The sequence below is a fragment of the Pinus tabuliformis genome, chromosome 5_1 (assembly GCF_031772625.1).
Source record: "Pinus tabuliformis cultivar Carrire ecotype Pingquan chromosome 5_1, CPIR1, whole genome shotgun sequence".
Lineage (NCBI taxonomy): Eukaryota > Viridiplantae > Streptophyta > Pinopsida > Pinales > Pinaceae > Pinus > Pinus tabuliformis.
The window spans coordinates 727571580-727643668 of NC_142305.1; positions in this window are offsets into that span (position 1 = coordinate 727571580).

Sequence of the window (72089 nt, forward strand, 5' to 3'; positions counted from 1 at the left end):
TTTAAACTTTTGAATGTGCATATGAAATTTTAATAAATGTAAAGCAACATCATCTCCTATTTCATCTTTAAACAATGGAAGATTTTTTGACCAATCAAATTTGGGCAAAGGGTTTGGAAAACCTGGAATCTTTGACCTGTCCAAAGGAGCATACCTGCGTTGATTTGTTAAATTCATCTTGAAGACACTTAATGCTAAAATGGGGTCACCATAGGTTCTCAACAACTCTGGATTCTTTTAATAGTGGAGTCTTGAGTATTTGAGGCTTCTTGATTGGAAAATGATCATCACAAGATTCAAAAGGATGATATATATTTGCAATTTTCAAAATAAAATACTTGAGAATTAATCTAATTTTTTTTTCTAAAATACAATATTCATTGGAAAACTCTATCAATTTAGAAACAACATAAGGTCTTGGATAACATTCCAAGTTAAAAGCCTGATCTTTTTGTATTGTTCTTTCAGGTTCGTCCCTCCATTGGAGTCTTAGTTGTGAAATTGATGTGGAGTTGCCAGGTGGATGATTTTAACCTTTGTGTGTCTGATCCCTTTCCACCGTCATAGATCAGATCTAAACCTGTAAAACATTTCTGACGAAAAAGTTAGCTTCTCCAGGAAACCAAATTTTTGAGTATTTTATGATTATTTTGTTTTTTATCAATTTTCAAAACAACTTCTATGATTTCTTTAAGAGGCTTTAGGTATGGGATTTGAAATTTCTTAAATATTTATTTGACAAGAGGAACTGATCAAGTATTTGGAACCAACTGTCCAATCTATAAGCTAGACCGGAGATAGACTAAAGTAGCATTCATTTACTTCTGCAATTGCAAAGCAAAAGCATTTCAAAGGCTACCTGGCTAGCTTTAGGCTCCTTCTGTAGCTTATATAGAAAACAGTAGTAAGAAACAAATTATTCAGGTCCCCAGTGGAGTTGCCATTGATGTTATCACTTAGGTTTTCCCAAAAGTTGTAAGAAAGGGAAATGAGGCCAAGGTAACCACAGACCAATCTTTTAGATACATAATCTAGCCGATCTGTATCCAGAGAGGGCTCTCTCTTTATGATTTAGCTTTGTTTTTAAAGGTATTAGGCTAGTTATGAGGTTCAAGGGTTTTGTTTGAGTTTGGGTGGTGAGATTAAATAGAACAAAGAGGTAAGACATAGTAGTTCAGTCCATTGGGCTAATGGATTCAAAGAAGATGGCTTTCTAGATTTGGTTTCTTAACAGAGCAAGGTAGTCAAACAGGGAGCAAATAAAGACTTGAAATAGATGGAATGGGCTCAAATGGGGAGAAGGGCAGTTAAGGATCCTTCAACCTATTTAAAGAGGGAAATTGGATGATTACTGATAAGGAGTAGTGAAGTATTCTTTAACAAATAATCAACATGAAAGAATTAGGAAATAGGAGCATTTAAGATTTCACTACTTATCCTAATTCTGAAGAAAACATAGAGAACAATAATGACTAAAAAATAGAGTGCAATCAAGCATATTCTGAAATTAAATCTTTTCTTTATCATTCAGATTGTGAAACACAGATGATATAATAAACTAGAAAACTTTAAGACACAAGATATAGAGGACTTATTGATTCGGTGGTTGATTCAAGAAATCTATGACAAATCCTTTGCTTCAATTATTCATCTAGTAAGCCATACAACAGTTGATTCCAATAGCTCTTTGTTCCAAAAAATTCAATATTACAGCAAAGTCTAGGAATCCACCCCCAATACTCCCTTTGAGGGGGTTTTTATGCAGAAAATTATACAACAAATATCTCAGTGAGATAATATCTAGGATGAATAAAAATAGTTTACAAAAAATAGAAATAGCTAGCCTTGAAACTAGGAAAAAGATAAACTGATGTTGTGCTGGTCCTATTTTTGTTGAATGCGCTGGAGGCAAGCCCGGTGATTTGACTTGCCGCTGTCTTCTTTAGGAACTCTGCATTGCTGCCATGTTTTCACTGATACTATTTAACTGCTCGGATCTGATACACCTTGACCATATTTACCCTGTTCATCTCTGTCAATTTGTGCTTTCTGCGTTGAAGAGGAAAATAATACAAATGCAGGTTGACCGACAAGTTGCGGGCTTGGTGCTGGTGTCTTTGTGGTCGGGTGCCTGTTTGTAACTAAACTGTCGGCTCGAAAGTTTGTTTTGCAGGAAGCATCGTTTGTAGCAAACTATAGCAAAAATGGCGTTTTATCCTTTTATTTGACAAAACTGAGGTTTGGCGGGAGTTTTTGTATTCAACCGGGCAGATGACGGTACTGGAGTGACGTCAGTGGAATCAGGAGGACACGATGGAGGGTTGGATGACGTTGGCAGTTGAAATCGGTGGATGACATCAGCGGAGGGTGGTAAGCTGTTTACCTTTCACCACTTTTGGGGCTGAGCGGTTTTGGGCCGAGAGGGGGCGAGCACCTCAGATGGGCGACACATGGCTTTGGTGCGGGTGTAAAACCACAGGCCCCCACAAGTTAATGCTCGATGGTGAAGGGGGTCACGATATTGATGTAGGCCGTTGGATGATCGGGGGACGATCGGATGGCGGATGGGCGTCAGAGATGACAGGGAGTTAAGCAGCGGGCCTGGTCATAATAAACTGTGTTTTAAATGTATCGGGCACTATTTTGATTGGTCAGGGTTGGTTGTTAATTAACCCAAATGGTTAATTAATTCCATTATCACGCAGCGGCGATGGTTTTTTAATAGACTGCAGATCAACTTATTAATCCTTGTTTAGACTTTGTTTATGGTCGTAATCGAGCGGGGGCAAGAATACATAATATTTGGGGTTTTCTAATATAATAGTATAATATGGGGAGGGTAATAAGGCGCAGGGTTTATATAATAATAAAAGTTAAAAATTAATATGAATTTATGAAATGAAATGAAAAGCGCCAAGTTTAAATGTTAAAAATTTTTACATTCAAACTTAGGCTAAAGTGGGAAAAGGGGTTTATGGGTGAGATTTGTAAATTTTCCTAAGTAAAATAGGATTTTACTTAGGCAAACTTTATGAAATGAAATGAATGATTTATGAATGATATTAAGAATGGATCTTAATATTTTAGGGGGAATTAGTGAATGATTAGGGAAAAATATTAAGGGGAGTTAGTTATTCAACCTTGCCTCACTTGAGCTACATCAATTATAATGTCTGCCTGGCACTTGTGACAGAGATAAATATTAACACATCTAGAGACATAATCTATCACAAGTATCATTCTACAACACCAATCTATCTAGCCTGCCTACTTTAGTCCTAGCATTTTTTCCTTCTTTATTTGGGTGCACTTGGATTGGCAAACCCTCATCAACTTTTCTTTTCTTTGCATGGAAAGCCTACCTAAGTCTACACTTATTACATCCAAGGGCTCATATTTAACTGTTGAGCTCCTTTTTATTTACTCTACCTATCTACTTATCTGCCAAGATTAAACAGTTAGGTCAGATTTTATTCTCTATTTCTAAAACAGGAAATTCAAATATGAACTAGCCAAGATTAAGCTGTTTGGTCATTCATCAATTGTGGCATAAATTAACAAGCTGCACACAATGCTTATTACAGAAAATAAAAAGTAGTGGTGTTTTGGACTTGCACACTTTCTTGGTCTATTTTTCTTTGGGGTTCATTTCTTTCACTTTTTTTACCATTTTATTCTTTTTACCCTATGATTTTTCTTTTAGGGTATACCCTCTTTACGTTTTTTACATTTTTTGAAATTTTTGATAATATGGAAACCTTTGCAACAAGGAAAGTAATGAACATATTACAGAGCTCAAAAAGTCAATCATGAAATATGACACCTATTGGTATAAGAGTATAACATTATGGCCACATTGGAGACTCGAAGAGTGGGACTGATTTATCTCACTGACAAATTCCACCATAAAATAGCAGCCACCTCTGTCCACATATTCTCCCATTCCCACCGCCAAAGATATGTGCAAGTAACCTTATTCAACCAATCCAATAAGGGAGTGTCAAATTGAAAAATCCTGAGTGGGGATGAAGAGCACTTGCAACGGAGTAGAACCACATTTGTAGCCTTGTGTGTGTGAATCTCTGCTCGACCATGATTTCCTTCTTCTAAAAATTCCGGGTCCCCTGCATACCCACATCCAGGTTGACCTCACCTCTTTGGAGATATTGCAAGTTTCCACCCAAATTTATGTTCCCACCAGAGGCTTGTTGCCTCAGACCCATGATTTCCATTCATGTCCTCCAAGGGGCTAATCTTGGTTTCCAATCCCCTTCCTGCATATCCGCATAGCGAAACCCTAGTGCAAACAAGCGCCATTTTCCTCTAAATCAAATGCTAGCTCGTATATCTATATTCCTATTTATATATGTATTTCACTTCATTCCTTCATAAAATATGGATAAACCAACCTAGAAATAAGAATAATATGAAGAATAATTTCTTCTCCTTCATCAATATCGGGATGGTAAACACCTTGTAACTCAAAATTTAAAAGAAATTAACAGAGACTAGATGAAATATTAGGAAGTATAATAAAATATTCAATAATTGGTTAAGTCAAATGCCTTATCCTATTGATGAATCCCTACTTGTTTATTTTGTTGTGGTTGTTCCATTACAAAATATTTTAGGGCCATTACAAATGCATGAGGTTTCATCATGTGAAAAAGCCTTGAAAATGGCCCAACGAATTAAAATAAACGACAATTAGTAGTAATATTACTCCTTGTATGATAAAATTAGAGGAAAAGATTGAACAACTACCATATCCATTCTTAAGCTCATCTTTGAAAAAAAACAACTGATGGTGAAAACCCTGTAGGAATGAGGGGAACCCCAAAGATGACTACAAATTCACAGACTATTTGATAAGGATGTTCAACGCATCTAGTCAGATGCATATTGTGACATACATTAGGTCATGTTGAGCCATAATATTAGATAGTGCCAATATAATTCAAGGAATGTAAAACATAATGTTGTGCCATATGAAAATTAATACTCATTCTACATAAGAATGCTGGAAATAATATCACTACTGGGGGGTTGAATCGGTAGTAATAATGCATACAATTTTTAACTTCCTTTTGCCCATTTTCTAAATAACCATCCACATAAATTCATTAGTAGATATGAGCATATAGTAACATCAAAGATTCAACATATAAAATCCATAACATAACACGATAATCATGCACGAGAGACACAATTATTTTTGTTGGAAAGCCTAAAGAGACAAAATCCACCCTACTACTACTATGTTTCTCTGGATATTTTATTATTCAAATCTCGGTTACATGTTTTAGCTAGACACGACCCCATCGAAAATTTAGCTGGCCACCACCAATAATGATTCACCGCCCATATAACAATTTTGTTATCCACCACCAACAAGGAGCCACTACCCTTGTATTCACAAGCCACCACTTGGGGAGGCCCAACCTCCTTAAACTCTCTAGGGCCACTTTTAGAAATATTTCAGACTAGACCCCAATCATTAAAGAAACTTTCTCTATAACACAATCTCAATCAATCAACAACAACATATCTCCATAACAAGTCTTCTCTCAAACACACAATCCTCTACAACCTCACCTCTTCTTTGAACACTATTACCTATATACAACATTGCGATCCATGTTCTTCATTTCCTACACAACAGTCTTTGGTTTACTTCTAATATTCAGTAAGCACCTACAACCACATTACTTGTCTCTCAATTCCCTCTCAATGGCTCACTCTCACAATACATCCAACCAACCTCTCTTAAAGAGAATTTACTCACATAAATAATTTTCCAAAGTGATTAAACTTATAATTACAAAATGGTATAGAGCTCAACATTTCTGTTCATACACTCTTGAACTGGTCTGGTATTTTAAACATTTCTCCTCCATGACAATTTTCTCCTTGATCTTCATTGGATATTTTAAACTTTAAACACTTTCTAGATGAAGATAATGTTCCTTGAGATTTTTGACAATTTACCATGAGAAAAAATTATAGTATATCCCCTTGGAATTGACTTGAGTGTGTGCATAATAGTATATTACCTATTATGCACCCTCGATGCACAAAAAGTGTGTTATAACGCACTTTATAGTATATTAGTTGCGTTTTGACTATAACACACCCATGATACACAAAATTTGTTTTACAACACACTTTATCCCTCAAAATATATGTTACCATACACCTTTGAGGCTCATAATTGTGTTGTGTTGATTTTACTTGATGTTTGTAGCATTCTTCCAGTTGATCTATAGCTCAGCTTTAAGACATGAACATACAACTTTGAGACTATAAAAGTCATGTAGATCCATACATTTGACCACTACAAAACATATAATTCATGATTACAAGGGTGAGCACCGGTTCACATTAATGGATACATTATAATGCCAACAAGCTCCCCCTTTGACATTGATGTCAACCTGAACCTGATCTTCCTTCTTGAAATTGAATTCTAAAGTTGAGTTGAATACTCTCTCCACCTTTGGCATCAATTGCAATGGGTGATAAATAATAAGGCCAACACCATGCCTTCTCCAAGCTAAACAAACTCCCCCTAAACTCGTAATGGCTTGCAACCATATTCTCCATGTTGTTGTACATGATATCTACTCTATGAATTCCTCCTTGTCACATACAAGATACTAAGCACATACACATCCAAATTATTTAACAATATTTACAAGGCTTAATAAATAAGATACATTTTTTCTATCATAACTCCATAAGCCCACAACGTACACTTCCAATTATAACAAACTCCCCCTAAGGGGTTGAACATTATGCTTCTACAAAAAATGACACTAATTGATATCCTGATGAAATCAATCTCTTCGCCATGATAAGCATGTTAAATAAGGATCTCAGATACCAAACTTGTTACTGACCAATAATACACATCCTCCCATGTTGGCTTTTCTTCTCCTAACCATGATAGGATATTTACGAATGACTCCTCAAACTATTTCCCATCAATAATCATCACTTCCTGTAACTCCTTGAATCATGCAAGAGGCTACATGAACTGAATCAATAACTCCACCAAACATCATGAAAATATGATATGAAATATGGTGCATGGATTCATGAGAATACATGGCTATAAAAATGATGCCCAATAGCCCATAGATGGCTGAAACAACTCTCATATCTCTCTCTCAAGGTATTCTTGATTCATGACCACACAACCAACATAACCCAATGATCAAAATAAGAAATTTATAGGACTTTATCTCACACTCTATGGTGCATAGATGGCTGAAACAAAATGATCCACTACAATTCATGCCAAACACCATGCCTCACCTCTATGCATCACCGATAGAAGACTAAGATAGTCTCATCCCCAAGCCCATGGCATGGTTGTCATAAGTGCTACTCAAATGCATAAAAGAGTTCTCTATTCAATGCATGCCTAATCTAGTAATATAATGCAGGTACATGGCATATAATAGCAACAATATGTACTCTAAATAGTAGTCTTATAATCACAACACATATCACATGATAACATATGTCAAACCCTCAAAGGGTCAACCATAGTCTAAGATCTCAGCAGTAGCAATTTCCAAAATTTCCTTAAAAAATACATGGGAATGTTCAGTGGCCTAACAACATATAACAAAATAGAAAATTCTCTTTGAAATATGAAAGCCATCATATCAACAACAATAACACATAAAAAAGCACTAGATATCAACCCTCTGTAGAAAAGACATGGTAATAGAAGAACAATCATATAGAGCATAAACCTCTGCAAGATAATATGAACTAGTAGCAAACACATAAATACCATGTTGCAATGGTAGTAGCATCATATATCACTTAAGTAAAATTCCTCATCAATATAGGCATTGTAAACCAATTGAGCTCAATGACATGGAACCATACTCCTATAGCACAAGCTCTAGCTCTGGAGAAACAAATCAGGAAGTAGAAAGAACATCTCTAATAGAAAATGTGTATATACATCAACATACTCTCAAAGAAAAATATCCAACAACAACATCATGAGAGAAAACCTAAGAAGAGCTTAATCAGAAATAACATTGGTGAGTGGTCAAGAAAATAATGTATCAAATGAGCAGCAATAAACCATCTTGATCTATACAATAGTAGAAACAACATATCATAGGTCCATCATGATCAGCTCCTAATTTCTCTGCGTACTAGTCACAAATCTCTATCACTGGAACAATACAAGTAGTTGCACCCATACATTGTAAGTTCAATGCACCACCATCGTTCTTTTGTCCAAGTCAACAACACAAGCATGACAATCTCACTCTCATTAGAATCACATGCCATTTTCTCATATAATAATGAAAATTATACATGGAATATTATGAGCTATTATACTCAGCCAAATAATCACTAGTTTGTAAAAAGAAATCCTTCCTCAAGCTAATAACAGACAACTACATATTAACTCACATAAAACTATGAGGCAACACATGATCCATGCAAAACCAAGGGACATACTCATCAAACTCTAATAATTCATGCAATAAACAAATCTTAGGTAAATGCATAGCATGTGGAACATAGAAAGCTCCTCCAAGAAATGTCTTTTTACTTTTATGCTAGCAAGGGACCATAATGCCATAAAAAACCATTGAAATACTAGAAGCATATGAGATGCTCCCCCTGGACATGTTTCATCTTCATATAATCTCCATACGTTGGAAAACTCTCTATAGAAGATATTTTTGTTCACGATCGCCTCACAAAACCTCTATCACAACCTTGATCAAAATACTCTCAACACATGCAACATTAGTAGCATAAATCTTGTAGCATATAATAAACATAAAAAATGATAGGCATCAACAAACCCTAGTTGCATACATAAAAAAAATCATCATGACCAAACCAATAAATTTTAATGCTAAAGACAAAGATAAACCAATAGCATAAAGGAAACCTTGCACAACTCCCCTTGAGCTCATGCACCTCCTCAATAAGAAAATATGTTCACACACACTATTTCTATTATGGGTGCACCTTCAATGGCCCTTCATGCAATATCATGATGTTCCATATGCTCCCCTTGAGGCCATGTGAGCCTAATTTTCCCTTTGAATTCTCTTGATACTCCTTATTCCTCCAAAATTTCAGGGGTTGATCTCTCACTTATGGATATATTTCTATCTTCTTTTCTGGTTTTCTTTGCATGGTCTTTTCTTTTTCAATGGATGGCCTTAAAAACCTAGGTATCATGCAATCATTTCCCATATGGCCAATATTGTCACACACATAGCATATGATGTGACCAAAGAACTCGGTAAAGGACTTGTATCTCCTAATATTCATTTTGTTCCTCTTTTCATAAGACCTGCATTCAACAACCATATGGCCAAAATCATTGCTTGAGTAGAGGTAACCATAAAAAGGACTATTTTACCTGACTATTTCTAAACTTTGTGAAGAGATAAGTCCTTCTTGGTTGTTTTCTTGATAAGGATTTCTATCCAACTACTCATTTTGTTGCATGCTTTTGCAATTTACTGCAATACATCCAAGTTTCTGACAACTAAAGCATCTCACATCTCCCAAGCATGTGAATTATCTTCTAGGTAAAAATACTTGTCTTGGCATGACCTTTGGTTTTTTGTTTTGTTGATGGATTTCTTTCTTACTTCTCTTGCTATGTTGATTATCTTCTTTGCTTGTAGTTGCTACTAAGCTATTTTCTCCTCTATGTAAATTGAGATACGATTTGTCAAAGGTATACTTTTGGTTGTTATTTAGCTAAGTGGTTTTCTTCACTAGAACTCTCCTCAATGAAACCACTTCAACTTCTAGTTTTTCACACTAACCTTCCTTTTATTTGTACTACTTCCTCTTTCCCTCTTCAACTCGCCTTCCTTCTTAAAGCTGATTTTTTAGTCTAACGATTTATTCCTTGAAGACACGTTCATTCTCATTAAGGAAGAAATATTTTTCTTCAAACTTCATTCAAACATCTTGACCACCGACGAGAAAAAACCATAGTAGATGCCGCTAGAAATGACCTGAGTGCATGCATAATATGGGAAATTCACTTAACTGATTGTAATGCATCCCTGAGACACAAAAGCTACATTATATGCACTTTATAGCTTGTTACCTATGTTATGACTGTAACACATCCTTGATACATATAAGTTGTATTATAACACACTTTATCCCTCAAAACCTGTGTTATAACACACCTTTGAGGTCCATAATTACATTACCTTGATTTCACTTGATGTTTGTAGCCTTCTTCCACCTGATCGACAGCTCAACTTTAGGACATGAACATATAACCTTGAGCTATGATAAAAACATGGAAATCCATCCATTGGACCACTACAAAGTATATCAATCATGATTACAAGACTAAGCATTGGTTGACATCAATGGAAACACTATAATGCCAATGCACTCCCCATTTGACATTGATGTCAACTTAAAATGGATCTTCCTTCCTAAACCTGAATTCTAAATCTCAGTTGAATACCCTTTCCCCCTTTGACATAAATGGCAAGGGGAAATACATAAAAATACCAACACCATTCCTTCTCCAAGTTGAAGATACTCACCCTAAACGTGTAATGGTATACAACCATATTCTCCATGCTACTATACATGATATCTATTCTACCAATTCCTCCTTATCACATACAAGAGGCTTAACACATACATATCCAAATGATTTGACAATAATTACAATGCTAATACATGACATACATTGCTTAAAAAATAAGATACATGGTTGTACCACAACTCCATAAGACCACAAGGTACAATGCCAATTATAGCATACTTTCCATAAGGGGTTGAACACTATGTTTCCACAAAAACTGATACTAATATATATTATGATGAAATATAATCTCTATTGGGAAGCTAAGCATGTTAAATAAGAATATTAGCTAGCGAACATGTTCTTCGCCAATGCTACACATCCTCTCATGTTGACCATGCTCCTCCTAACCATGTGAGGAGATATGGAAATAACTCCCTAAAATATTTTTCATCAATAATCATCATTTCCTATGCCTCCTTGACTCCTGCCATAGGCTAAATCAATTAAGTCTAGAACTCCAGCAAACAACATGACAAAATGATATGCAATAAGATATATGGCTTCATGAGAATACATGGCGGTCACGATGATGTGCAACATCCCATACATGGCTGCAACAAATCTCATATATCTCTCTCAAGGTAGTTTGACTCATGAACACATAACTAACATGATTGAATGATGAAATAAAAAAGGTTACTAATCCATAAATTGTGGTGGATATTCAACTAGATAGTTCTACACAATATATAAGATAAGGTTATATTCAAAATATGAAATTCTACACTAATATAGTTTTATTAGATTCTTGGGTAATTATAGATTTACTTTTAATGGTGCATGCATGAAAATTTAAAATTATGTAGAAAATAGAGAACAAAGAAATAAAATCTCATAGAGACATTTGAAACACAATATGACCTCGGAAACCCTTTAAAGGGAGAATTCCAGCTAGAAGATGAGGCCACTCTCCTCTCTTTTCTGAATGGAAATATGGTTACGAGTACAAATAAGTATGGTATGTGGTCCATGGGTTGCTACAATGCATTAATCCTCTATTTTTTCTTTACCTCCTATCCCTCTTGGCTATTTTTATTCAACTATGGAACAAATTCACTAGAAATAATGGAACCCCTTTTCCTCCTAGTGGCCTGGTTATAATACATCCCAATAGCCTACTAGTGGTTAGGTTTGACTACCTAAAATCTTAACCAAAGTTACAATATATACTCTTCTAGAGTATTATACATCATAATAATGTGGATATGCCATTTTTCATGAATAATGGGGACTAATGTGGCTTCCTCTAGAATTATGGTGGTGAAAACAGGAAGGTCAACTTATGAGTGGCACAACTTTCACATACAAACTTTAGTTGATGTCATTCTTATGTTGTTAGAAAGGTATATATGTGTATAATATGAAAAAAGGGTGTAAAGCTAAATCAAAAAAATTTTACCCCGAAAACACATCATTTTATGCCTCTACATGCTCCTTGAATGTTTCATATCCATATTTTCTAAACTATGTCCTACTGGTAAAATTAATCTTGAGAGTTTATTCGTCCAGTTTTTCCACTATGAAAGCATTGAGATGGATGAAAAACAATACAATGATGCAATATAGATCACACCTCCCCATTTTGGGAAGCTTGTCTTTCCCAAAATTTTCTATTGAATGAGGTGAGTAAAACCTTCTTGCACTATCTCTCTAGTGTACTATTCATATTTTCCTGGAATTTGCCCTTTCAACCGAGTATGCCAAGTGTCATGTTGCCCCTGTATTGTAGTCCTCAACCTTTTTTGCAGAAATGTTTCTTCTATTAACTCCTCTTGAGAATATGGTTAGAAATCCTCCTTGGAAGGTAAAATCTGTTCCTCTTATTGATGAAGCATGGAAGGCTCATAAAGTTTCAAATTCTCTACATTCACAACTAATTAAATGTGCACATATGGTGGTAAAATGAATTGATGGGTATTATCACTCACTTTTTATATTATGTCAAAGGTATCATACGTGAGAGGTTTTATTTTCTTACTAGGCCCTTGTAACATCTCCCTATTCAAATATATCCATACTTTGTCTACCACCTTGAAGGATTTGTTTGATCAATGTTGATCACACCCGGCCTTATCTTTCTCATGTGACTTCTGAAATGTCTCTTGTAAAGGATGATATAAACTTTATTTCTTGTTTCTAGGCTTACTGATACAAAAAAGCATGCATCATCTTCTGAACCTAGCTACCCACTCTTGCATCTTGGGCAAATAAACATACCTCTGCAAGTTGGCCATGGTATTCCATACACAAAAGTTCCTTTTGACCATGGAGCTATGAGCCCCTCTAATCATTTGCAATCACTCACCTTTAGTAACACATAACTTATCTACCCTATATAGTAACCCATCCTAGATATGGTAGAAAAAGGTGTTGTTTCCATCATGCACACGACTTTGAATACAACTATTGAAACACCTACTTGAATTCCCAATCCTCTAAATATACCTCTTTATATGCATCATGGGTGAATGGATGCATGTGCATAAGAGTCTCCAAATCTCTGATCCTTGATGTGGGTGGCCTTGAGATCATGTCAACCAACTTGTTTATGCTTCAATTCTTGTACTTGATCACCAAATGATATTTTTGTAGAAACCCCATACAGTCATATTTTCTAGTCTATTGTAGCTTACTCTAGTCTCATAGGTACTATAGTTTCTGGTGATATGTGTGGTTTAGTGTATCCTTTCCCATCTGATAGTGATTTCACTTTTTCATAGCTTGCATCATGGCATATATTTCCTTCTTGTAAAAAGGGTAGTTAAGAACTTCCCCATGAAATATTTCAGAATGGTAGCATACAGGCCTTCCTCCTAGCATTACGATGCTCCCATAGCATAGCCACTTGCCTCTGTCTCCACTTCAAAGGGTTGTTGCAAGCTAGGTAATTATAGAACTAGTGCTTGATTGATATTCTTCTTTAGCTCCTCAAAATACCTCTTTTGACCCTTTCTCCACTAGAAACTCTTTCCACTTTCTATTATGCCATGGAGCAATGTTGTTACCACTAAAATGAGGCTATGAATTTCCTCAACAACTATATTTCCCCATTGACACTATTGACCTCAGAAACATTAGTAGGCACCAAAAATTTCATGATGGCCTACATCTTTGCAAGATCTATCTTCAACTCCCCTATGTTGCACGAATAAATTCATTACTCCCCATATGTGTTGTGATGTGGCTTATCCAGTTCCTAGAGATCCTGAAATCTAGCGATGTGTCTCTTCACCATTACCTATGGGTTTTGCTGTAATGGAAATCACTTTCCATTAAACGTGATCTCAAATCTAATTTTGAGGGTTCAATACACACTCGGGTAACACTTAAGGGGAGACTTTTGCATGAATAAAGTCATTTCTACTGATGTGTATTGTTATGTGGCTTAATCACCTCTGAAAGATCTTGAAATCTGGTGATGTGTCTATTCACCATTACCTCTAGGTTTTAGCGTAATGGAAATTTATTTCCAATAACCATTTTTGGTTATATTTCATTATCGATATGGCTATTGGAAACAAGTGTGTTGGCACTGATTTCACCAGTCATGCTAGGATATTTTTTGGGTAGTTGGCAAGAGTGTTGGCATTGATGTCAATGAGACTAGCATGTGTGTTTGTGGCAGTAGATGTTTCCTTTGATGTCCACTAGCCTATATTTGATGGTGATTGGACTAGCATTAATGTGATTGATCTGTGAAGCTTAGGGGGGGTCTCATCATTGTTGTAGTCACTTGTAGAGAATCATCATAGTAGCAAGCTTGTTGGAGAAGCCATAAAATGATGACTATGATGGTTGGGAGTCCAAGGATTTCAAGGAATTTATCTTAGATGCTCCTGGAAGTGGAATTATTTGATAGTGTTATGAAAGAGCTTCCCAACGGTATGTGGAAGGCTAAAAATGACCTCCTGCATTAGGAATTATTTGCAGTCAAAGATGAGGTGCCCAAAGTGTAAGTAGCAGAGCTAAAAGTGGTTGCAGGACCCCTTGGAGCGTGTTAGTTTGGTGTTTTTCCAAAATAAATAGCAAAAAAGGTTAGTGAAGCTGCTAAAGGAAGTGTTGAGCGAACATGGGAAGAAAAAAATGTAGTGGGAAGCACTTTGTTGCATTAGGTGAAGCCCACTGAGTAGAGTTACCATGAGGGATGTACCACACTAGTTTTTAAAAGGAGCACAAGGTAAAGTGCCAAGATGCAATTGAGTGGGCTGACGGGGAGTACTAGAAGAGCAGTGGAAGAATTTATTCATTTGTTGCAGGTGGATCCCACTTGAAAGCCTAGCAGGGCAGAGTTATCTTGATGTTATAGTTATGGTGAACAAAGTGAACATACTAGGAGGTGGACGACATGACACGAAGGAAGAGCATAGATGAATGATGGTTAAGTAGGATAACGATGTTGGTAAGGTTGACAATGATAGCCAATGATAAAAGCATCAGGAGGTCTCCACATGGCAACTCATCTAGTCGATTTACCCCAGTAGATGCATCCCGGAGGATTGCAAATGACAACATAATATAAGCGCTAGGAGATAGGCACTGGACCATGCAATGGCACTCTTACAACACTATCAATGGGAATCTGGGCAAACATTGAGGTGTCTGAAGGTATTTTCTCATACTGTCATTCACGTAGATCAACGACATAGAACCACTCCATGACCACTCTTCCTAATAACACAAACCATAATGGAGTGGTGTCGAGCTTGGTTTCTTGAGCCTAGTAGTTTTTCATTAACAAAGGAAATTTCTCACAAAACCAAGGTCTCAGGGACATCTTCTCTCTCCTCTAGAAGGACAAGTGGAAACATTTGATTGTCTCTTAGGATACGATGGTGGTAGATGACATCACCCCAACGTAGATTCACAAAGGATAACGTAGGAATATTCACCGTTTTTGGGTGGCCTAATGGGCCAATTCATGGTGACACATGTCACCACTCAGGACATGCCACATGGGGTTGATGACATTGGCATGACGTCATGATGATGGTTGTAGCCTGATGATGTTTTTATGTGCAGAAAGCAGAAGCGTCAGGCATTAAGAGTCGAGACATGTCGATCATACATTTCATCCTAGTGGGGCATTTTATTGGCCAGTGATTGCCTTAGGCAGACCCCATGGGACAAATAAGCCCACTAAGAGGAACTCAAAAGAATTTTTCTATGACATTTATAAAAGCAATGACCATGGGAGCTCCAGCCTTAGTGCTAAGCCCTGTTCATTTCGTGTATAAATGAGACCAATGGCACGAAGTCATTAATAAAGGGAATTTGGCTTGTGAAAGGCATAGAGTAGCTTAGTGCCTATAAGATTAGCTAATGGTCACAAGTAGTGGTCCTATTGCAAAAATGAGACCAAGGGTATGAATTGATAATGAATAAAATATGACCTCGAGACTGTAGCTTAAAAAGCACCCAGGACTCTATCCTATGATGGTTTTCTGTGTTATTATGATTGTTGGCCTTCTCACTAAATACAAAAGAAAAAAGGGGCGCTCAGAGGAATAAAAGGGCTAAATGCCAACATGAGAGGGGCTCTATGCCATGCATGGAAGACATGCATGGAGTACACACTTGGGAAAAATGGAGGACAATAGAGACAGCATCGACTACAGTGTAGTAGAGGAACAAAACTAAGGATTGTAATTGAGCAACTAGGTTAGATAGAAATGTTACTAAGTGAGCTATGTGGAGAGCTTTGTGGGTGTGCACTGCTGAGTAGAGGCCAAGTGTTGCTAGGATACAGAGAGAGGTGGAGATTGCTTATGCAAAGGAGAAGGGACAAGAGTGTTTGTACTAAATAAGAGGGCCGAGAGCTGAGGGTCTGTTGTTGAGTGCAGAGGGTCAAGAGATGACTATTTCTTGTTATAGAATGAGCACAATGAACATAGGGAAAAGTTCTGCAAGGGCTTGGTATGAAAGTATGTTTCTGACTAAAAGTGAAGGTTGTTGGTATGACAAAAAATGTTGCGTAGGAAAGAGGAAGAGGTGAACATAGATGATATCAAGTAGATTAGTTGCCATCTACAAAGAACATTGTTTCCTTATTGAGTGTGGGTTGGAGACTACATACATGAAGTTGGTGCTTCCATCTCCAGTGGATGTCTGAGGAAAGCTTGGAGGTTGGTGCCTCCTCTAAGTGGATGCTTGCATAAATCCACGGATTTTCAAATTGGTTGTTGCAACAAATCCGTGAAGTTGGTGCTTCACATGGTGCTTTTGGTAAGTTGATTAGGTGTCTACAAAATAAGGGAGTTGGTGCTTCCTACTAATGGGTGCTAGCAAAAAGTCAAATGGAGTTGGTGTTTCTTGTGAGTGGTGGCTCGCTAATAGATTGATGTAATAAGGTAGGTGCAATTATTTTCACATCAATAACAAAATATGAATTGGTGGTTTTTCTCCCATAAGGTTTTCCATGTTAAAAATTTGTGCCTCATGTGTTTGTTGCTCATGATGTGTATGATTGTATTGGTTGATATTATTGCCGTTATGGTTTGTTAATGGATTCCAAGTTTAAATGTTAAATATAAATTGGCTGAAAAGTTTGAATTAGCCCTAATATTGATTCAACCCCCCTCTCAATATTAACATTGTTTCCAACAATTCATATCAGAGCTAGATTCCTTTAGGAATAACTTCATCGCTAGAAGGTATATCAAAGGGAAACAATGACTAATATATTTATCTAATAGCACAAGGAGTTCCATTTTTAAATGGATTAGACTATGAGCTCTACAAGATTAGAATGGAACCTTATTTAATGGTAATCAATGAGGACATTTGGCTATCTATGATATTTGGAGGGAGGAATGAGCTTAATACATAAGCCAAGGAAATCATCATGAAAGGGTTGTCTAAGCCAAATGCTAAAAAAGTGAGTCAGTATGAGTCAACAAAGGAAATGATGGACATATTACAATGTCTATATGGAGGAGAAATCTATGCAGTAACAAGGGAGGTCAATGAACCTTGTTGCTCAAGAAGTGAACTTGAATATGTGAAGTTTGTTGATAATGAGAAAAGGAGAAGAAAGAGAAATTCAAAGGAATATTAAAGGAAAGATTCTCAAAATATTGAAGATCCTTATTCCACTAAGGATTTTTTCTTCCCATCACTCTCGAGGTGATGATGATGAATAATAAGATGTAATGCCATGTTTCTCAGGAGGTAAGCTATTTCTTTGTGTTAAATGTAAAGAAATAGGTCATTCATTATCGAGATGTTCATGTGAATCACTTGATGATAGATATAGTCATGCATATAGAAGTAGTAATGAAGATAAACCCACTTTAGTAGCAATAGAAAATTAGGGATCCTCTGAAGAAGAAGAGAGTATATCCCATGAAGAGAATATGGGATCATGGGAAGTGATGCATACGGAATACTCCTCAGAGCTGTGGAAGATTCCATGGACATAAAGATGGGTTTACATATCTGTGGTGGATTAGTAAGCACTTTTGATAGTGAAGAAAATGGTATAGATGAAAGGATTTATTTTAGGGAGGATTTTATCTCTGCTCTAAAAGAGATCAAGGGGATATCATAAGAAAATTTCAAGAAAAAGGAGCAGTTCCATGAGTATGAGCTTTAGAATGGGAAGTTGAGAAATACAATAGTTGAACTAGATTCTGAATAAGAAGAGGATAGGATATTGAATGGAGGCTAACCATTCAGTTAGATGAAAGAGAAGGTCATTGTTAGAGACTACAATTTGAACTAGTCTCATTGAGACATGACTTAGAAAATTTAAGTAAAGATTTGTATCAATACTAAAAGCTTGAGGAGAGCACAAAGGATTTGAATGAGATGCTTGTTAATTAGAGGTCCCTGCTCATCAAGATTGGTTTGTGTTTCAAAGAAGAATCAATTTCTGAGAAGGAAAAGACTGAAGGTTCAACTATCCAAGTAAGGGTAGTTGGAGGTTCGAACAACAACAAGGGAAATGAGGTTGTTGGAAAATAGTAGAAGAAAGTAAAGAATAACAATAGGAGAAGAAAAGGAAGTAGATGAGTGGTAAGAAGCAACATCATGTAGAGAAACAAAAGAGAACCAAGTAGTAGCAAGGAAGAATGCAAGGTAGTAATGCAAACTGCCATGGAAGGCACATGAAAAACGAGTAAAGTTCATTTTACACTCAAGCATAAAGATCTCAAAGAAAAGGTATCTTCTGTGATCAAAAGCCTTTTCATGGTTATTGTTATTCTTGCAATCATTTTGGTCATAAATCCATAGACTATAGATGGCATGTAAGAAAACAAGATGTTTAGGATAGTAGCAACCCAAGAATGTGCAAAGTAATTAGGATAAGGCATGATTGTAGCAATAGAGGCTGTGATAAGAATTCTATAAGATATGGAAGGTATTTTTCTCCATTCTTAAGCCATATTGAATGAAATAACTATGAAAACTATGGGCAGAAGGTTGCGAACTACATATATAATAGGACAAGGAATTTCCCTAAAATCTGTAACGAAACCATGCAAGTGAGCTAATGAGGTTGATAAGAGATGTAAGAGTAAAGGAATCCAAGTGTTTCTTCAATGTTCTGTATCAAAAGGGCTTGCTGAATAAATGAGGTAGAAATTCCTTTGTAGTCTCCAATTGCAAAAGATGCAATCCTCAAGTGAAGAATGGAAGTGACAACCCAATTACCATTCTCTTTCAAACAAAGGAAAAAGGAAGCAAGAGGATTTGGGTGAAGAAATAGGAGTTAAAAGTGTCCACTATCTATGTGCAACCAAGAAAAGACCCAAATATGGGAAAAGGAGAATCTGAGAAGAAATTATGCTGCCAGGAATTGTTTAATGAATTTTTGGATGAAGAAGGAGGATAATCTGCTCAGAGCGAGTCGATCCTTTGTTTCTCTTCATTGAAAGAAGAGAATGACCTCAATAGAGGTCGAATAAGTTAGATGCAAGAAACTAGGAAAGGATATTAAAACTAATGCATCTAAATTTTGGAGGTATGGTTGAGTCCCCTTGCTGATTACAGTAATAAATTGGTTTATTTCAAATGTATCAGCATAGCAAGAGAAAGGTTAGATAAGACAACATGGTTTTAAGGGGAGTACACAACAACATTTTATGTTATGGTATAATAGGTGTTGCATCAAAAGTGTGGAATGACAAAAATACCATAGCTAAGTCATATCCAAAGGATTTGTCCCCACGCAAATGAAAGGAAGAAGATGTAGGAGATCAGAGAGAATTGACTTGGGAAGAGCTACTTTATTAGCAATAGTAGGCAACAATTTTCAGGCTCAGGAATAAATATTTCATAGGAATGAAAGTCCATTTTTGGAGAGGTATGATCTTAAGGGGATGAGAGTTGGTAAATGGAAAATCTCAATGAAGTGAGCATATTTGTAGCAAGCAGTAGGAACAGTGAAGAGTAATTCCAAAATCCATCACAGTGGATGGTATTTTCACGCAAAAAAAATACTATGATAATTTTTAATTAGTATCATTTTCCTTATAACTGATACAACATATGCATTGGCAGAAAGAGTGTTTCCTCAAGCTGCACAAGGTTTCCAAAACTAGAGGATTATTCAAAGTAAATGCATTATATGTTCAGGGGGAGCATGTAACATGACAAGTTCATATAGTAGCAACAACTAAAAGAGAACTGAGCTTGGGTGACATACTTCAAATGCCCTATCAAGAAGACAACAACCCTTTAAGTGATGTCTGTAGAGAAGAATGCACAACCGCAACCAGACCCTCTCTTATTGATAGTTGGTGCTTGCATGGGGGAGGAAAAGAAACTTGTAGCCCTTTGGAATTGATGTCAAAAGGTGAAATAATCTTATTGGATAAGCTATCATGGCCCATGCAGAGGAAAGAAATACATTAGAGGATAATGCAAGGAGAAGTGTGGAAGCAACACGGGGAATGGCCATCAATGTGGAAGAAGTGATGAGGTGTTTCCATCAATTCCAAAGGGGGATATTGTTGGATAAATGGAATTGTTTAGATGGATTGTGACAACAAGTTTGTTGGTAATGATGTCAACAGTCATGTTAGGAGATGTGTTGGGCGGTTGGCATTGTCTAACAATTGGAAAGAGTGTCGACATTGATGTCAACAAAGATAGCATGGATATTTGTGGCAATAGATGTTGGATTTGATTTCCACTAGCCTAGATACGACGATAATTGGGATACAATTAATGTGATTGATGTGTCAAGTTCAGGGGGAGTCTCATGGTTGTTGCAATGGCTTGTCGAGATTCATCATAGTAGCATGCTTATTGGTGAAACCATAAAATGATGACTATGATGGTTTGGAATCCACGAATTTGAAGGATTTTATGCACTAATAATTTAGCTTAGGTTATCCTTGAAATGGTGTAGTTTGATAGTGCTCAGAAAGGGATTTCCAATGGTATGTTGAAGTCTGCAAATGGCCTCCTAGATCAGGAGTTACTGCCAGTCAAAATTTAGGTGCCCAAAGTCTAAGTCTTAGACCTAAAAGTGGTTGGAGGGCCCCTTGGAGCACGTTAGTTGGTGATTTTCCAAAAGAAATAACAACAAAGGTTGGTGGAGCCACTAATGGAAGCCTCAGGTGGAAGTGGATAGACAAGGAAGAAATGAGAGGCAGTTTTATTGGCTTAGGTCGAGCCCACCTGGCAGATTTACCCCAATGGATGTACCTGAGTGGTTTTTAAAGGGCACACAAGTTAAAGCATCGGGATGCAATTAAGAAGGATGACATGGAATGCTAGTAGAGAAGCGAAAGCCTTTCTTCATTCACTATAGGTGGAGCCCAATTGACATCCTAGCCTGATATATTTACCCTGACGATGTAGTTATCATGCACAAAGCGAAAGTGTTGGGAGGTGGACATAAAGACATGAAGGAAGAGATTAGACCAATGAGAGTTGAGAAAGATGACCATGGTGGTAAGGTTAGCAATGGAAACTAATGATAAAAGTATTTGGGGGTCCCCACTTGACAACTCATCCCAGTGGAGTTACCTCGGCACATGCATCCCATAGGATTGCAAAGGGAAAATGGAATGGAAGTGTTGGGAGATAGGCATCGAACCATGAAATGACATTCCAAGAGCACTATAGATAGGAGTCTAGGTAGGATTTGAGGTGTCAGAAGGTAGTTTCCCATACTGTTGATCACATAAATTAAATATGGAGAACTACTTGAGGACCTCTCCTCCTAATACCACAAATCATAATGGAGTGGTGTCGAGGTTGGATTTTTTATTCGAGTAGTTTTTTATTAACAAAGGAAATTTCTCGGAAAACCAAGATCTTAGGGACCCTTTCTCTCAACTCTGGCAGGAAAGGTGGAAACATTTCATTAGCTTTGAGAAGCTGATGGTGGAAGATTATGTCAACATGACATACTTGTACGAAGGACACATGGTAGGTAGATTCAACATTTTTGTTTGACCTAATGGGCCAAATCTGGGTGACATGTGTCATTTCTTAGGAGACACCATGTGGGGTTGATGACATTAACATGTTTTCATCCCACTTGTTTGAGCCCAACGATGTTTTTAGGTGCAAAATGTTGAAGCGTCGGGGCACATCGATGAGATAGCTCATCCCGATGGGGCCTTTTATTGGTTAGGGATTGCACCAAGTAGAACCCACAGGACAACTAGGCCTTCTAAGAGGAACCTGAAAGAAGTTATTTGTGCATATTATAAAAGTGTAAGGCTTGGGAGCTCCGACCTTAGCACTAGGTCTTGGTCATCTCGCATATAAATGAGACCAATGGCACATAACCATTAACAAAGGGAATTTGGCCGGCGAAGGGTGTAGAGAAGCTTAACACCTATACGCTTCACTGTCACAAGTAGTGGTCTTATTGTCAAAATCAGACCAAGGGAGTGAGTAAGTTAATAAGGAAAATAATTCCTCCTGACAATAGCTCAAAAAGCGCCCAGATCTCAGTCCTGCAGTGGTTCTGTGTGTTATTACGACCATGGACCTTCTGGCCAAATACAAAAGAAAAAAAGGGGTGCCCAGACGAATAAAAGGGCTAAGCGCAAACATTTTAGGGTATATAATAAAAAAAGGGGTCGAAGAGTTATATTTGGCAGCGCTTTGGCACCTTGGGCCAAACTTGACACTTGTCCCATATTTGGAGGAACTCTACAGGTTGGTTAGCAGGCATGGATGAGTTAGCAAACATTGAAGAGATTAGCGCCTCTAATCATAAAAATGAATCAATAGCTATAATTAGGAGTTGAAGTCAAAAGAAATTGTTGAAGAACTATGATGCAAGGCAGCAAGGACCACGATGAGAAGAATGAAATAATGGAGCATGGCCTGAATAAAATTTTCCATCCTAGATCTTTCATGCACGCCATGAAGAATTAAATTGAAAAGGTGTTTAAGTGTAGAAGTTCTAATCACAGTCTAAGAGACCGATGCCTGAAGTACAATATTAACTATGTGGGAAATTGAGAAGGAATGGAGAGCCATGTTATCCCTGTTGTTTGATGGATATTTTATTCTCAGTATGGGAGATCACACTAGTGCCCATTATTATGTTTAATGCAGTTGCATACATGTCCTATATAGTATGGGAAGCCATGCATGGAGTACACACTTGGGAAATATGCACGACAATAGAGGCAACGTTGACCAAAGTGTAGCAAAGGAAAAAAACTGAGGATTTCATTTGATAAACTAGGTTCAACAATAGTGTTTTTGAGAGAGTTGTGTGGAGAGATCTTTGAGTGTACACTACTATGTAGAAGCCAAGTGTGCCTAGTCTATAGAGAGAGTCCAAGAGTACCTATGTAGAGGAGAAGGGCCAAGAGTGCTTACACTAAAGAAGAGGGTTGAGAGCTGAGTGTATGCTGTTGAGAGAAAAGGGATGAGAGATGAGTGTTTATTGCTATAGAATGAGGACAATGGGCATAGGGAAACGTGTTGCAAGGGATGAGTATGAAAGTATGCTTTTGAGTGAGAGTGAGGGTTGTTAAGCATGATAAATAATTTTGTGTGGGACAAAGGCAGAGGTGAAAAAAGTTAATTTGAGGTGGATTGGCTGCCATCTATAGAGAACATTGGTTCCTTATTCATTGTGGGTTCGAACCTGCATACATGAAGTTGGCGCTTCCATATATAGTAGGTGTTTGAAGAAGGTTTGGAAATTGGTGCCTCTTGTAATTTGATGCTTGGATAAATCCAAGGAGCCACAAGTTGGGGCTTCATATGGTGCTTCTCGTAAGTTGATAAATTGTCTGCAGAAGAATTAGGGGAGTTTTGAGGTCTAAAATGGACTTCCTAAGGAAATTATAAAATAATAGTGGAAAGAATAAAATAAGATTAGATTACATCATCAAATTTTAGAGGGAAAAAAAGAAAAAGAAAAAAATCAACACGTATTTCCAACTTATCTCCCTATGGGTTTACTCAAATTTGGAGCAACAACACTCATTGGATGGAAAATTTGATTCCTCATCCAAGGAGTACCCATGTTTCATACTTTTGATGGACTACACTCACATTTTTCATGTATTTCTCATTTTTCGTGTAGTAGGATCCATCGAAAGTATGTAACATGGGTACTCCCTGGATGACGAATTAAATTTTTCATCCAACGAGTACTCCCGCTTGAAATTTGAGTAAAACCTTAGGGAGATAAGTAGAAAATACAAGTTGAAAAATTAGTTTTATTATTTTATTATTCTTTAATCTTATTGCTATTTTAGTCCTGTTGTGGCCACAACCACCACCCTATTAAAACCTGCCCTGGTAACGATTTCGAATGGGTTCCCTAGGAGTTTGACCATTCACCTCTCCGAATAATAACTCTCTGAATGATCTTTTTTATCACAGGGATTTTAACTCTTTTCCAAGTCAAATATTCAATTCTTAATGATTAAGGCCCCTTAATAAATCTCTGCCACATGATTCATCTACAACCCTTTCTAGCCCTTCATTCATATCCTTCTTCGGGACTGTTTCAACCCTCAAAACCTCCCATCACATCCTTGTTTCTATATAAATTCTTTGATAATAGAAATTCTCAACAACATACACAACTCAACCTTTTTCACTTATCGCAATCAACATTGACACACAACGTGTGCATATCGCAATCTGTAGGAGTCAAAGCCTATACATAAGGCTGATGCGATACAGTGTACCCAGCAAGACTATCAAGTATAACACATACATTATCGGGTCTGCTTCCCCAATCACATATCGCAATCAGCGGAACCCAAGGGTTATATATAAGGTGTGCTGTGATATACCGGACCCGCCGATAACTATGAATTTGGGTATATAGTATTTCAAGTTCGACCTTATGGTCGGATGCGGGTTTTCCCTTGTATTCCCATGATTTCAATAAAGTGTTGTGGGCTAGTATTTAAAAGGAAATCTGATAGGGCGGACCCGCCAGGACTATTAAACGCAGCATATATATATTTAAGGTCTGGAGCCCATCACATATCGCAATCAAGCTTTGATGAAACCCAAGGTCCATTCACTCACCATTGAAACATTGCGATGTGATATGGCAGACCTGCCGACACTATTAAACGCGGCATATATATTTTTCGAGTCTGGCCCATCATTAATCGCAATCGGAAGTCAGAAAAAGTGAAGCCCATGCGATATGCGAAGGGGCAATGGATGAACCCGACGATAACTATAGGCCCAGGTGCATAATATTTGAAGTCCAGCATTATGGCTCGGCCGCAGGTTTTCCCGTGTATTCTTGTGTTTTGCGATAAAAGGCTATGGTCCGGGTTTTCAAGGGAAAATCCCGTAAAGTGAACGGTCTACTTTTGAAGCATTGATTAAGAAATCCTTGAGTAAAAATGAATATTATGGGAAAAGGAAATATGTGTCACAGCAGGCTCGGTGGTTTGATAATTATAGTTGCTAGGCGTTGCAAGATTAAATAGAAAGTGTGGCTAAATGCAAAGTTTGTTTGTGATCATAATGTCATGTTGCATAATCGTAAAACTAATGTTAATTATCTCTTTAGGTGAGGAGTGAAAGACGCATGAGCAGATCAGGAGAGTTCATATATGCGGATGTGTTTCGTTTAAAGATTTGGCCTTAGGCGTTCTCAGTTGGATTACATTTATTGCCTGTGTATTCCAAAAGTGAAATTGTCCCAGGTTTCATCATGAAGAGATGACACACAATCATCCTCTTCTAATCAACATCCATTCATTTCCCCAGGAAATGAAGCACTCCAGTAGATATGCCTTCTATGTGTCAGCGGTTACACCAGCTGTTCTATGTCTATGTATTTTGATTTGTATATTGAAAAAATAAGGGAGGTGAAAAGTTAAAGGGAGACCGAGGATCATCTCCTTTGGCATAAATATTACCTCTAGAGATTAGGGGAGGACTTTTTTTGGACAAAACAAATTTTGATTTATTGTGAATAAAGAAGACTGTTTGGGTCAAGAAGGAGCCTTTTTGTTTCAGATTTATTTTCCTCTGCTTTGATGTGTTTAGAATCAGAGTGTTGTTGCTGGCATAAAGATAAATGTGTTTTTATTTGTGCATATTGATAACATACAATTCATGTTTATTCCTGCTTATTCGAATATAATTCAATAGCATGCTTAACTCATGAAAGGTTGTTGATTTGAAACTTTGTTAAACATCAGTTGCAAGTGTTATTTGTATGGAAAGGAATGTGTATTCATGTATAAGTAATTGGATTGCAATTAGGATTTAATACAACCTTTTTCTTATGTGAACCAGTAATTGATTCATTTGGACTTGGAATCTATATATGATGTTTAACCTCTTTTGTTATGCTCCTGTAGGATAGATTAGGATAGTTAGGACTAGCTTAAGTAGTGAGAAGTAGTGTAGATAGGATTTGATACATATAGGTTAGCTGTTTCTTTTGTTGATTTAATTGAAGTCTTCCTCCAGGAAGCAATCTCTCAACACCTTTAACAGTTTACGGGATCCTTTAAAACCCGTTGGAGCTAGCCACCCCAAATGAAAGCAGATCTAATTGGGGTCTGTGATTGGGTTAGTTCCCCTTGTTGGTATAGCAAAAATTTTCCATGTCAACAAATTGGCGCTAGAAGGAGGGCCTGAACCTCCATCCACAGCTTTTCAAGATTTCATCTATAAATGCCACGCATGGATTCAAAAAGATTAATGTATAGATCATAAAGGTCGAAAATATCATTCCACCCATTGGGAAGAGCCTCATTTCGAAGAAACAAAGATCCCTCTCAGTACTATGTCTGGGTCAGCCAAAGAAGAGAGACTGTGGGAGTATCCTATCACTCAAGAAAAACCAGTCAGAGTACTTGCTCATGCCTACGCTTGCTCCATATCTCAACTGCCCATCTTCGATTCCGTACCTCTAATAGCTAAAAGAAAACCAAGGATCCTCTGTTATAGGACAAAATGACCTCCTCATCAACTCAGAGGTGAAAGACAGCATGACTGAAGCAAAGACCACAATTGCAAGCCTTGAATCCACACTAACGCTAGTTTTGCACTGCTAACCTACTTTATAAAGCTTGTTACCAAGCATAGAGGAGCGTTAGTCACCCTGCTAACTCAATTTGTTAGACCAGGGGGAGTCTTAGTTAAACTAAGAGATGTTCAAAGGAACAAGCCAATGAATTCCCTCACAAATATCTAGATATTTATCCCTAGATTTGCTCAAGAAAAGCAAGGAAACATCTAAAAGCAGGATATTTAGAGAATTTCCAATCTGAGAAAATAAGGCAAATGGGAAAGAGCTAAAAAGCGATGAAAGTTCATTGATTTTGCCCTAATGAACTCTATGGAGAGCTTGGAAACCTTAACTCGATTGCTATATAAGTAAGGTGAGGGTTATTGTGAAAGGGGTCAGAGCATTTGAAAGGATAGCCCACTAAGCTATTGTGAACTGTCATACAGTTGAAGAAGTGAGCTGAAAGAGAGAGAGAGAGAGAAGAATAAGGGGCAAGGGAGGGCTGATACAATGGATGGTTGTAATCACTCTTCCATTATAAATACAGAACTGCATTGTGTTCCCTACTCCATAGTGTTAGTAACATTGTTCATTGAGTTGTTCATTTCGATACTTGTCGAGTTGAGTAGTTTAATTTGTATACAAATAGATGTTCATTGTGCATTCTTATATTAGTTTTCAATATTATATGTTGTGATTGTGTTTGCCTTTCCTTTGTGCATGAATTGTCTTGGAGCCGGCTTTGAAGGAGTTCTTCTTAGCTGCATAGTGATCTCCAAACAAATCTAGAAGGAGACTTGAGGTAATCCTCTTTCCATACTTTGTTAACTTATATTTGATAGATGAACATGTGTATAACTTGTTAGCTTTTGCAAATAATCTTATAGTCTGTCGAAGGCCCTAGCAAGGCCTTTGAGGGTAGTATTCATTCTCCATACACCGTGCATTTTACCCCATAGCAGAATTGGTGACTCCGCTGGGGACTATACATCTAGTTCCCGGTTTACCCAGACTCTTCTCTATTCTCTCTTCTTTCTAAGAGTTCCCTACTTCTTCAAATCCTTTTCTAATCCACCAACTATCTTCTTACATCTTACTAGTTTGCATTCTCCTTAGAAACTGATCCTAAAGGCCCTTTGTTTGAGCAATTTCCTTCACTAATGCAAGTTACCAAGCTAAACAGAGCTTTATAAAGCACTGTGCCTATGTACACGGATCATTAGTGGACCAACTAACCCTCTATTTACACTAAATCAAAGCGTTAGTCTCCCATTTCCATGATTTCTAGTAGTGTCTGTGGACCAAAAGGGGGGGGGGGCAATTTTCTCATGGGCTGAAGTAAGATCTGCCACTATATTATGTTAGCAAATTTGGTGCCCTGAAAATTTATTTTTAGGAAATTTTTTTAGTTTTTCTCTCTTAAAATACAGTTTTTTTGAAAGAAAGATTGATAAATTGTATTCATCTTTCTGTCGAAATAGTTGTAAGCTACTTCATTTTGGTTTTTAGTAGTTGTTAGGAAATATTGGAAAAAGAATCTTTTGGTTATGCAACCATTGAATGGCTTTAGATGCACAGACGAATCTATGAATATGTGAAAAGATGAATATGTAGAATAAGTCTTGTTTGCATCAAATTGAAAAAAAAAATCAAAGCATTGTTTCTGCATGATTTATTGAGTCGAGAGTCTCGCCATATTTCATACATCAACACCCCTACCGAAGACAAATAACCAAGTACACTTAAAATTTACATTAAAATCAATCAATTACTCTTTTGAGCAAACCAACATTAGCTAGGCTAGGATCTTGGGATAAGCATGTGAGTGAACTGCCCAAGGTTGAAAACCAAAACTGGTGTCATTAACGAGCGAGAAAATCCTTTTGCACTCATATTACCGGGACCATTCCACTAACAACAGAGAAAAATATGAGACAACATCAGACTGTAATTGAAGGTAGCCCGCCTTATCTTACAAATCCTTTGGGCATTCTATGTATTGGGGGTCCTTTAAGGGATTTCAGAACTGAGTCGGGGACTCATGTATCCCGCCCACACAGCGTGCTATCTATGAATATGTCCCCCCTAGTAATGTCTGTGATTTGAGGTATCTCTAGTGGCCAAACTTCTAGGTACTTACACAAGGTGATTGGGACGGGCTGTCCTGGTACCTAACACTGATGGATCTACTCTATATTCAATTTTTGGGAGGGTGCTAGTCTTCACGAGAGTACTTGGCCCCTCAATCTAAGGTTTAGGCGAAGCTCTAGAGTAACCGTAACCATACATTTGGCCATCCTTCTCTGTTATTCATTAAGATACTGGGTTTCATCTCCAGTGATCAGTGCTTATTAGATGAGGTACTTTCCCTCTATTTGTTGATTGATATATTTAGTGTATTTTTTATTCTTAGGTACCTGAGTGCTATTATTTTTTAGACGTTAAAGAATATCACATTAAAATTTATTTGATAAAACTTAACGGTCACCGTGGCTACATCTGGCCCTCATCGTCACTCCAAATGATTGTTAGGACTTCCTCCACTCATTGTGGAAGATCCGTCGAGTTCCACTGACTCAGATTCCTCATCTTCGAGGAATCAGTCTCATAAATCTCACATGGGATCTGTGTGGACAACCAATGGTTCAAGTTTGCCGGAGGATTTCTTCATGGAAGGATTTCTTCCTCACTTTAACACTCCGCTCAAAAATCAATCAGACCCTATCGTGGTTCCCATGGTACCTGTACTTCCTTCTTCATTAAGTGGAACTTTCCCATCTATCCAGTCGATGACTCATGGGTTGTGGAATTTTAGAGACACTGTTGGTCCTCTACCACTTCCCCAGTCAACAGTCATCACAACACCAGTAATGTGGAATCCGCTATCACATTTGTCCCAAGTATGACAACTCACATAACACCCTCTATAAGTGGAACCCAGCAGATGCCAAGTTCCACTCCTATGGTGCCTGTCTAGTCAATTTAACGTCTTAAATTGCTCTACATAAATTATCAATCCGGGTATCGTAAACTAATGAAGTGTGGTGCACCATATGTGCTTAGTTAACCTTTTTCTTACTTCGTTGTTTTATAGTTTTTGTTTTGTTTTGGGGTTTTGTTCTTGTTGATCTCCTAAAGTGTCTAATGCAAATGGAAATCCTATTCCTAAGTCTCTAGAAGGCAAGTATGGATATAGATTCTAAGGCAATTATGTCCTCTATAATGATTTCCAGAACTTAACACTTCAGAAGGTCTTAGAATATACTAGTGATGACAGTAATGCTTGAACAAGAATGGAAAATGTGCTACTATTTAAACAAGTAAATAATGAACTACTGATCATGAAACTATTATCTCTGCTGCTGTCTAAATATAGAAAAGCGATTTAAGCTACTGCACTCAAAGAAATAAAAAATTGCAAGGAAAGTAAAACTAAAATCAAATTACACATTCATAATTCGATCCCTCGCCAGTAGTCCCGCTATGGCTTTCGGAGGTAACCATCAATGATATGAGCAATTTAATATCTAATTGCAGAAAAGTAAAACTAAAATCAAATTACACATTCATAATTCGATCCCTCGCCAGTAGTCCCGCTATGGCTTTCGGAGGTAACCGACAATGATATGAGCAATTTAATATCTAATTGCAGAAAAGTAAAACTAAAATCAAATTACACATTCATAATTCGATCCCTCGCCAGTAGTCCCTCTATGGCTTTCGGAGGTAACTGACAATGATATGAGCAAGTTGATTTCTAAACTAACTAACAAAGCAAGTAAAGAAGACTAAAATCAAAACAGAACTGGAATTAAAAAAAAATAAAATAAGAAAAGCAAAGTCAGCAGAGAGATTAATCTCATGTCACTAGTTGATGCAAAAACATATAAAGAAAAACTAATCTACAATCAACCGGTTGAACACACTTACATGAATTAAAATTGCATGAATGAAAAATCTAATCTATCAAACTTGAAAGCAATCAAATGACATAATGAAATCAAAGCAAAATTACAAAATGAAATCTACTCTACCTTACATTCTAATATGCTCCATGACATCAACTTCACATCTCCTTCCATGTTGAAAACATCAAAGCTTTATTCAAATTCTTCAAAATTGCAAAGTACAACAAAGCTCTCCAAAGCTTTCAAAAGCCATCTCACAAGCTAACAAGCTTAATAACTAACAAACTAAGACTTAATAACCCAGAAGCTAAAATACTAACAAATGAAGGAGAGAGATCTCCTATTTATACAAAAAGATGAGAAGCCATATCATTAATGAGAGTCCATAAATCCCTCCCTCTACCTCTAGAGTCCTAATCAAAATATGAACTGATAAGACACATGTCTTCTTAGAGTTACAATATAATTAGGAGATGTGACACATATCCTCATGATCCCATGATTCTTTCCACTCAAATTCGAATTTGGCCTTAGAGTGCCACATAAGGGTCTTCTAGAAGCCTCCTTTCAACCTACACATGTCAACAATCTCAACCCATTTGTTAGGTATAAGAATATGCACATTATTTTCTAATTTTTAACCACAAATTCACTTAAAAGGCTTAGAATTAATAAAGATTGGAAAAACATAAATGTGGCCCAATGATAATGAGAGTGGGATGAATGTGGTGACATAGTAGTGAAATGGAGGTGATATAATGGACATAATAGTGAAAGTGTAATGGAAATGAATGACATTTTCAAGACTCAACAGTGCCACAATGCATACCTTCGACAAGTGCCACATACATTGCTCCATATAACACTCAATGCGGCACTATGGGTGCGGTTCCCATTTACCAACAATATGGTCAGCCACCAATGTATAGTTCCAACCCCCAGATTCAGATATCTAGGGGTTTCCCAATATGCACATGTGGTAGGGAATGTCACAGTTTCCCCTCCATTCTCAGGCATGCATGGACAGTCGCTAATTGACATGAGTGTTCCCTCTGTTAATCAAATCCAAATGGTTAGTTCTGTGTTAGTTGGGAATCCACAAGGGGTTCCCAACCAATCAATGGGGGCACCCTACTCACAGACTCAAATGAGTTAAGGGGGCACCGCTTATACTGGGGGAAATCCAGTATCAAAATCCTCATGGAAATCCACTCTACAACACCATACCACAAAGCAACTGCTACACCATGTAACCCATGTACACTATGGGGAACCAAATGATGGGAGGAGCACAGAGCTCCTCAGGTCATCCTTCATCACCATGGTCCGAGTCAGGGGCACCTAACTCCCTACCTTTTTTGGCAATGTTGGATATTCCCGACTTATACAAGATGAAAAACGACCCCATCTACCATAACTTACAATGGCCTCTGATCCCGCATAAAATACCAACATACATCCCAAATTTCGATGGAAAACAAGGGGAGGATCCGGGCACCCATATCACCACCTACCATCTCTAGTGTGTTTCTAACTCTATGGTGGATGATAGTGTCCAGTTACGTCTTTTTCCCCGTACCCTCACTGGCAATGCAGTGAAATGGTATATTGAGTTACCATGCATGTCAGTTGATACCTTTGACTCTTTGGCGATGGATTTCCTAAAGCACTTTCAGCTACCTATCCGCTATGAAACCGGGACAGAACTCCTTACTTCACTTCATTAGGATACTGCCACCCACATCTCTAATCATATTCGTGAATGGAGATGTAGGAAGAGGTTAGTCAAAGCTCCCATCCATAATTTTCTCTTAACGGACTGGTTCTGTAAGTCCTTACTCCCACAAATCGCTAGAGATGTTGCTCTAGGTGGTGCAGTCATAGAAGACCAATCCATACATTGTGCCTAGCACTTATATTTGATTTATTCACAGTCTGACACTCTTTACGACATAATCCCCAATGCTCCCAGTAACCCCAATGCTTCCGCCACTCAGCACCCCAGAGTGCACACCGATTGGATTGTCGGTGCAACTTCTGGGGTCGATGTAAAACAACTCAGTGGTTCCATTGCCAAGATGGCAGTGGACCCCTCTACCAATACGACTACTCTTCCTGCCACTATGATAAACTCTGTGTAGTCTACACAAAATCCCAGTGGTAAGAAAAAGAAGAATAAGAAAAAGGCCGCTCCTTTTGAAGAGTAGTCACTGAAGCAGCCCAACCCAAAACAGAAGGCCGATGCACCTACTGATGATGAAAAGGATACACCTACCAGATTTCCTTGCAAACTTTGTGTTGAAGAACACGTAACCTGGCATTGTCCACGTCTTCAGGAATGCATAGATTACCTTACCAAAAGAGATACTGGTAAGACCCTCGCTTTCCTTAGGAATCCTTTTCCCACTCAGCAACAACAAAATCTTATTGCAAACCAACAGCAACCCATGCCAAGGGGCAACAATGGTTCACAACATCCTTCAACTAGTGAAGGATCTTCTACCGTTTACACATTTGAAATGGTAGATCTCGCCACAAGAGCCAAATCTTATGGAGCTCCTGTCGCTCATGCAGCGGAACCATCCTCTAGTCCAAACCCACCACCACCCAACAATCTGCAGATCGAAAGGCCGGTTGCAGACCTTGTAATTCGACCCCCAAAAGGGGCACTTCAACACACAACACATAATACATCTGCTCGTACCACCCAACACTACAACATCGTAGAGGATTTGGTGCAAGCGTTGTCGGCTATGTCGACGCTCAAAGTATACAAACATGCCCAACACAAAGGAAATATTTGCTTTCGGCTGTTGGTGGTATCGACCCAAAGGATTCCACGCTTGCTATTTTCAACATGGACAAGTGTAAACCTCCCCTTTCTCATTAGCTTGCATTCCAGGTGCATATAACTTCGAAAGGTAAAGGTATACACAAAACTGTCATCGATGAAGGTGCTTTAACCTTCATCATGTCGGCTTCATGCTGGCTTGCCCTGGATTCTCCAACCCTATCCCCACCGTTGAACTCCTTGAAAGCTTTCTACGGCCACACCTTTACCCCAAAAGGATACCTAGCTAGTTTTCCCATCAGTTTGGCTGGGAAAACCGTAACGATGGACATAGAAGTCGTAGACAGAAAACTCAACTATAATCTCTTGCTGGGTCACAGTTGGACATATGCCATGATAGTCGTCATATCTGCTGTCTTTCGCATCATCCAATTTCCATTGGATAGAAAGGCTATTACAGTAGATCAGTTGTCTTTCTAAACCCTTGATTATTCACCATTACCAAGTGGCTTCGTACCCCTAGTAGGAGGTGGAATTGACAGTTACGTCAGTTTAGGTACCAGTCTACTGAAGGCTTCTTCCCTCATGGGTTTTTTCCCTATTCAGCCGCCGAAGGTTTCACAGATGGTCAATATTCTTTGGTCTATTCCTCATGAATAGACTGATCCATGGATCCTACTGGCTCCTTTAAACATTGACACATACAGAGTACAAATGCCACTGTCAGCAGCTGAATTGGCCTGCGAAGCCATTCAAATTACATATGAATCTCCAGTCACTTTGGTTTCGGCCAACAGTGCCACTGCCCCTCCCATAACTTCTCCTTCTTTCGATCCACTCAATCAAGTCCTACCTAAGGATGAAGCTATTAGAGAGATCATGAGTTTAGAACAGTGGCCTTGGGAGGACTTGCACCATCCTTTTTCGATATCTGATTCGGACATGATGCCTCTTCAAAACCTATCACCTGACACACATGGAATCGCTTTCTCACCATATACGACTATCCAACCTATGGATTTGGAAGGAAACATGGGCAATATTTCAAAAACACTGCTCATCGATATTTTTATCATGACAGGCATCATGGAAAACATACAGATTGGAGACAATCGGAATCCTGAGGAAATTGTGAGCTTCACCTGCCCTATTAAGGATTCTTGCAATGTTTTCCCTTGGTCTTATGAGGAAATGCATGGCATATACCTTTCTATTGTCAAGCATGAGATCAAGAAGGATCGAGTATTCTTTTTATGGTATTTATTGCTCTTTAAAAATATAAACTTCTCTGAGCTTTTATCATTGAGCTCGTTAAAACTATGCAACGATAGTCAAAGCACTTTTTGTGATATTTTATTGCTCTTTAAAAAATATAAACATCTCCGAGTTTTCATCATTATGCTCATTAAAAACATGCAACGATTATCTGAGCAACTCCTTTTTTCTTTTTCTAGCTCATAAACTGAAAAAGACCAAAGGAGCATTTTTTTTAGGCGCTTTTTTCTCACTCTTTAAACTGAAAAAATCCCAAGCTTAGTATTTTTGCTCGTTAAACTTGATGAAGATGACCCGAGCATTATTCTAGGTACTTTTCTCGCTTGTTAAACCGAAAAATCCCAAGTTTTTGTTACCGGGCTCGTTAAAAATATACGACAGCAGCAAGAGAACTTTCTTTTTTGGGACCATTTCTCGCTCTTAAATTGAAAAATCCCTGAGTTTTTCCCCTCCTTCAAGCTCGTAAAACTATGAAGAAGTGATGAGCCGTTTTTTTCCCTCTTTTTCTCACTCACTAAACTGAAAAAGATACCTTGAGTTTTCTTCATTTGACTCATTAAAAATTTTGATGAAGGTATTGAGTTTGTCATCGCGTGACTCATTAAAAATTCACGATGAAAAACGAGTTTAGTCCGTCGCCTCGTACTTGTAACAAAATGAGGTCGACATCTATTGAAAATAGGTTTCTCTTTATCTGGGTTCAATAGATTAACTTACGGAAAAGTAATTGATCCGGGTATACTATTAACCTTTTGTCACACCCAGTTAACAACTATGACAAAGGGACCACCATGGAGTCTCTCTTTACGATCTTTTCAGACTCTCTAAATATGAAAAGACCACTGAATTGTCTAGTCTGGAATCGTTAAATTACACAGAAAAGATATAGAGTCGTTCTTTTTACGATAATTTTCAGACTCTTAAAACATGAAAAAATCGACGAGTTTGCCTGTCTAGACTCATTAAACTAATCAAATAGGGCAAAGAGTCATTCGTTTTTGCGATCCTTTTCAGACTCTTTAAACATGAAAAGATCAATGATTTTACTAGTCTAGACTCATTAAATTAATCAGATGGGGAAAGTGGACAATACAACTATATTCCGTATTAGAAAGCGTGGTTTGGCAGCAGTCATTCCCTTGAACATGGCACTCCCTCAGATAAACCTTCCTTTTGATGGCCTCTCAATATGAACCCTACCATTCTATGAGTTTTAGCCTATATACCCTGATGTAATTGCGTCTCTGTATCCTAACACTCTATAGTGTTCATGAGTCTAGTGCTGTCTGGTTAAAACCATTGTTGTGCCTTCTATTGTTCAAGGGTTACCCATTTGTTTCCTCCATCAACCAATAATACATATCCTTTCATCATGCCCTCTGCTTTTTAGACCCAAATGCTCAAAAGATTCCTCAAAAAAACAAAATCATTCTTTTCCCGTTTCGTGTCGATTGATGTATGACACATTACTGCCTACCTTTCAACAGGTTTCTTCCTATCAACTTCAACACTCTATCTAGGAAGATAACCCAAAAACACATTCATTACCTTGGTACTTGCAAACATTAGTGGCAGGTTACCTTGGGTTTGATCAGGGGTTCTCATTATTTGCTCCTGATTAAGCAATTCTACGGGTGTTTGACGACAAAGAAATCTTTCACACTCGCTAGTTGGTACTGTGCATCTTGGAAACCATCAGCATTATCAGTGGTCTTCCTCGCATTTTTTAACGGTCTCCATTATTGACTGGTAATCAGATGATTTCGTGCATGTTCGACATCAACACATGTTTTTCACATGTATCGATCTATATTGTTCGATGAAGTGAAAATCAAGACCTTGGGTAGAGGCTTGCATCATTCAGCCTTGTTTCCTCTCCCAAGCTGCGGATATTATTTTTTGGAGACAACTGTTTCAGGATGATTCTATTATGACACTGGATCTGTATTGTGCTTATCAGCGGCCAGCCTTGTTATATCTCTTTGGAGAAAATTACTCTAACATAGCTACTGAGCATGGGAATTCCCAACTCAGGACATGATTTTAGCAGTTTTATATATATGTGTTGTATTAGGTTTTCCTTGCTTCCCGGAGCTTCTCTCTCTCCACAAAATTTTGACAGGAAAAATTATAGTTTTAGTAAAGTATTTCGGCCATCATCTCTGCCTCTTATCTCACACTTTAGGGGGCATCTGTTATGGTACAAAATGACCTCCTCATCAACTCAGAGGTGAAAGATAGCATGACTGAAGCAAAGACCACAATTGTAGGCCTTGAATCCACACTAACGCTAGTTTTGCACTGCTAACCTGCTTTATAAAGCTTGTTACCAAGAATAGAGGAGCGTTAGTCACCCTCATAACTCAAGTTGTTAAACTAGGGGGAGCATTAGTGAAACTAATAGATGTTCAAAGGGAAAAGCCAACGAATTCCCTCACAAATATCTAGATATTTGTCCCTAGATTTGCTCAAGAAAAGCAAGGAAACATCTAAAAGCAAGATATTTAGAGAATTTCCAATCTGAGAAAAGAAGGAAAATGGGAAAGAGATAAAAAGCGAGGCAAGTTCGTTGATTTTTCCCTAGTGAACTCTATGGAGAGCTTGGCAACCTTAACTCAATTTCTATATAAGCAAGGTGAGGGTTATTGTGAAAGGGGTCAAAGCATTTGAAAGGATAGCCCACTAAGCTATTGTGAACTGTCATACACTTGAAGAAGTGAGCTGAAAGAGAGAGAGAGAGAGAGAGAGAGAGAGAAGAAGAAGGGGTAAGGGAAGCTGATACAACGGATGGTTGTAATCACTCTTCCATTATAAATACAAAACTACAGTTGTGTTCCCTACTCCATAGTGTCGGTAACATTGTTAATTGAGTTGTTCATTTCGATACTTGTCAAGTTGAGTAGTTTAAGTTGTATACAAATAGATATTCATTGTGCATTCTTATATTAGTTTTTAATATTGTATGTTGAGATTGTGTTTTCCTTTCCTTTGTGCAAGAATTGTCTTGGAGCCGGCTTTGAAGGAGTTCTTCTTGGCTACATAGTGATCTCCAAACAAATCTTGAAGGAGACTTGAGGTAATCCTCTTTCCATACTTTGTTAACTTATATTTGATAGATGAACATGTGTATAACTTGGTAGCTTTTGCAGATAATCTTATAGTCTGTCGAAGGCCTCAGGAAGGCCTTGGAGGGTAGTTTTCATTCTCCATACACCGTGCATTTTACCCGATAACATCATCTCCATAAGCAAAGAGACATCTACAGCCCCTTATCTTGAAGATATTATGCTAGATACTTTGCAAAGTATCGACACTCCTTGGGAAGAAATTCCTGAGGATTCCCCCTATGAAGGTAATCCCCAGTTCGATTTGGGAAATCCTAGAAAAGAACGCCTCAAAGAAACCCTCAACCAGAACCTCCATATCCATAATATGGCTAACATTCCTCCTCCCAGTGGGAATCAACATCCACCACCTCCTCCAGGTGGGAATCAACCTCCACCTCCTCCAGGAGCACTCCCTCCCTGGCTTGCATAAGATGTTGTATCAGTACCTGGGTAGCAGCATGCCTTGCCCAAGAATGCAGAAAGAGTATTGCCTAAATTCAACCCTGAGCAGGGATACACTATTGATAACCATATTCACTCTTTCTTCCTAGCCGTGCACATGTTGGGGGTAGCCGATGAAGACGTTGTACGTCGTGTATTCCCTTTTACTCTAGTTGGTGCAACCTCCACATGGTACTTTAGCCTGAGAATAGGATCGATCACCTCATGGGGTGCCTTTCAGCAGGCCTTTTAGAGAAGTTTGGCAATGACAAAACATCCGCAGCCTTAGTTTTTAAACTACTCCATTTAAAAATGGAAGCCAAAGAAAAGGTCAAGGATTTCAACATCCAGTTCAACACTTTGTTCAATAGAATCCCAATGAATGTTAGAACTACTGATGAGGTGCTCATGGAACTCTACATCACCGCTCTCCCTATCCCTACTACGATGTGGGTCAAGAGAAGTAACACACAAACCTTACAAGGTGGTATCGATGAAGCAATAAAAGTCAAGAATGAAATGATCAGTCTCACAACATGTCATCATATGACCAAAGGAAAGAAAGCCTCTCAGTCATTCAAGAAGAATAGTGGGGGTGATAAAAAAGTTGCTAAGGGCAAAGAAAGGGACACCACAGATGTGGAAGGTTTGCATCTGATCATTAAGAAACTGACAAATGCAGTCATCGGTATGAAAAGGAATTCTGTAGAGAGTGGAGGAGATTATAACAATAGAAAACCCTTCAAACCTTTCTATCGCAAGAAGACAGAAGGTGGTCATGGTCAACTTGCGTTGCCTGCTACACCCAATGAAGGGAATTTAAATATGGAAGAGTTGGCTCTTATCGAATAGCTCCTTAACAAAAAAGAACCTATAGTGGAGCTAGAGCTAGAACAAGAAAATAAGAATACCAAGTAGAAGAGCCCTTGGATGAAGAATATCAAATCAATGTACTGTGGGATTTCTATACAAATGAGAATGATGATGACGAAGAAGATAGTACGACAGAAATCCACACACAAAGTAAAGGGCCACTTGCAAGTATGATGAAGCCTATAGACTAGACAAAGAAATATGTTCACACTTTGAAGGCACCCGCTCCCAAAGTTCCTATTGAGAAGGGTAGACCTAGTAGTCAATCCAAGAATACCCCAGTTTCAAACCATCCAGAGAAAGATAACACATCTCCCACTACAACGAAGGTGACTCAAAATTGGAAACTCCCACCTAAGAATGGAAAAAATAGTGTGTTTACTCTGCCTTATCCTGTTTATAACATTGATTACAATATTGTCGATGATATTAAGAAATCTAGGGCTAATATAACATACTTCAATTTGCTAAAATTAATGCAGCAAAGAGATCTGATCTTGAAAGCTATGAATGAGTGGAATTGCAAAACTCCTACTGTCCCAAGTAGCCAAACCAAGGAGTCAATCTCCAGACCTACTAGAACCTCCATTACAGCCCAAATACCATCAGCTATGGAAGCCACTCTGTCTAAAATGAATCAAAACCCCCAAGATGTCAGTGCAGCCATGATAGGGAGGAAATCAAAATCCATGACTCCACCTTTCCTTATCACGTTTGAAATACTCAACATGAACATACACAATTGTTTGGTAGATTCAGGTGCCTCATTCACTGTGATGCCTTACGTTGTTGCTAAAAGACTACATGCGATACCTGAGAAAACTGGGACTAGAATTATGCAATTGGACAAAAGAAATGTGAAAGTAATTAGGGAATTGAAAGATGTGTTGATTCGGATGGCTGCTAAACCACAATACACACAAGTCATTAACATAGTGGTAGTCGATATACCCGAGGCTTATGGAATGCTACTTAGTAGGGATTGGTCAGCAAAACTAAATGGACATTTCTCAACTAATTGGTTCCATCTCTTGCTGCCTCAGAAGGGAAAGGGTGATATGCTGAGAGTTGATCAGGAAAGATATATGAAGTATGTGGTGACAGAACTAAATGGCCCCAATGAACCTGTAATGTTTACCAACTCTATTCTTGGGAATTATAGTTTCTATGTTTGTGCCATCGAAACCTGTTTCGGAGAATTCCATGCAGAGACAGTTGAAGAAACTTTGACAAACACACAGTTGGAAGCTCTCCCCCGTAATCCAACTGATGAATTATCCTGTATTATAGTAGATGATAGGACTAATTTCGTAGATAGCAGTTCAATTGATGTAACATTAGATTCTATATTTTGGACACTCTACTTTGATGGCTCTAACTGCTTTGAAGGTGCAGGTGCTAGGAGCATTCTCATTGACCCGCAAGGGAACCAACATCTAATGGCCAACCGGTTGGAGTTCGCATGCACCAACAACATGGTAGAATATGAAGGCTTGCTGCAGGGCCTGAAAAAAGCCATTGATATGAAGGTAAAAAATCTTAAAGTTTTTGGTGACTCACAGATAATTGTGGATTAGGTAAGGAAAAGGATACACTGCAATTCACCACACCTGGTAAGGTACCAGCATGAGGTATGGAGCTTAATTGACAGTTTTGATTCTTTTAATATCACATACATACCTCGAGGGCAAAACCAAGATGTCGATCTAATGGCTGGTATGTTTGCTAAACTTTTGCCTGATTTTAGATTAAAGAAGAATAAATGTTATGTTGAATTAATTTTTAGACCATCCATGCCTAATAACATCTCAAATTGGCAAGTGTTCGAAGATGACGAGTAGATCCTTGAGTTCTTGGACTACGAGAAGACAATCAAGAGTGCAATCATTGATGAAAAGGAGCATGATAGGCTAATGAATGAGAGGGAAGATGTGGAAAAGGATCAATCCAATATAATTCCCAAGTCTGTTGTCAAGATGGAGCACTTGTATGACCTGCATGATAAATTCAAAAAGCCAACTAATTACAAAATGCATAGCTCATCCATGAAGTATGAGTTGGTCAACCCTGGAACCAAAGAAGACCCAAAAACTGTTAATTTGGGCTTGGAGTGCTCTCCACAAGAAAAGACTGCATTTGTTAAGTTGTTTAAAGAGTATAAAGGTGTCTTTGCATGGACATATGGCAACTTAAAAACCTTTGATACTAGCTTTATGCAGCATGTAATTCCTTTGGAAAAGGAGGCTAAGCCCTACCAACAAAATCTTCGTAAGATGCATCCAAGCCTAGAACCGTTGGTGAAGAAAGAATTAAACAAAATTCTGGATGCTAAAATCATTTTTTTGGTCAAACACACCTGCTGGGTATCCAATCTCGTGCCAGTAAGAAATAAAAATGGAGACATCAGGCTATCTATCGATTTTAGAAACCTGAACAAAGCGTCGCAGAAGGATAACTATCCTATCCCTTCTATGGAACACATTCTTCAGTGTGTTTCTGGGTATGAAATGTTGTCCCCACTAGATGGTTTTTCAAGATATACTTAAGTGTTGGCATCTAATGGGGATCAGCTAAAGACAACCTTCAACACTAAATGGGGCACTTACGCATATCTTAAAATGCCCTTTGGACTTATTAATGTGGGTGCCACATTCTAGAGAGCTATGGACATAGCTTTCTGAGGATTGATCAACAGATCAATAGTAGTGTACATGGATGACATCACTGTGTATTCATATCACAAAATGGATCATATTTATCACCTGAAATAGATTTTCCAAAGATGTCGAAGATACGGAATATCGTTGAATCCCAAGAAGAGCATATTTGCAGTTATAGCAGGGAAACTACTGGGTCATATCCTCTCTAAAGAAGGGATTGTTATTCATCCTGAAAGAATAGAGACCTTCATGAGAATACAACCCCCTACAAATAAAAGTGCAATGCAATCTTTCTTCAAGAAAATCAATTTCATTAGGAAATTTGTCTTAGGTTTCGCAGAAATAGTGTGTCCCATGCAGCTAATGATGAAGACATACATTGTGTATAAGTGGAGCGATGATGCTAAGAGATCGTTTCAGCGAATTAAGGAGGCCATCACAGAAGCTCCTGCATTGGTCAGTCCAATTTTGACAAGGAATTCTTCTTGTATACGTTTGCTTCTGATTTTTAACATGCCTCAATCCTCACTTAAAAAAATGATTACGGAAACGAAGTCGTTATTTCTTATATGAGCTCTAATCTTTAGGAAGAAGAATTGAACTAGCCAGACATGGAGAAACAAGGCTTTGCTGTTTTTAAAGCCATAAAACATTTCTGCCCTCATTTATTAAAGGCCAAGACTAAAGTGATCGTTCCCCATCCTGCTGTGAGAGCCCTCTTAGTGCAGAAAGAAATGGGTGAACAGAGAGGAAATTGGATAACTGCACTTTAAGAATTCGACCTCGAGATTAAGTCGGAAATGATAGTTCGATGGCAAGGATTATGTAGGCTAGCTACAGAAGGCTTGGCGAATAAAGAAGGGGCATCTGAAGAACCAGAAGTGCAGAGCATGCAAAATGCACAAGTAGCATTCAGGGAGAAACCCCTATGGATTAATGAGACGCTGATGTATGAGCGCGAAATGTCGGAAGCCCTTCTGGATCCTGAGTCGTGATATTACAACATACGCTTTTATCTCACATGGGGGTCATGTCCTGAACACATGGATGCATCACAATGGAGAGTGCTCAGATTTAAATCTAATCAGTATCAGTTGGCCAATGACACATTATACAGAAAAAATTATGATGGAATCTGGCTGAGCTGTTTCGAAAAGGATGATGCCGATCATGTCTTGAAAGATATGCATGACGGCCCAGCAGGTGGTCACTATGGTGGAGAGACCACTGCTCACAAAATATTAAGAGCCAGATATTATTGGCCCATAGTGTTCAAAGAATCGCATGCCTATGCTCAGAAATGCAAGGTATTTCAAACTACTACAGGACGAAAAAGAAATCTATTTGTTCCCCTTAGGCCCGTTATGGTTTATTTCTCATTCCAGCAATGGGGCCTAGATGTCATAGGTGAGATCACTCTGAAATCTTCATAGTGGCATAAGTATATACTCACGTCGACCAACTACTTCACCAGATGGATCAAATCCATCCTGCTTTGGAAGTTAAATGAAGACGCGGTAATATCATTTGTTGAGAAATTTATTATTAACATGTTTAGCATCCCTGACGCTCTCATATTTGACAATGCTTCTTACTTTTGATCATTGAAATTGACTAAATTTGCTATTGATAAATCAATTCACATAAGGTATGCATCAAACTACTACCCCCAGGGAAATGGAGTTACAGAGTCCTTAATTAAAAACCTCATCTGCATAATCCATAAATTTGTCGCCAACAACCAGAGGAACTGGCATAATGCTCTAACAAATTCCCATTCGGCCGATAGGGTCACCCCAAAAACTCCCCATACTTCCTCATCTATGGACAGGAAGCCATCTTACCTCCCAATGTTACCCTTCCCTCTTTACAGCTCTCCCAAGCCTCAAGAGGGACCCCTTCAGCCTTACTTCAAGAGAGGATCAACCAATTAATGAGGTTGGAGGAATTGAGAGATAAAGCCATAAATAAATTTAGAAACCACCAAATGATTGTGAAGAGATGGTTTGATCGCTATCTGATAGGAGATAAAGATTACCAAGTAGGAGATCTAGTCCTGAAATGGGACAAGTTGAATGAGCCAAAAGGTAAACACATGAAATTCCAACACTTATGGTTAGGCTTGTTCCAAGTTGAAGAAAAAATTGGTCAAGGAACTTACAGATTAAAAAATTTATAGGGAGAAACTAAAAAACTCCCTCTTAATGGCCAACATCTCAAAAGATACTTCCAGTAGCCACCACGTGGTGGTTACTTCTTGAGTAGGTTAGAATTCATTTTATTTTGCTGTTAGCTTAGTTATATTTCCGTCCCTTCCATTTTGTTCTTTCTGCAAAGTTTATTTTCCTTGTGTTTTCAATTTTAGTCTTTTTTAGCCAACTAATTTTGGTCCTCCAATCTCGTTTTCACCTTTTCAAATCTCTTTAGATTTCCCTCATTCATTGCCTTCAGCTTTTGCACCCATCATTAACCTACTGATGAGTCTGTTGATCCTAAATCCATCATTACCTTGCAAATCAAACAAACTTTCAATGATCCCATGATAACTTGAAAATCAGCTGTGGAATTCAAATCAAAGCCACTAATTAGCATCTGTTAGGAACTAGGTAAGATCTATTGATAACTTGGATACCTTGAGCATGTATGGGCATCTTTATAAAATAAAAAATGTGTAACCACAACTGCACTAGCATGGCAGAACACTACATTTTTAAATAAATCCCACTCAGAACTAGCCTATACTTGCCTGTAAGGTTTGCAGTTATTCTCCATTGGTCCCATCCACCACACTAAATTATCTAATGCCTGTCATCTACAAGTATACCTCCTTTCATGGGCTAAGCTCACTATCATACGCCCTGTGGCAAATCCAATTGTGCTCTAGTTCTTGTGCCTGAAACTGGAAGGACTTATTTAAAAGAAAATGAAATGTCAAGTCCTTGTGCCAATTTAGAAGGACTGGTTGTTTGGGAAGCCAGTTAGAGTAGGGACTGTTGCTGGGTTCACAGTACTAGTTGACACAGCAAGCCCAACCTTGCTTAAGCAGTTTAAAAATATGACATGATCCATGACTGTGCCCCATTCAATCATATGAAGATATAACACCGAAATTCTTATATATAGTGTAGATAAACATATCTACATCAAGTTTGATGAGCGATAAAGAGCTTAGGTACACACCTAAAAAGGTATTTATAGACCAGTGATGGCCCCAAAAGGACTTTTGAAAGTATAAAATAGGTAAAGGAGGGTTAATAAATCCCATAATACTACCATTGGAGAATTCCTGTCAAAGCCCTATCAGCAAGTAGAAGCTATTTGTCTTTATCACTCCTGATGCAACTAATGTTCAAGTGGAACCCATGCCTATCCATCTATACAATTTGCATTTCAAGTTTATCTTAACACCCTGATGTTCTATTGATCCAAGGTTTATTTGGAAACAGAGATAACTAGTTCACCTAGTAGTTCACCATTTGTTGTGGCCACAACCACCACCCTATTAAAACCTGCCCTGGTAGCAATTTTGAATGGGTCCCCTAGGAGTTTGACCTTTCACCTCTCCAAATAATAACTCTCTGAATGATCTTTTTTATCCCAGGGATTTTAACTCTTTGCCAAGTCAAATCTTCAATTCTTAATGGTTAAGGCCCCTTAATAAATCTCTGTCACATGATTCATCTATAACCCTTTCTAGCCCTTCATTCATATCCTTCATCCAGACTGTTTCAACCCTCAAAACCTCCCATCGCATCCTTGTTTCTATATCAACGCTTTGATAATAGAAATACTCGACAACATGCATAACTCACCCTTTTTCGCTTATCGCAATCAACATTGACACACAATGCATACCATGATACACTGGACCCGACGGAATTATTAACCATAATATATATACTTTTGGGTCTGAAGCCCTTCGCATATCGCAATCAGCAGGATTCAAAGACTATACATAAGGTCAATGCGATACAATGGACCCGACAGGACTATCAAGTATAATACATACATTATCGAGTCTGCTTCCCCAATCGCGTATCACAATTGGTGGAACCCAACAGTTATATATAAGGTGCGTTGTGATATACCGGACCCGCCAATAACAATGAATTTGGGTATATAGTATTTCATGTACAGCCTTATGGTCGAATGCGGGTTTTCCCATGTATTCCCATGTTTTTGATAAAGTGTTGTGTTCCAGTATTTAAAAGGAAAAGCCCATAGGGCAGACCCACCGGGACTATTAAGCGCAACATATATATATTTAGGGTCCAGAGCCCATTACATATCACAATCGGGGTTCGATGAAACCCAAGGTCCATTCAGTCACCATTGAAACATTGCGATGTCATATGGCAAACCCACCGGCACTATTAAACGTGACATATATATTTTTCGAGTCTAGCCCATTGCTAATTGCAATTGGCAATTGGCGAAACTGGAGCCCATGCGATATGCTAAGGGGCAATGGGCAGACCCGATGATAACTATAGGCCCGGGTGCATAATATTTGAAGTCCGACCTTATGGCTCGGCCGCGGGTTTTCCCGTGTATTCCTGTGTTTTGTGATAAAAAGCTGTGGTTCGGGTTTTGAGGGAAAATCCCTTAAAGTGAATGGTCCTCTTTTGAAGCATTGATTAAGCAATCCTTGAGTAAAAATGAATATTATGGGCAAAGGAAATACGTGTCACAACAGGCTCGACGATTTGATAATTACAGTTGTTAGGTGTTGAAAGATTAAATAGAAACTGTGGCTAAATGCAAAGTTTGTTTGTGATCATATTGTCATGTTGCATAATCATAAAACTAATGTTAATTATCCCTGTAGGTGAGGAGTGAAAGAGGCATGAGCGGATCAGGAGAGTTCATATATGTGGATGTGTTCCGTTTAAAGATCTAGACTTAGGCATTCTCGGTCAGATTTCCACACGTTGCTTGTGTATTCCGAAAGTGAAATTATCCCAGATTTCATCATGAAGAGATGACACACAGTCATCCTCTTCTAATCAACATCCATTCATTTCCCCAGGAAATGAAGTGCTCCAGCAGATATGCCTTCTACGTGTCAGCAGTTACACCAGCTATTCTATGTCTGTGTATTTTGATTTGTATATTGAAAAAAGAAGGGAGGTGAAAAGTTAAAGGGAGACCGAGGGTCATCTCCTTCGGCATAAATATTACCTCCGGAGATGAGGGGAGGACTTTTTTTTGGGCAGAACAACTTTTGATTTATTGTGAATAAAGAAGACTGTTTGGGTCAAGAAGGAGCCTTTTGTTTCAGATTTATTTTCCTCTACTTTCATGTGTTTAGAATCAGAGTGTTGTTGTTGGCATAAAGATAAATGTGTTTTTCTTTGTGCATATTGATAACATATAGTTCATGGTTATTCCTAGTTATTCGAATATAATTCAATAGCATGCTTAACTCATGAAAGGTTGCTGATTCAAAACTTTGTTAAACATCAGTTGCAAGTGTTATTTGTATGGAAAGGAATGTGTATTCCTGTATAAGTAATTGGATTGCAATTAGGATTTAATACAGCCTTGTTCTTATGTGAACCAGTAATTGATTCATTTGGACTTGGAATCTATATATGATGTTTAACCTCTTTTGTTATGCTCATGCAGGATAGATTAGGATAGTTAGGACTAACTTAAGTAGTGAGAAGTTGTGTAGATAGGATTTGATACATATTGGTTAGCTGTTTCTTTTTTGATTTAATTGAAGTCTTCCTCCAGGAAGCAATATCTCAACACCTTTAACAATTTATGGGATCCTTTAAAACCTATTGGAGCTAGCCACCCCAAATGAAAATAGATCTAATTGGGGTCTGTGATCGAGTTAGTTCCCCTTGTCGGTATAGCAAAAATTCACCATGTCAACAAGTCCAAAAATGGTGAGTCATCCCCCATGGTTGACATCATCATCTTGAATCTTATTCGTTCTTACAAAGTTTATTTTGGTTGTACATATTTCTTAGGAGGCCCATTTTAGACCCCATAATTCCCCAATGAAGGGAGTCGGTGCTTCCTATGAGTGGTGGCTCAAAAACAAATCAATGTAAGAGAGTACATTCTCTTATTTTTGCATCAATAATAAAACAATATTTGGTGGTTTTTCTCCCAGAAGGGTTGACATGTTAAACCTTTGTGTCTCACGTGTTTGGTCCTCATGATTTTTATGCTTGTATTGGTTGATATGGCTATTTTTATGGATTGTTAATGGATGTTCACATTTAATGGATTCCAAGTTCAAATATTAAATATAAATTGGTTGAAAATTTTGAATTATCCCTAAAATTAATTCCCCCCCAGTACTAACATTGTTTCCAATGCCCTACACCTATCACATACCCTGGATACACCAAAGACTATTGTGAAAACTCACTCTTCCCAAGATTTTCTAGCAGTTGGTGGTTCTTTAATGTCTCTAACACCTATGTCAAATGTGAGATGTGCTCCTCCCAGGTAGCACTGTATACTAGTATATCATCCAAATAAACAATAACAAATGAATTTAGGTAAGGGATTGGTACATCATTCATTAGTATAATAAATGTAGTTAGTGCATTACATAGGCCAAAATGCATGACTAACCACTCATACAAACTTTTCCTAGTTTTGAAGGCTATCTTGCAAGTATCTTATTCTCTCACTTGAAGTTGATTATATATAGACATTAGGTATAGCTTGGTGAAGTATTTTCTTGCTACAATGGATCCAATAGATCATCTATCCTGGGTAGAGGGTACCTATCCTTCAGAATGATTTTTTTCAACACCCTATAAACTATACACATCTGCTAAGTCCCATTCTTTTTTGGAACAGTGATGATGGGAGACCCACCTGGTGATGTACTTGGTTGAATAACACCTTTCTCTAGGATTTGTTTCAACTGTTTAGTCACCACACTTGCATATATAATAGACTTCCTGTATAGTTCAATGTTTGGCAATGGGGAGTCTAGCAATATCAGGATTTCATGCTCCACTTCCTTCTTAGGTGGTAGCCTTTAGGCTCTTGTAACACATCCCTGTATGCTTATAGAAACTCTTCTAGTTGTTATTTATATTTGTTAGTACACCACTCTAGGGATTATTTTCCTCTTATTAACTGTTCTACAATCTGATTTTCTCTTTAAAAAAATAAAACATACTTCATGTTGGAACTGATCAATTTCTTGTCTTCATTGGAACTTACTAGTGATATTTTCGACTTTCCTTCTGCACATTGATGGTGAATGATTTTCAATACTTGAAAATATGATATTGGTTGTCTCTCTACATGAATATTATATATCACATGTACATGTAGGTACTTCCAAACACAAACCCACATACATCAAGGGGAACCAAATATAGCTATGCTTCATCAATAAAATCAACACTGATGGAAAATCTAATTTTGCACAATTTTGTTACCTTCAACTTTGCATCCATATTAACCCATCCCAATGGATATGGCCTTGGACGATCATGAAATTCCAATCACAATTTCTTTATCAACTCTACTACAATGAGATTCAGTTAAGATCTTGAGTCAAACAAAGCATCAATCTTGGTTTTCTTGACCTATATCTTTATATGGAAGAATTTGGTCATTTCTTTCTCTTCTTGTTGTTGAAGGCTACTTAGATTCACCTCCTTCCGCACTGATGTACAAATGATCTTGTCATCCACATTTTAGATGATTTCAACTTGGTTTGTCAAATCAGTGGCCATGAGATTCTTCTCCTCATTGTCTTTCTTTTTATTCTTTGGGTTAAGCTCTAGATGCAACTTTCGACATTTCTCCTCTGTATGGCCATCAATGATGTAGTGGATTCCAAGATCTTTTCATTGGTGTGTTGTGTTTTTCATATTTTTATATTTTTCCCCTTTTTTCTTCTTATTCCCCTCATTACAACATTTTGTTTCTCCTTCTTCTTTGATCTACTTGATTTCACTTTCCTCATGCCTATGTTCTCTAGGTATTGTGATTGTACAAAAGCCTCGTCCACTGATTCAGGCTTGAAAAATACTACTTTCTCTCACAGATGGCATTATAGACCCCCCAAATAATTTAGAAGTGAATTTGGGTTATTTGGGAATATATTTAATGTTACAACCATCTTTTTGAACTTTGTGGTATGCTCCTACAAACATTGCCTCAACTTTTGCTTGAAGTAGTGCCACTAGATCCACTGGTCCTCTACATAACCAATAGGGTAAAACTATGAATTAATGAGGGTTTTGAATTCCTCCCACTAAGTCATTGGAGGATCTCCCTCGAGCCTCAGGGTATTTGTGTGGCTTTCCCACCAAGTTAGGGCATGGTTCTCTAATTTAGTTGTGCAAATGAAATGTTCTTTCTTCCCTAATTTGATGGACACTAAAATACACTTCTAGTTATTGCAACCAATGATTTAGCTTCATAGAATCAATCTCACTTTGGTATGGCTTGATATTGACCTTTGCTTCCATTTTAAATAGGGCCTATATTCACGACACTCGAACTGGGTTGATCTTTTCCAGGTTCTTCCCTAGTCGGTTCTCTATTTCTTCTCAACCTCCTAATCCCGATGTTGATTTGCTCTCAACATTTGAACCCCCATATTTTCCAAATATCCCAAGATTATTTCTCAAGGTCACTATTATGAGATTAACATTACGATTTATATAAGTGACTTGTTATTCCACCAGCAAAAGCCCCTCCTCTACAGGATCGTGAGGCTTATTCATAGATTCGTCGACCATAATTAGGGTTTTACAACTTTTAGCCCAACCGATCGAGATCCCTTACAAATATCCACAGTACATCCAAATAAACCTAATATGGTACCAATATTATCTATAAAATACTGTGGATATTCCACTGGAGAGTTCATTACAACAAATATGATAAAATTGTATTTAAAATGTGAAATTATAAATAATTATAGTTTTATTATATTTCGTGATATTTAGATTCACTGTTAATAGTGCATGCATGTGAATATATTCTGTTAGTGTCAGTCTTTCCAGCCTTCCTCCAGTGATCAAATATTCTCTTACAAAGTGGTCTCAGAGTGTCAAGGTCAAATTTTGTCATTTCAGTGAGTCTTCAAGCAAAATTTGGTCACTAGACATTAGGTCTAGGGTTTGCTCTCACTCTTTTCAAAGTTGCCCAAATGCCCATCTATGTCACTATTCAGCTGAGTCTATCATCATTCATAGGGTTTTCATTATCATCTCAGTGTCTAATGAGTCATTTTACACCTTGTTCATGCTTCAGTTGCGCCTAGGTAAGGTCATTTCCCTCTCCTAGGGTTTTGAAGGTGATTTCTCGTGGACGGTCAAATCATTGGCAAAACTTGTATCCAGATGTTCATACACCTTTCCCTATCCTTCATGTACCTTATCAAATGCTTCCCATCCCTTGGATCCGCCAAATTCCTCATTTTTGCACAAACCCTAGTTTCTAGCTACAACCTGGCAATTTTCTAGGTTGGGCCTGTGTTTTGCCCTTTTGGACCGCTTCCCCTCACTCAATCTCTGAGATTCCACTTTTCTCTGCTTCCTAACATCCCTCCCCACTCCCAAAAATTTCCCCAAGAATTTAGAAGCCCCCTATCCCCTTCATTTCGCTCCATTTTGACAAAATTCCTTGTTTCACACATTGGGACAAGTCGCACTCAAATGATGTTACAGAGCAATAAAAGATGAATTTTGGAAACCTGAGAGAGATTTTTGTCCATAACATGCCAAAGAAGAAAAACCTCCTTCACTGTTTGCACAGGTGTCATGGTTTTAGAGAAATGTCAAAATTGCAATCGCCGGATCCAAGGAGGTTGGCCAAGGTACTAAAACGACGGAAAAGGCCCGATCCACTCCAAATTTTGGCCAAAGCCTATTTGACTGAGCATGGTACTTGATTCAGGACTCCCAGCCCAAATTTCAAGAAATTTGGAGAAATTTTTGTCAATTGAGAATTTTTTGTGCCAAAAACAGGTTTTCTCCACCAACGGGTCGCGCACCGCGCGCGACCCTTTCGTTGGGCAACTCCTTTTTGGGAAAACTCAGAATTTTTTGATTTTTCTTGCAAAGATACACTTTCTCAGCCATTGCCAAGAAATTTCACCAAGTTTTGGGCCTCCAGAAAGTCAAAAAACAAGCAAAAAATGACTTTCTGCCACCTTTTTGACACACAGGAAGCAGTCTTGGGAGATCGCAATTGTGGAGGGGCAAATGACCACCAAATTCAGAAATTCCACTTGGGTTGGAAAGTAGACATCCAGAAATTTTCAACAAGCCCACTTTTGCCTCATTTGGACACCTGGAAGTACCTCAAAATCAGATCCAAAGTAGCGCGACCCGTTCAGGAAGAGGGCGCGACCCGCTGGGAAAGTTTGCCAATTTTTCATCTACAGCTCAGGAATTCGCTCAGCTTTGACCAGTTTTGACTTGTGATGGGGATTTTCACCATTTTTGATGTAATTAATGTATTTTCATGTTGACATGACACTTATTTACCTATTCTAGAAGATTGATTCATGAAATAGCAAACATTTAATGAATGAATTGGTTTCCTAGCTTATAGAGGCAAGTTGTTTTGACTGCTTAGATTATAGTGCTTTGTTTAGAATTGGTTGAAACAGCTCCTAGGATGATGAGCTCGACCCCTAGAGGCAAGGGAAGAGGTTGGCTTGCCTATATTATGTATTTTCTCAATCATTTTCAGAGGTTGGAGAGGTTGGACTCTTGAGGGATAAGCTCTATTGTATTACTCATTGTATCTCTGCAATTTTTGGCAAAGGAAGACCACGGTTTTGCAGTCCTTTTTGGGATTCTTGTGGTCACATGTATTGACGGTGTGTTTCTCTTTGTACTTGTAAGTGTGTTATGTGAATCATTTCCTAACTTTTCCTTCTGCAAATTTGGCAAATGAAGTGTTAAAGTAGAATTCATGACTGTCATGCTCTACTTTTAAGTTTGCTTAATATCAATGTTTTCAACTGTTTAAGGGGAATTCAAGGTTATTGCTTGCTCTCCTTAACTCCTCACCGGTCATTCTCATCCATCCACCTCTATCAAAGGCATCAATACTGTCTCCTACCTTGCCCCAAAGAACCCCCTGCAAAAACTGTGTCCAATCCCCGCACCCAAAATTGCCTTTCCCCAACTTTCCACCAAAATATTAAAATTTCCAATTCAAACCTTTTTTATCAGTTTACTAGCCTAAAATCAGTGTTTCCTTATTGGTTATCTCACCCGTTGAAGATCTTTACCGAGATATACCGGAGAGAGCCCTCTCCTGCCCCGTAGGGCTAGCTACGAGGCTAAGTGGTTTGATGTTGCCTTGGAGTTTGCCTTTCTCAGCCTGAGGTGAAATTTCAAGCGCTAACATATTCCACTGGAGAGTTCATTACAACAAATATGAGAAAATTGTATTTAAAATGTGAAATTATAAATAATTATAGTTTTATTATATTTCTTGATATTTAGATTCACTATTAATAGTGCATGCATGTGAATTTAAAATTATGGAAAAAATAGAACAAAGCAATAAATATCACGCATATATTTCACACATGATATGACCTGGGAAACCCTTTTGGGAGGAAACCCAGCTTCATGTGAGGTCACTCTGCTCTCTTCCTCTAAATGAAAATATGGTTGTGAGTACAAAGAAGTATAGCCTATGGTTGGTGCACTACTATAGTGAAAAAATCATTTTTTTTTCTCTAACTCCTATCTTTCTTGGCTATTTTTGCTCAACTATGGAACAAATGAAATCAAAACAATGGAACTTGTTTTCCTCTTAGTGGTTCAGTTATAACACAACCCGATATTTGACTAGTCATTAGGTTTCACTACCTCAACTATTAACAAAATTTACAATATAGATTCTTCTAGAGTCTTCTACATAATAATCATGTTTCTAGCCCATTTTTCATGAATAATGGTGGCTTCCATGGCATCCTATCAAATTATGGTGGTGAAAAAATGAATGTCAACTTAAGAGTGGCATAAATTTCATGTACGGACTCCGATTGAGACAATTTTTGCACTGTTAGAAATGACACTGTGTAGAATAGGAAAAACATGTATTATGCTGAAGTGGAAAAATTTTACCCCCACAAAACATCCTTTGATGCCTCAAAATAATCTCGAAAGGTTTTAGACCATAATTTGCCAAACTAGGTCCCACTGGTGAAATTGGTCCTGGTAGCTGATTCCTCCATGTTTTCCACTCTGAAAGCATCAAGATGGATGAAAAAAATATAATGATCCAACCTAGATTGGTTATAAGGCTTTATATTGCACTTTATGGTGCATATATGGCTGAAACAAAATAATTGATTACAATACATGCCACACACCATGGCTCACCTCTATGCATGACCAATACAAGATTGAGACAATTTCATCCACATGTCCATGAATGTCTATCACAAGTGCTACTCAAATACATACAAGTGCTACCCAAATACACACGAGTTCTCTCTTCAATGCATGTATAATACAATAATATAATGCAAGTACATGGAATCTTTGAGTAGCAATATGTGCTCTACATAGCAACAATATAATCACAATACATAGCACATGATAAGATATATCAATCTCTCAAAGTCTTGTCCATAGTTTACGTTCTCGATATCAACAATTTACAAAATTTCTTCAAAAAATACATGGAAATACAAAATCATGAAATATCACTCTCGCTAGCAACATATACAACTTTCTCATATAATAATGACAATTATACATGGGTTATTATGAGCTCTTATACTTAGTCAAATAATCATCAATTTGTAATACAAATTTCTTCCTTAAACTAATACAAGGAAAAATTATATGAACTCATATAAAACTATGAGTTAGCACACGAGCCATGCAAACCTGTAGGACATACTCCTGAAACTATGATAATTCTTGTAATAAACCATTATCATATAAACACATAGCATGAAGAGTGTAGAAAGGTCCTCCAAGCAATGTATTTTTCCTTTTTTACAAACAATGCCCATAATGACACCAATAAACCACTGGAATGCTGAAATAATCTGAGATTCTCCCCCTGGACATGTTCCATCTCCATATAATCTCCACAACTTGGAAAAATCTATCCCAATATATATTTGTACTCATTTTAACATCAAAAATCCTCTATCAAAACACTGATCACAATAGTCTTAGAAGACACAACATTAGTATCATTAATATTATAGCATATAATCAACATAAAAAGGGATAGGCATAAAAACCATAGGTGCATACATCAAAACTAATCCCCGTGGATAAACAAATAAATATCAACACTAAATAGAAATATAAAACAGTAGCATAAACTATGCCTTGCAGAACTACCCCTGAGCTCATGCACCTTCTCAGTAAGAAACTCTGTTCACACACACTACTTCTTCTATGACTACACCTTTAATGGCCTTTCATTCAATATCATGATATTCCATATGCTCCCCCTGAAGCCATGCCAACATCATTTTATCCTTGTATACTGTTGCTGCTCCTTCTTCCTCCAAACTTTGAGGGGTTGATCTCTAACATGCATATTTATTTCTATATTCTTGTTTCGTCTACTTTGCATGATATTTTCTCTTTGACTATATGCCCTTAAAAACATTGGTAGCTTGTAATCTTCTAACATATGGCCAAACTTGTCACACATGTAGAACTCTAATGTGACCAAATAATGGGGGAAATGGCTGATATCAACTAATATTTCTTTTATTACTCTTTGCATAAGTCGTGAATTTCACATCCCTATGGTTGAAATCATTGAATGAGTAGCAGTAACCATAAAAAGGAATATTATACCTAGTCTTTTTTGTACTTCATGAAGAGAGAAGACCTCGGTTATTTTCTTGATAGATATTTCTATCCAAATACCTCTTCTACTACATTCTTCTTCAATTTACCGTATTATGTCCAGTTTTATGATAGATGAAGAATCTCACATCTCCCAAAGTTGCAAATGATCTTCTTGGTGAAAATACTTTTCTTGGCAAGACCTTTGGCTGCTAGTTTTGTTGATGGATTTATTTCTTGTTTCTCTTTCTACTAATATCATATGTTTTGCTTATAGCTACGACTAAGCTATTTTCTCCTCTATGCAAATTGAGATCTTATTAGATAGTGGTAGACGTTTGACTGATATTCAACTGACTCATTTTCTTCTCTAGATCGCTCCTTAATGAAACCACTTCATCTTTTAGTATTTTAGATTGATATTCCTTTTCCTTGTACTTAGTCCTCGTTCCCTCTTCAACTTGACTTCCTTCTTCCAAATGTGTTTTTAGTCTAATAATTTCTTCCTTGAAGACACTTTCCTTCTCATAAAAAAATTGTAGTAAATTTTTTTATATTTGTTCTCAGCTATGATCCTTTTAGTATCAGCTTCAAGTGCCACTATTTTAATTTGATTTTCATCCTCAAAATTCTTTGATCTTGATCTCTCCATCTGATAATTTGTTGCCTTTATACTTGGAGAATCAATTTCAAATGACAGATTATCATCTTCTTTCTTAATATTATCAATTATGCCATCATCATCATCAGTATTAGGAAATGGGCATATGGATGTATAATGGCCATGACATCTATAACTAAGGAAAACTGCATCACCTAATATACCTTTTTGGTGATTATCTATATCATTGACTAGCAAAAAGAGGGATTCTTCTAGATATGAAGTATTTTGGTTTGTTCATTGACCTTCCTTTTCTAAGATTGCTTCCTCTTATTTTTTTTCCATAGTTCCACGATCTACTTTCAAGTGATCAAGCTCCACTAGGGAGAGCCTGGCTCTGATACCACTTGTTGGAAATCATATAACTACTAGGGAGGGGTGAATTAGTAGTAATAACACATACAATTTTTAACTTTTTTCTATTGATTTACTAAATAAAAATACACATCAATTCATTTGAATATCTAAGCATAAAGTAACATCAAAGATTCAACATATAAAATACATAACAAAAAAACATAATCATGCACAAGAGACACAACTATTTCTGGTGGAAACCCCAAAGGGACAAAAAACACCTTGCTATTGTTGCTCTACTTTGAATCTTTTATTATTAAAATATCTCTTACATCTTTTAGCTGGCCACCACCAACAAGAAGCCTCCACCCGTTCAATAATTTAGCTGTCCACCACTAACAACCATTCACTACCCTTATAATAATTTAGTTGGCCACCACCAATAAGAAGCCACTACCCCTACAAACACAAGCCACCACTTTCTAAAGGCCCCAACCTCCTTAAACTACCTAGGGCCATTTTTTAAAATATTTCAGACAAGACCCCAATCATCAAAGAAACTCTCTTTGCAACACAATCTTGACAAATCAGCAGCAACATATCTCCATAGCAGGTCTTATCTCAAACACATAATCCTTTGCAACTGCACCTCTTTCCTAATAACTGCTACTTTCATTCAACACTCTAATATATGTTGTTCATTTCCTGCACAACAATATATGATTTACTCCTGATATTTATTAATCTCCTACAACCACATTAATTCACTCTCTATGCCCTCTCAATGGCTCACTATCACAATAGATCCAACAAACCTCTCCTAAAGATAATTTCCTCACATAAATAATTTTCCAAAGTGCTTAAAGTAATAATTGAAAAAGAGTACAAATATCAACAACTTTGTTCATACATTATTGAACTCGTCTAGTATTCCAAACATTTCTCCTCCATGACTTGATTCTCCTTGATTCTCATTGAATGATTACCATGAGAAAAAACCATAGCAGGTGCCCTTGTAATTGACCTAAGCGTGCACATAATTTCAAAAATTCACTTAATTGATTGTAACACACCCCGACACAAAAACTGCATAATAATGCACTTTATATTCTATTACCTATGCTATGAATGTAACACGCCACTCATACATATAAGTTGCATTACAACACACATTATCCCTCAAAATCATGCTTTATAATGTACTTTTGATGCTCATGACTAAATTACCTTGATTTTTAGCCCTCTTCCACCCAATTTTTTTCTCAACATTAGGACATGAGTATACAACTGTGAGACACTTTAAAAATCATGGAAATCCATACATTGGACCTCTACAAAGCATATAAAATATGATTACAAGGTTGAACATTGGTTGACATCAATGGAAACACTATAATGTAAACAAGCTCCCCCTTTGATATTGATGTAAAATGAAACATGATATTCCTTCCTAAAACTAAATTCTGAGGCTAATCTGAATACTCTCTCCCCATATGAAATCAATGGTAAAAGTAATTACATCACGAGGCCAACACCATGCCTTCTCCAAAAAAATCATACTCCCATTAAACATGTAATGGGATGCAACTATCTTCTCGACACTATTATACATGATATCTACTCCACCAATTCCTCCTTTTCACATACAAGAAACTCAACACATACATAGCCAAATGATTTGACAATAATTATAGAACTAATACATGACATACATGGATTAAACTATAATATACATGGTTGTACCACAACTCCATAAGCCAACAAGGTACACTGCCAATTATGTTGTACTCCCCGTGAGGGGTTGCACATTATTCTTCCACAAAAACTGATAGTAATTGATATTCTAATGAAATATGATCTCTTTGGAGAGTGTTGTATCAGCTACAAATACCCTCCAAATGTTTTCTTATGCTTCGATTTTGGAGCCTTCCTTCTTAACCACAACATCTCATCTTGCATTGATCTAGGTATTCATGCTTTGACTGAGACTTATATTTTTAGTTTTGCTTGTGTGTTCTCACTTAGTTCATTTTCTAACTCATAAGTTGATCTCCTAACTTGTTCCCATAGTAGTTCTGGTCTTGCCCCCAGAAACTGTACAATCTTGGAGGGAAACCAACCTTTATGATGGGAATTGTGTAGGTCTAACTATTAGTGATTCTTGAGCTCAGAAAATGTGTATTCATGAGGAGGCAACCCAACACTGAGCCTAGAATTTGTGCAACCATTTCTAAGCTCAAAAACTACGCAATGCACTGAACAAGAAAGTTGGTGAGTTCCCTAGAACAACAATATCTTTCTCGACATTGTACATGGAAAGTTTTCCCAGGAAAAGAAAAAAAAATTCGAAAACCATCCCAAAAAATAGGGATCTATTTTTAGTATCCCGAAGGAGGCACTTGCTTTATTTTTAGAAACTTCTCCCAAGTGTCACTTTTTCCTTGCTTTTAGGCATGTGCGTCATAAACCCTAATTTATCCAAATCTATTTAATCAATGCTTCTAGAGATCATTTTTACACTTGATCTTGGAGCTCTAGCATTCTCAAGGAGATCAAGGAGCCTTCGGTGTGATCATCGCTGCTTTTCCGAGTGAGTTTTAGTTTTGTTGTATTTTGTTGCTTTTTCTATTGCTTTTTGTTGTTTGGATTTTGTGAGTGTTGTTTGAATTGTTTATCTTCATGGTTGCTGGAATTTAAACTTGTTTTAACTTGTAGAAGTGTTCTTTCAAGTTATATATTTTCTTTCCAAGTGTCACATTAGTTTTCTTGTTTTTGCACCAATGGTCGTCGTTGCAGCAACTCTCTTCACATACCTCATTTTCCTTCTGTTTGATAAATTGACCCACTTTATTCACATGCATGGATCTAAACCTAGTTAGATCTGCATTAAGCTTCACAATATCTCTCTTATCAAATTTTTTTTTTGACACTTCCCTTGGGAAAATATGGGTTTCCCTTGGCTAGATTTCACTTTGCACGACTAGCATTATGCAATATGGAGGTTCAAGCCACAATCTTGGCCTCTGGAATTACGCATTGCATGGTTCAAGATGGATCCAACTTCACACTGCACAGTTCCAGGAGTCAGCCTCTCAGCTTGGCCACTGAGACTGCGTAATACACAGTCTCTCCCAGGCCTTTACCCAGGCTTAACTACGCATTGTGAAGTTCCAGTCATCAGGCTTCCACCTTGGCTGTTGGGACTGTGAAGTGTGTAGTTCCCATAATTAGCTAGTCACCTATGTCAAGAAAATATACGAAATCCCTCACATCTAGTGCCTGACTTGATTCTTGAACTTGTATTGAAGTTGTTTTGCTTTTAAACTCACGTTTTCTTGCAATGAGTGTCCTATTTGTCCCACATGTACACCAGTTTTTGAGCATCTCTCCAATAGTCATAGTTAACATGGAATATAAGAGACTTGCATCAAAGGAAACCACTGATATTAGTACTAGGGAAGCAGTTGAGCAAACATCAGTTGATTTACCAGTGTATGTAGATACTTAGTTGATTATCAAGAAGGGAACAACACTGACATGGAAACAGATCAAAGACACTATTGCAAAAGACTTTGAGGCAGATTTAGAGGACCGACAAGTTTATCTTAGCATCTGACAGTAAAGGTTATACAAGGTTTCATGCAGGTACCCCGCCTTCCCATGTGCCGACATCATCAGCTAGATTGTCTCACGTACAGATGAATAAAATATGACATTGAGCAGTGCCAGTGGAAAGAAGAATTTTAGTAGATGTATCACTTTCCCAAGTCAGTGAAGCGCATGGACACACTCTTCTTTTCCACCAATAGCTATGTGATCACAAGAGACATTATTAAGTGCTAGGTGAAAGAACCATCAAATTTTTGGTAGATACCCACCCATGTTTACAAGACAATCTCCCTCAGGAAGGTTTACGAGTTGTTAATTATCTTAGCTTGTAGAATATAAGGTCAAGAGAGCACGGAAACCTTTCCTGAAGGTTGGGTAGTCTTACTGGACCAGTTGGTAAGTGATGGGAGGCCATTCAACTAGTCGGATCTATTGCTCAATAATTGAAGGCCTATGTAGCACAAGCTCGGAATTCACCCAAGGATGAACAAGGCAAGTTTTATATGTTCGCATACTTACTAGATGAAATCTGTGCACAACAAAAGTTCCCTGGCATCAACTGGACATGGACACCATGAGAGACTGGCGTGAACATCTATTGCAAGTTTCTTTTAGAATGGAGTTATCGAGGAGTAACAATAACACTAACTGACCACTTTATCATCCCTCTATACAAGCTTATATTTGAGCAAGATCCACCTTTCATGTCTGAAGAAACAATGGAGGTGATAGTAGACATTGAAAAATGGTATGCCTCACCAGGTGGCACCTTCATCAGATTTTTTGGCGGAAAGAAGCCTCCGCATATCTTAAAAAGGTATGCCGCTAACAAATGAATCATGCAAGAAGTAACATACCACCTCACTACTGGGTTGTCAGCAACACTGGATAGGAAGAAGAAAGAACCATGGCACACTCATGCTTTGCAGATTGGATTATACAAGATTAATAACATGAAACTTGCAGATTTTTAGGTTAAGGACATAGTGAAACTTGAGTTTGGCACCAAGGACTTTAATCTGTATTATCCCCATAGTATTTGCAAGGACCACTGTACAAAATTTTACCTTTTGTGGATCAATGGGGCATTTCATTGGCAAGTGGAGGACCCTTGGAGGTACTACTACAATGCCTCTAGACTCAATGAGTCAGTCATTATAGCAAGGAATCTGAAGGTTGTTCCACAGACAATAGAAGTTTCAAAAGAAACAACAACAACAGGAGAAGGTAGAAATCATGTATAGGACAAGGGAAAGAAGAAGATTGTTGATAGTCAAGAGGGAGGTAAAAGTTGCAAAATGAAGGCAGATCATATTATCATGAAAGAAGCTTTGGTAGCGAAAGAAAAGAGGGAGAAATACATGAAGAGAGCAGAGCATAGGAAGAGAGAAACATAGAGGTTGCAGAAGAAGGAGAAGAAGATGAAGGAAGAATGAGAGTTGAGGAGGAGATAATGAGAAGAGAAGTAGAAGTAGGAAGAAGAATAAAGGCAAGGAATGATGATGGAGGAAAAAATGTTGATACAGGTTGAAGAGTCAAAACAACCAGCAACTGAGGAGGAAGGTGAACATATGCAGGGTTGGGAGCTTTCTCAACAAATTGAGCAATTGATTGAAGTAACAGACATGGAGTTGGAACAGGAGTCGCAACATGAAGATGTTGACCTGATGCCAATAGCACCACATGTCATCCCTCAGTCTCCACTACCTCCAGTAGCAGAGACAAGCCTGAATGAGCAAGAAGATGTTGTTCTCCTTTATGACGATCCAGTCATGGATGTGTAAAAATCTATCATTCAATGAGTTCCAGAAGAGGTTTGTACAAGCACAGAGGAAGAGCTTTACATATGATCATGCATCACCTACATTCATCAAAGAAAGGGTGATAGTGTCTAACACCAAGAAGCATCCAACTTCCATTGTCAAAGAGAAACAAGCTCAAATTTTTAGTATCTAACGGCCTAGAATGAGCAAATGGCAAAGAACTTGCAGGTTACCATGTAAGAGGAAGAACAACTCTGAGCAACAACATAGAATGTAGTTTCTACATTGGGGGAGATAAGGATATCAATACTTGCTAAAGTATCAGCACTTTGAGAAGCCATGTCACCGTGCATAAAGCAGTTGTCCATTTTAATGGCCTATAACAATGGAGAAAATATTTTGTTAAAACTCTCAAAAGCATGAATGCTACCATATCCTATGTATAGGAGTGGACAATGTGGTTCAAAGGGGCCCTGCTTGACTTAGTGAAGAAGATGAATCCATAGGTAGAGTTACAGAAAGTAAAGGTCTAAATGTTTATTGAGAACAACGATCATCTCGCCACATTCATTGACAGGACGCATGCCTCATATGTATGGTTGTATAGTAATTTGGATGTCTTGGTGAGAACACACCAGATCCGAACAATTGGGTCCCTCAGAAATGCTAAACCCAAGAACCAAGTCTGACAAGAGGTCAAAGAGTACTTGGAGAAGCTAAGACAAGAAGCCACCAGGGAAGACTTGGAGCTTAATGCACACAACATGCAAAAGTTCATCGGTGATCTTGTCAAGGTTAAGATAATATTTCTCATGCTTCAAAATGAGTTAGATATAGGTTCCAAGATGGTGTACCCAGATGCCATGGAGGCTAGATTTCGTTTCCAGAAAGACATTTTTAAGAAGTTTGGGGATGCCATCACATAGTACCAAGCTTGGCACCAATATGTGATCGAGAAATAACAAGTGGAGGTTGCTGATATGGACTTCCGCAAACACCATAATCATAATGATGTGTCTTGTTAGGTTGTGTCTACCCTATTTTTTATTATATGGGTATGAGTGGAAAATGTAATATTATTTGTAATTATGTTGTAAGTGAAATTTCAAGTGTCAATATTGGAATACCAAAATTCATCATGTACTATAATGTGTCATTTTGTGAAGAATTTCAAAAGTGATGAGGGTAGTCGAAAGGTCACAAAGGAGAGTTGAAGAGTCACCCCCTATTTTTATAAATAGAACCTCATAACTCATGTAAGAGGATTTTGGGAGCCAATATTCTTGCTAGGCTTAGGCTTAGAAAGATCTTAGAAGTATTCTGAAGAGCCTTGGATTCTCCATAGCATAGAGTGAGTATACTTCATTGGAGGAGCTGGTGTTCTTGACTATAATGATCCGCTATTGGGGCTAGTTGTCTTCAATGGTGTATGTATGGATGGAACTTTCACTTAAAATAATACAATCAGAGCGGCCAACACGCTTTCATTCATATGTTGTTAATACAATAGGAATATTCTTGCTTTATTGGCAATGTATGTTATTTACCTTATGCATATGATTATGAACTATTTTGTTTGCATTTGTACGAATCTTTTTGAATGCATGTTGTTGGATTAACTCATCACTTTAACTTATGGACTATTCTACATCTTAGCTTGTGATGTTATTTCTCTCATGTGTTCCTTTCAAGTTGCATACTATTACAGGCTTCCAAGGGGCACACTTCCTTTTCCCTTCATGTCTTGGAACCTTCATGCATCACACTTTAATCTCTGCAAGGTCACACTTTCTCTCACCAAAAGTTATCATAATTTCCCCTATGAATTTTCATGGTCAAGGAATTACATTACCATCCATTGTTGGGACTCTGACTCCAAATGGTGTGAGGTCTAGTTGGGAATTCATATTGGGGAGATCCCCTGAATGTTGGTAGGGCCAAAATTGTCAACAAAGAGATAAGAATATTAGATAAGGATATAACCTTCCAAACATGTTCTTGGCTAGTACTACACATCCTCTCATGTTTACCATTCTCCTCCTAACCATGTGAGGAGATCTCCAAAGAACTTCTAAAAATTTTGTTCCTCAATGATCACCACTTCTTATGTATCCTTGACTCATGCAAGAGGCTACATCAACCGAATCAAGAACTCCACCAAACATCATGAAAATATGATATGCAATGAGATGCATGGTTTCTCAAGAATACATGGTTGTAACAATGATGCCCAACAACCCATACATGGCTGAAACAACTCTGATATCTCTTTCTCAAGGCAGTCTTGAATCATGACCACATAACCAACATGACCCAATGATGAAAAAAATAAAGTAACAAGCATTTATCTTTCACTTTAGGGTGCATAAATGGTTGAAAAAAAATGATCCACTATAATGCATGCCAAACACTATGGCTCATCTCTATGCAATACCAATACAAGACTGAGACAATCACATCCACAATTCCATTCATGATTATCACAAGTGTTAATGAAATTCATACAAGAGTGTTGTATTCAATCAATGCCTAATACAATAATATAACTCAAGTAGATGACATCAATGAGCAACAATATGTGATATACTTAGCAGTGATATAATCATAATACATAGCACATGCTAACTTGTGTGAAACTCTAAAAGAATCAACCATAGTCCATTATCTAGGTAGCAACAATGTTGGCACAAAATTTTACTTAGGAGACCTGGGATTTGGTCATTGGTTGCCAACAACAGTCTCCACTGTAGTCTAGTGCAACCCTAACATTTTGATTCCTCGACAAGGGAGAAATGTCTCACTTGAGGCATGCCAAGGCATTCAAAGATGAAGGGGATATAGGGATAGTGACGAGGATCAATGGATAAATAGGTTACTCATTACTTAAATAAATAAGTGGCATTTTCATAATGATAAAGAGATATTAATATACTTAACAATGCAACATTCCCAAAAGAAAATATCAAAGAACGAATTGAAATAACATAACAAATTTTTTAAATGGATGCATGAATCATAATCATTCCACACGCATGCTCACAAAATTTATCCCAACAGCACCTTATCTTATTAATATACTTTAACCATTACATTATAGATCTGTGGGAGTGCACAATATCTCTCAGAAAATTATTAGAGCGAGCCTTAATAAGACCAAATTACAATCATAAGACAGAAATATATCTTCAATATTCAGACCAACAATATTTCATTGTAAATTAGACCTCTCTCTCTTTTTTCTCATTTCATGTATCCTTTTATATATTTCTTGCATTGATCCTGCTTTCTTGATTTGATACACTTTGGCCACTTTGATCTTGTTCACTTGATTTGGCCCACTTTGACAAAATATAGGTGCTTTGGTCCATATATTCTTGATTCTTTCAAAACTAGCATACACATCCTTGTTCCATAACTTCATCGAGTCTAAAATAACTACTTTTAACCTCTAAATGCCATTTCCATTTTCTATTTTGGGTTTTGGATTATTTGACCATTTAATTTTATTCTTACGCTGATCATTCTCGCAACCCTTTTTTGGACAAAATTTGATCAAATTTTTTCAAAAAACAAAGGACCCAACAAGAAATTTTTAAAATTTCCTAAAAAATACATGGAAATGCTCAGTGGCCTACACAAATACAACAACAACATAAATAATTCTCTTTTTAACACGAAAAACTCATAGTAGCTGCAATAACACATCAATCGACACTATTGTTGAAGTATCTAAAATCGTTGCGACAACATGGGGGAAAACCACCTGGTCCGAACATTGGTTAGCATCTCCTTTTCCTTTTGGTGTAGTGGCTCCGACTGGGGATAATGGGACCAGTTTCCTAGAAAATATTTTGATAGCGTTGGTAGGGGTGATATATGATGTCAAAATCTAATCTAACTAATAAACACATACATATATCCTAGTTTAATACTATTAAGCTATAAATATACCCGGGAATTAAATACAATATGTGATATACAATAATGTCTACATCAATTGGTAATAAAGATCATTCAACTGCAATAAGAAGTTAAATCGTTTAACAGTAATAATTTTGGATAAATAGTTAGACAAAACGATTGAGAAAGATATATCACATATAAAGTCATTTTATTGGGTGTGGAGCCTCATTATCTTCTATATTCAAAGGTATCGTTGCATTGGACCCCAGTTCGAAATGGGGTAGCAACGCTGCCCGTAAAATATTCGCTGCAAGGGGGGTCCAGGGGGGGTGGGTGCGACCTTTTGGGATCCCCCCCCTGGTGGGGGGATCGGGGGTAGTGCCCCCGAAGCTATGAATATACGTAAAATTGCCTTGTAAAATGTTGTAATTTCGTAATCAATCTGGGTTTTCCATTAGGTGAAGATCCGACGGTAGAAGTTATGTTCAATTTAGGATTTTTTCCCTGGAAGGCCACCCCTTACTATATATGAGGAAATTGTATTGCGTCTATGTTGATCTATATTTTAAGTGAGGAAGAGAGAGGAGATTGAGAGCGAAGAGGGAATTACAGTGGATATGTTGTAGGTTGTATCTCTTTAGTTTGTTGGATAATATAAATCGAAGGACTAGATTTTTCTCCATGGACGTAGTGCAAACTAGGTGAACCAGGTATATCTGTGTCTCTCTTGTTTTATGTGTTTTCTGTGTTTATATTTCTGCAATATTTTATGTGTTCCATTGCTCTATAATATATAATTTTCTAACACGTTCATGTATTCAGAATAGATTCAAAGCTAACATCATCCAAAAGTGCAATAATACTAAACTGTAATTCAGACTTTCACACATAAACAATTTAAAGAAGAAGTATTGAGTGATACATAAATAAAACAAGATCATTAGGTAAAAGTACCTATATGATGAGTCCTTCTCATATGCTTCAGCAATATTAACCCAATCTCAATCAATCCAACACATTCTAAGAGTACAAAAGTTCATTCAGTAGAGCATGCTAGATATTTGAAAGAAAATAGATCTTGTTCCATTCATTCCATCCGAACCTCCTCAAAAGTACAGAAGTACAATGTTTTGAAGAATGTTTCTGATAAAATTTTTGGACCCCTCTCTAAATGCATGAGAGGGATTTAAATACTAAACTATAGGTCCTAAATATATTATTACAAAAATAGCTGAGGAGGTTTAAAAAACCTTCCTCAGAATATGAAAGAATAAAACTAAAAGAAAATAAATTAAATGACTAACTCCTTTGGACTTGATCTCTAAGATCACAAATATCAGTCATTGGCTTGAGCTGAGTCGGTTGGCTGATTGTAGATTTTAACTGCACAAAAAATATGGTGTCTGTTACTTCTCGCACCATCTTTTGTGTGGAGGTTGTTAAGCACCTCAAGGTCATCCACTAGCCATGTGGTTTCACTAAAAACTACCAGTATGCTTCCCAATTCAGTGTACTTACCTATCTGATTGCGTCCTCCTTTTCCTATGCTACCTATCACCACTTTTGCTCGAACTGTTTGACATTTATAAGAAATCCTAGTATACATTGCGTAACTAGGTTGGCGCCATGAATATTTTTGTTGATGGCTTCTGTTATGCCGTTTGTTTCTGTCATTGCTATCGTTGTTGCCGTTTCTGCTTGTTTCAACCGAGAATCCCAATCTGTGAACAAGATGTCTTTATGAGATTCCTCTAGCTTCGATAGGTCAACCTTTCTCCCATCCTCTAATTCTTTCCATGTGATAAAGTCAGAAATCCTTTTATGGATTTTGTCATACTCAAGTCTCATGTCAACAACTTGGTTTGTTAACTTATCACTGGTTTCGCAATAAGGACTTATCTGCGAGATCTTCTGGCAAAGTACTTCCTTCTACTGCATTAGTTGGGAATTAAGACTGAGCACTTCCTTTATGAACTCATCGATTTGTAGATTATCCTTAAACTTATATGTCATAGCTTGTATCCATGCATCTCTTTCTGCTAAGCTAGCCTGATGTTGTATTCTCATCTGTTCAAATTCCTGCTGGAGCTGGGCTACTTGTAATTCTACTTGTTGATTGGATTTTTCCTGAGCTAATTGTTGTTCTAACATCATAATTGTTTTTTCATTAGTAGGAGGCCTTCCCATTCCTTGAGAAACTTGTGAGATTACAACAGCATGAAGAGGAGAAGTAGGGACTACTTTTAGTTCTTTGAGTAATAGCTTATGTTGATATTTTAACTTTCTAAGCTCATGGAATGTGATGTTCACCCTAGTCTTTTTGATATCTTCAATGATGTATTCCATTTCATCAAAGACAAGTAGGGTTTTGGCTAAAGGTGAATAATATGTTTGAGGAGGAGTGGTTTGAGTGGATTTAGGCAAAGATTTATTACTTATTTCTTTGTCTTTGGGAGTCAGAGTTGACACCCTCTGCTTTGGATTTGTTTGTGGAAAATCAACATGGCTTCTACTCCTGGTTGCAATAGGTAATGCTTCTTGTGCTTCTTCATTGGGAAGGATAAATTCCCACATTCCTTGTAACTCAACTACTTCTTCATCATCTGTTTGTTCTTCAGCCATTGGGACTTCTTCCTCCTCCACATCTAACTCCGCATTTGATATGGTACTTGGAGGTTTAGGATCAGAGGTAGGGTTTCTTTTGAAAGGTTTCCTTGAGGAAGTCTCTGCTACCTGTTTCTTGATATCAACCATTTCATTGGACATAGTTTTAAGGACTTTTTGTAGACCTTCAAGGTCAAAAGGATCTTTAGGTGATTTTTTCATGGATTTGTTCCTAAAAGTTACTTTCTTGAATTTTCATTCTTCTAATGCGTTCTTCTTATCTAAGGCTAAAAAGTGTTTTCCTACAGTTATGGCTTCTTTCATGTTTTATGCGAAAGTTGGTTTGGCAGCTCTATCGACAAAAATAGTTGTGTTTAAGGGAAGAACAAAAATGTACCATTCATTTTGGACTTCATCATTGGGCTTGGATGCTGTTGGAATTTTATTTCATAACTTATTAAAACGTGATTTGAATTCCTTAATGGGTTCTCTAGGTTAAGATTTCAAGTTGGAGAGATCATTGATAAGAGAAGTTGTTGATCGGTCATCTCCAAACTTGGTTAGGAAATGCTCTTGAAAGGCATCCCAACTATTAATGGAACTAGATGGTAATGAAAAATACCATGATCCCATTGATCCTTGTAAGATATAAGGGAATAATCTTACAACAACATCTTCTTCTACTACTTCTTTGAGATTTATGGACAACATAAAGTTTTTAATGTGTTCTTTAGCTGGTAGGCTATCATCAAGATTGAACTTTGGTAACAACTTTTCTGGATGGGCGGGAAATGGATGTAAGGGTCTCGCCATCTGAATAGCTCCTGGATTTGTCCATGGTCTTTGAGCCATTGTAGGTATCTGTGTAGAGGAAGATGTTCTGGAAGTTGAAAGTGATTGGATAGAGGAGGCTTTTACTCAAGTACCAGTGTAAACCATGATCTAGAGTTGTGAGGCAGATGGTTGATTTTGTGATGAAGTGGATGGAATGAATGAGGGTGTTTTAGGTGATGATGAGAGAACCTCATTATGGGATTAAAATTATGTCTTCTTAGGTCTCTTTCAATTTGGTAGAGGGAATTCAAATGGGGGGATCCCAAATTTTTCGCTATGTGATCTAGTTAACCTTTAAGAGGTGGGAAACTGACTCAAGAAACACCTTGCTTGGGATAACTCAAATTCTTCTTGAGATATTGAAATCCCCTGTAGCTTATGGATCAAAGACTAGACTTCAACGGTTTCTATAGAAGAAGATTGATCTCACTTCTTTGAGAACACAGTAGTGGATTCTAAAGGTTTCTTTACAACTTCTCGCTTGGGATTTGGAGACTTAGAATGCGATCGAAAATTTGGAGGATATGGTGATAGAGTTTTACTCTTAGAATGGCCTATTGACTTGAATTTACTTTCCATCCATATTTAGGCCCTCCTTCTAGCGCCAAAATGTTTAAGACACGAAAATCGTTGCGACAACATGGGGGAAAACCACCCGGTCCAGACCTTGGTTAGCAGCTCCTTTTCCATTTGGTGTAGTGGCTCTGACTGGGGATAATGGGATGTGTTTCCCAAAAAATATTTTGATAGTGTTGGTGGGGGTGATATATGATGTAACAAAAAAATGATTGAGCTAAGTGTAATCTAATCTAAAAAATAAACACATACATATATCCTAGTTTAACACTATTAAGCTATAAATATACCCAGTAATGAAATACAATATGTGATCTACAATGATGTCCTACAACAATTGGTAATAAATATCATTCAACTGCAATAAGAAGTTAAATCATTTAACAGTAATCGTTTTGGATAAATAGTTAGACAAAACGATTGAGAAAGATATATCGCATATAAAATCGTTCATGTATTCAGAATAGAGTTAAAGCTAACATCATACAAAAGTGTAATAATGCTAAAGTGTAATTCGGAATTTCACACATAAAACAATTTAGAGAAGAATTATTAACTGATACATAAATAAAAGAAGATCATAAGATAAAAGTACCATATATGACAAGTCCTTCTCATTTTCTTCAGCAATATTAATCCAATCTCAATCAATCCGACACATTATAAGAGTACAAAAGTGCATTTCAGTACAGCATGCTAGATATTTGAAAGAAAATAGATCATTTTCCATTCATTCCATCAGAACCTCCTCAAAAGTACAAAATTTCAATCTTTCGAAGAATGTTTCTGATAAAATTTCTAGACCCCTCTCTAAATGCATGAGAGGGGTTTAAATACTAAACTATAGGTCCTAAAATAGATTATTACAAAAATATTTGAGGAGGTTTAAAAAACCTTCATTAGAAGATGAAAAAATAAAACTAAAAGAAAATAAATTAAATGACTAGCTCCTTTGGAATTTGATCTCTAAGATCACAAATATCTGTCATTTTCTTGAGCTGAGTTGGTTGGCCGACCACAGATTTTAACTACCAAAAAAATATGGCGTCTGTCAGTGTTAGAACCATATTTTGTGTGGAGGTTGTTAAGAACCTCAACATCATCCACTAGCTATGTGGTTTCACTAAAAATTGCCAATATGCTTCCTAATTCAGCCTGCTTACCTGTCTAATTGCCTCCTCCTTTTCCTGCACTGCCTATCTCTACTACTTCTCTAATTGTTTGACATTTGGAAGAAATCCTGGTATACATTCTGTAACCAGATTGGTGCCATGAAGATATTCGTTGATGGCTTCTATTATGCTACTTGTTGTTGTCATTTCTATCGTTGTTTCCCTTTCCACTTGTTTCAATTGAGAATCCCAATATGTGAACGAGATGTATTTATGAGATTCCTCCAGCTTTGGTAGATCAACCCTTCTCCCATCCTCTGATTCATTCCATGTGATAAATTCATAAATCCGTTTATGGATTTCATCATACTCAATTCTCATGTCAGTGATTAGGTTTGTTAACTTATCACTGGTTTCTCAATAAGGACTTATCTGTGATATCTTTTAGCAAAGTACTTCCTTCTGCTGAATTAGTTGGGAATTAAGAGTAATCACTTCCTTTATGAACTCATCGATTTTCGAATTATCCTTAGCTTATCTGTCATAGCTTGTATCCATGCATCTATTTTTGCTAAGCTGGCATGATGTTGTATTCTCAACTGTTCAAATTCCTGTTGGAGCCTGGCTACTTGTAATTATGCTTGTTGATTGGATTTTTCCTGAGCTAATTGTTTTTCTAATAGCATAATTCTTTGTTATTTTTCCTTAAGCAGCATTTGGACCTATATCGCTTTGTCAATAGTTGTTATGGCATAGGCTCCTATGAATTACGACAATTTTGTGAGATTTTCAGATGGGTCCATGGGTGAGTCCTTCAAAACGATGTCCATTG